The 72,089-nt window shown below is 35.7% G+C and overlaps 4 protein-coding genes across 4 annotated transcripts; 2 read left to right on the forward strand and 2 right to left on the reverse strand.

Moving 5' to 3' along the window:
• The first annotated feature begins 11,943 nt into the window (after positions 1 to 11,943).
• On the forward strand, positions 11,944 to 17,337 carry rtp (MORN repeat-containing protein retinophilin). Its single transcript, XM_028305574.1, has 4 exons — positions 11,944 to 12,004; positions 12,811 to 13,006; positions 15,430 to 15,539; positions 17,082 to 17,337. The coding sequence occupies exons 1-4, from the start codon at positions 11,995 to 11,997 to the stop codon at positions 17,234 to 17,236; spliced, it is 471 nt and encodes a 156-aa protein (XP_028161375.1). The 5' UTR covers positions 11,944 to 11,994; the 3' UTR covers positions 17,237 to 17,337.
• A 391-nt stretch (positions 17,338 to 17,728) lies between these two features.
• On the reverse strand, positions 17,729 to 20,508 carry LOC114353542 (cholinesterase-like). Its single transcript, XM_028305584.1, has 3 exons — positions 20,226 to 20,508; positions 18,821 to 20,046; positions 17,729 to 18,141 (listed from the first exon to the last, which is right to left on the reverse strand). The coding sequence occupies exons 1-3, from the start codon at positions 20,448 to 20,450 to the stop codon at positions 17,952 to 17,954; spliced, it is 1,641 nt and encodes a 546-aa protein (XP_028161385.1). The 5' UTR covers positions 20,451 to 20,508; the 3' UTR covers positions 17,729 to 17,951.
• A 6,598-nt stretch (positions 20,509 to 27,106) lies between these two features.
• On the reverse strand, positions 27,107 to 47,617 carry LOC114353537 (elongation of very long chain fatty acids protein 4). Its single transcript, XM_028305577.1, has 6 exons — positions 47,522 to 47,617; positions 44,119 to 44,387; positions 43,175 to 43,346; positions 40,420 to 40,547; positions 35,978 to 36,127; positions 27,107 to 27,310 (listed from the first exon to the last, which is right to left on the reverse strand). The coding sequence occupies exons 1-6, from the start codon at positions 47,601 to 47,603 to the stop codon at positions 27,227 to 27,229; spliced, it is 885 nt and encodes a 294-aa protein (XP_028161378.1). The 5' UTR covers positions 47,604 to 47,617; the 3' UTR covers positions 27,107 to 27,226.
• Positions 47,618 to 61,966: 14,349 nt separating this feature from the next.
• On the forward strand, positions 61,967 to 64,284 carry LOC114353533 (uncharacterized). The gene is made up of 3 exons (XM_028305572.1): positions 61,967 to 62,099; positions 62,469 to 62,747; positions 63,164 to 64,284. Exons 1-3 carry the CDS (start codon positions 61,967 to 61,969, stop codon positions 64,282 to 64,284), a joined length of 1,533 nt encoding a protein of 510 aa, XP_028161373.1.
• Positions 64,285 to 72,089: the final 7,805 nt, after the last annotated feature.

Raw genomic sequence — 72,089 nt, forward strand, 5'->3', positions numbered from 1 at the left:
ACAATGCCTTAATGTTTCCTTTGTTTACCGATAAGTATTTTAATAATAAATTAGTAATTAAATCGCAATTTGGGGGAAAAAAGGGAATTACGTAACTAAGCATGCCGCTACCAACCGGGTAACATGGAAAGCATTGGGGGAGGCCTATGTTCAGCAGTTGACGTCCTATGGCTGAGATGATGATGATGATGATAACGTAAATAAGTGTCCCATGGGCCAGCGGTCATTTTCTAAGCAGAAAAAGGTATCTTATCTAAAGCAATAGGAAAACGCTGTTTTCGGAAAACCCTGTTATTGGAGATATTTTATATTGTATTAAAAGCTATAAGGCGTTTATTAATTGCTTATGCTGGAAAAAAATACTCGCTAAACTTCAAAAACCTGAAGATGACACAATGACCAAACGTCCAAACCAAAAACTAAACAAAAAAGTAGTAAAAAAAATACATTAAAAATCTTAATAATGGTTTCAGTGAAAACCAGAGTCGTGACCTATATCACTGTGGGTCGCGACACACTGCTGAGTGAGGTCCTTTCATATTAAGCATCGCGACAATTTTCATGGAATTTCTTGGTTTTCCTTTTTTCTGTGTTTTACTTTACCACAAGTAGGTTAAGGTTGGGTTGCACCATCTTACTTTAACTTTAACAAACGTCAGAAATCTGTCAAGCTCCATACAAAACACACCGGTTATCGTTATAGTTACTTTTAAAGTTAGGTTGTGCAACTCAGCCTAAATGTCTGTCTGTCATGTTTTTGACTATTTGATATTATAAAGCATGATTAACTGATACAGTGTAGTTAGTTAATGATGTATAGAGACAATAGGATTGATATTTCTTATGATGTAATTAATGAAAAAGTAGGTGCGATAAAGTGAGAATAGTTCTAGAGTGCCTCCATGAATTATGATTAAAAGGTCTTACGAAGCATTTAAATTATATTTACTTGGAACAAAGAACCTTGAAATAGAAAATGTTTGCTATGCCAATATTTGTGGAAATCGATGTGACCAAGCATTCCTCCATTCCTCCCAACTTGCTACCCCTAAGTCCATAGTCCAATGACAAGGTCACAAAGTTCAGTCACTATTATACCAAGCGGATTAATTTCATCTAAGTAGGTAAGTAGTATTAAAAGTAATAAGACCTCATCATCAAAGGCAGCAGGAAGTGCCAGGAAGGCGCTGGATGCAGGCCGCTACGAACCGGACAATCTGGAAATCATTGGTTGATGTATATGTTCAGCAACGGACATCCAGTGGCCGAAATGATGATGATGATAATGATTATAGATCTAGCGTTTAAATCAGTCAGTGCCAATGGGAGGGTGTTTTTGTAACGTCAAACGTTAGCAAAACTTCAGATTTGCTTCATATTTGTATGCTTTCTCGCGTCATAATGACAACGTCCCCGTCTCCCGTACCGCTCACATACCTCAGACAGAACTATTAGTAGGTACTAGCACAGAATAATAATAAATAAATACTACGTACAGAAGTTTTACTTCGCGAAGGTATTCATAAAAATGTATGCTCAATGTCATTAACAATATGGTGCAATTTAGCCTGTCTCAAGAGTCAAGCACCATTTTGTTGACAAACGTCAGTGATCGTCACTGCGCCGAAGCTATAGGGCTGACTTCGGTAAAATGATGTGACGTGAGGTGCCAAACTGCGGAAAATGGCGGAGGAAATACATGATTTAGCATGAATTATCATGAATAATATTAACTACTTATTTACCTCTCAGTGTCATGAGGCAACTTAAAAAAGTACATTCTGTGTTTTTATTATTATTTAGGCAGTTAAATACTGCACAGTATTTAGTACACCATTTTCTTTATTTTCTTCCATCATACACGAATACGCGTGCGTGAGTCAATGTTCGCTCGTATGTGAGGCCTTGTCGAATAGTATCCTGTAGGTGGGCCATCGTGCGTGTTTTGTTTTCGATGTAAACTCGCGGAGATGAACAGGCCTGGTACTAGTAAATAAAATTGTTCCTGCTGTAATACCTACCTAACGAGGCTATTGCCACTCCTCTTTTCCCACCTCTACAAATCCTTTAAAGTCAAGACCTATCCCTAAACTGAGGTACCGTTCGAACCCTCATCAATCGTGGTAGTTACGCAAATCACCTTAAAGCCGGCGGGGGAAATTGGAGTACAAAACTAAACGGTTAAAGGTGACTGTTGTTGTAGTCCAGACCTATACAGGGTGTTAGGTAAATGGGTATATGAGCCGGCACTAGCCCATGTTAACATTATGCATATAAATGGTATGGTGGAGGCAGAAATTTGATATCGTCATATTATTTTTTTTAATATTCATACAAAATAAAATTTATAAAATTATATTTATATGCATAATATGTTAACATGGGCTAGTGTCGGCTCATATACCCATTTACCTAACACCCTGTACACATCGAGTCCCAAAATTCAACGATAAGCCTGTGCTCTAGGATGATTGACTTGGACATGGTCATTAGTCATTACTACTTTAGGAAATATAAGAAGAAAAAATCTATCTTAATGTGTTTTTCTTACTTTTTCTACAGTTTAGGAAAACATCTTAGTTAATTTTTAAGAAAATTTAGAAAAAAAATATCAATTTTTTTTTATCTGAGTTTTCCTAAAGTAGTCATGACTGTGTCCATGGCACCTGCTTATAGTTAAATTTTGGGACACGATGTATACAAACGTCAGCACGTGAAGCTAAACACTGGGTACTTATGAATTTGTAATAGGGTCTATTTTACAACGCATAAATGTACAGTGGTGTGCTGTTGACTGTACTAAGTGCCTGCCGGCAATCTGTATTTAGTCTCAACTAGGTTTTGCCCGCGGCTTCACCCGCGTGAAAGGACAATGACCAAAAGTGGTCCAAATGTCCACCACTAATGAGACCTATATTGGCTTATAGTCCATTAAATAGAGATTAACTTTCAGTATGGGACGAAAAAATAATAAGCTGTCAGTAAAAAGTTATGACCGTATGAAAAATTGTAGTAGTTTACGCGCTAATCTCAGGAACTACTGGTCCGATTTGAAAAATTATTTTTGTTATGGATAGCCCATTTATCAAGGATGGTTTTAGGTTATATTACATCACCCTACAACCAATAGAGGCGGAGCAGCGACCACCCGACCATAATTCCAATGTTGTTGTCTTTCTTCTGAGCTTATTTTTTTTTCTTTTAGCGAGAATCTAACACGGCACACTAAGCGACATAACATAACATGCATAGATTAATCCAAAATGTGCGATGGATAGAATGATATCAAGAACATTTTTCAGATGAAAAGGTAAAAAACATGACTTTTCATTCAGTCATAACTTTCTACCGACAGCATATTTTTGATTGCGGTTTGGTTATAATGAATCAGTATTTAGTAGACTATTTTACTACATAGGTCTCGTTAGTGGTGGACATTTGGACCACACTCCATACATTTTTGGTCATTGTCCTTTAGTTTGTCACAGATCATCATAAATTATAGCCTATATGTTATTCTGGGTTATAAACAATAATACTGTAAAGTTTCATCAAAATCCGTTCAGTAGATTATGCGTGAAAGAGTAACAAACAACCAGACATCCACACAAACTTTCGCATTTATAATATTAGTAGGATGTTCACTATCATTCATGATCGTGAAAATAATGGAAATCTAAATTTTGGTAAAATAAAAGTGGAGCAGAAAAATCTAAAAACCTTGCCCTTCACATTCTAGACGTTGTGGAATGAGCCTTACTTATTAAATTTAATGCATACTGATATTTATAATTTAAGAAATTGTTTTTGCTTTGAAACTACATACCTACTTACTTATTTATTTTTTATTGCCAATCAGATGGTTTAATTTATTAAAAAAGCCAATGCTTTTTATAAAACATATCGGTGCGAACGATTCAAATGTAAATCATATTTTTGTTCTCAAGTAAGTGACAATATGTTTTTATTGAGAAATACATAATCTTAAACCCTTAAAAATAAAAAAAGTTTTAAAACAAATACTTACTCTTACTAATTTTCTTATACAAGTTTTCTGTGTCACGAAGTTTCCATATGCAAAATTTCATAATATTACTCCAGAAATTACGAGGACGCCTGCAGCGCGTGATGAAAATTTAATATTAAATTGTCACTCTTACTTATCTCAAAATTAGAAAGCACTTAGTTTATACACGCTGAACTATTTTCAAGCTTTATAAATAAAATTATTGTAATAAAAATACTATTTTGTATTTTGCTCAGGTAAAATATATTGCCTCCAGAGCACGGGCGTAACAACCTTTCTGATACTGAGTACCGACTTAAGTCTATTGTTTTAAGTGAAAAGTCTTGTTAATTAACTTCAGAACTTTAACATTGTGGTTAAAACAATTTAACTGTCCATGTAGGTTGCCAGTTCTATAATAAGTTCTTTGCCCTCATAACGTAGTTCTTAAATGCGATGTCTTGATAGACTGAAGATTAATTGGAAAATTAGCACCAGTTATTAAGGGTACAGAAGAAGAATTAGTAAAAATCATAAAATACATACATACCTACTACTAATTTATGATGTTTGCAATTTTGTTACCTATCGGATGTATATTATTACATACTAGCTGACCCGGCGAACTTCGTACCGCCTTAGCGTAGAGATTTTCTTTATATTTTTTTCCGTAAAAACCTTGTACAGAGTATTAGAAAACTACAAAAAAAAAATCAGCCAAATCGGTCAAGCCGTTTTCATGTTATGTCGTGACAACGGAAAACAGGTTTCATTTTTATATATATAGATTATTACAAGTATTGTTAAGATACTGTCATCAATTTATATTAGAGCTACGCTGATGCAGTGCCAAGGGCATTCTTAATTCAGGCAATGAGGCATTGATTCATAATTGAAAATTGGTGTTTCAATTTTTGGCTCCCGCTATTAAATTTTTTCTCCAGTTTTCGCGCTTCACAACTCGCTCGGTTACGTTCTCCGTTCTCATGGCTTGCGTAGCGAAAATAGATAGATCGTTCACTCGAAGGGAAGCGTCTATAACTATAACAAACTATATTTAAAATATTTTTTATTTATTATCTATACTTATAATAAATCTGTAGAGAGGTCAATTCTGTACATGAAATATATTTTCAAAATAACTATCAGGGGGTGATTAGTGATCGATACTGATGCCAAAAATGCAATCAGTAAAATTTTTGTCTGTCTGTCTGTCTGTCTGTCTGTCTGTCTGTCTGTCCGTCTGTATGTTCCTTATAGAAACAAAAACTACTAGACGGATTTTAACGAAACTTGGTACAATTATTCTTCATACTCCTGGGCAGGTTATAGTATACTTAGGAATTCCCACGGGAACAGGAATTAGCGGGAAAATTCTTTTGTATGAAAAATCTAAACCGCTTAAGTTAGACACTTGAAATTTGGCATGTAGGTACCTTAGTAAACTTAAAGCTTAGTTACAACAAGTATCTCTCGAAATTCCCACGGAAACGGGAATTAGCGGGAAAATCCTTTTGTATGAAAAATCTAAACCGCTTAAGTTAGACACTTGAAATTTGGCATGCAGGTACCTTAGTAAACTTAAAGCTTAGTGACAACAGGATATTGCAAAATTCCCACGGGAACGGGAGTTAGCGGGAAAATTGTATGAAAAAATCTAAACCGCGTAAGATAGATGAAGGGGGTAAAACGGGATCCACGCGTACGAAGTCGCGGGCGGCCGCTAGTTATTGATAAAAATTGTGTATTTGCGTAAAATAAGACACATTAATTGCGTTTAATTACTAACTGATTGCGTTTAATCGCGGTTGGGGGAGGGGACGCGCATTCCACGGACCGGCAAACTTAGCGCGAACGGGTAGTACAGATTGTAACCGCATTTTCAATACTTTTACTCTACATTAGCAGTCGCCGGTCGTCCCTGAACTTGTGTTATTGTGACTGCAGTCGCGCCGGACGGGAAGCGTTAGATTGCCCGCTGGCGCTCAAAAGGCGCACGGTTTGCCTATATGACAGTGGGCATAGATGACAAACTGGACAGAGGGTCCTAATTTTTGTACCTAAAGAAAGATATTCCAGACGGAAAAGCTAAACGATGTAAACATTGAGATTGTAGGTACTCTAGATTTGGAATACACACGAGCTACAATTTCATGCAGAGTTTTAAATTATTTTATAGCTCTCAATTTTTAATTTTGTTTTTGTTGTGAATTGTAACCTGTAATACCTATTGCCTGCATAATACATTTACTCAATTTTACATTAAACTGGTGTAAGAAATTTCTCTTATTGAGAAACGAACAGATTGCCGAGATATTTTGAATTTTAATTTCTGTGATGGGTCTGGGTGTGACTATGTATAATATGTATGTATTTAAAAAAAAAAGTATATAAGTAGTATATCCGTTAAGCTAGCACCCATAACACAAGCATTAAGTTGCTTACTTTGGGGCTAGCTGGCGCTGTGTGAAATTGTCCAAAGATTTATTATTTATTGTTGATGAGCACCTTCATGCTGTATAACGTAGAGCTGGCTAGCTGGAACCGCTATGATAGAACTGTCATTTATATTCAAATGTGATGTTGTCTTTAGCTGTGTAATGGCTGTGCCGAACTCTCTATTGTAAATATTCTACGTGTGCTTTGATACCAATATATTTATTATGTTACTACCAACCACTGTGTTTATTGCTCTGTAGCGGACTTAATATATCCCTAACAAGGGTTATGGTTATATTTATATGAGAATTCCAGAACTGCTGAAAGAAAGTTTAGAAAAGCTGATAAGCTTGGATGGCAGAAAAAGCGAAATAGGCAAAAGAGCTGTGAAAATGCTTGAGAATATGAAAGCAGGGGGTGACACCTGTCTTTTGAAGAAGTCGTTATATGGTCTCAAGCAAGCTGGAAGACAGTGGAATATGAAGCTGGACATGAAACTTAGAGAAATGGGTTTGAGACCAACAGTGAGTGAACCTTGTATGTATCATAAATGTGACAATAATGGAGCAGACCTATTTGTCGTTATCTATGTTGATGATATATTAATTGCTTCACGCAAGAGAGAAACCATAAATAAATTCAAGCAGGAACTGGCAAAGAGGTTTGAACTAAAGGACTTTGGCCAAGCAACCTTTTGTCTAGGGATCGACATAAAGAAAAATGGTAATGAATATCACATGTCACAGGAGAGATATGTAAAGACCATTTTGAAGAGATTTAACATNAACCACTGTGTTTATTGCTCTGTAGCGGACTTAATATATCCCTAACATTTATTATTATTATATTCATGAAAATAGACGCAAAAATTATCGTTATGACTTAAATTGTAATATAATTAAACGTTTTAAAATTAACCATTGAGAAAAATAGCAATATACTTAATTTATTATTCAGGACTTCCTAGTTCGTACATATTTACAGAATCTAAAGGCATAGAACTTGGGTTTCATCAGTGTTACTAAAATTGTGACTTCTGTATTTGTAGTCTTGACAATGACGTCGGGCACAATACTAGCAATTGCGCTAGCGTCTCTCGAATAAGGATATGTCGTGGCTACGGTTATTACTATTAACTAACAATTACACACAATGGTTAATTGGCTTGTGTGTAGGGCGGGCAAATTATTATGTAACTATTCACTTGGGGGAAAACTTGGCAAATATAAAAGAAAAAGCATACCTATTTTGCGTTCAAAGTAAGCCCTAATAGAAAAATTGAGAAAATCTCAATTATTGTTGTTGACATGAATTGTAAGCAAAACAATATTTGTAATCATAACGAATACCTAAAAAAATTTTGCGTTCTAAATTAAAAAGGAACGGGCAGAGAACAGGAAAATTATTTTGGTACTAAATTGAGTACAAAATTATAATATCCTAAATAAATAGCTTATTCGTTCCTGAAATGTGTACAGTAACGTTCTTTGCGTGATCATAATCGACAATAAGCGAAGTTACTTCAAATCGCGAGTAGATACTCGAGTTTTACTGGAATCGATTTGAACTTAATTTGTATCGTTATGAACAATAAATAAGTACTACGGAATAACAGGACTACGGAACCCTAAAAAGACGTAATACGATTATTAATCGAGTCCTACGAAATAGGTAAATAGGCTGAAGAAAATTTTATTTCTTCTGTTTAGATTAAGTAGACTTTCTTTGAATATTCATAGCAAACATTACTTTTTAAGACACTTGCTAAAAATAAAACCGTTATATTTGTGGGTGAAATATAAATGCGTTGGTTCGAAGGGAATCGATTTATTGGAAGTTTTAAAATAAACAAAAAGTTGTCTAATGATGTCAAGAGGAAAATTTGGTTTAAAACCGCCTTAGTAATAAAGTTACGTTTAGTAGGTACCTATGAGAATGTCTATTTTGAGTAGTGCGTATTTTTAATTAGTAACGGTTTAAACCTGTGGTTCTCAAAGTTGTCTGGGCTACTACGACTCATCTAATACAAGTTCCTAAACACGGGACCCACCTATAGGAAATTTCTCCCGCTGCCCAGCGGTTGGATCGGTAGGGTGGTGTGTCGTTCTACAGGCAGGGCCCACTCAATGTTCGCTCACGACCCACCACTGGGTCGCGTAGTTTGGGAAACCCTGGTTTAGACTCTAAACTTTAGAGTGTATGCTAAACTTAAAACTGTTTGTAGTTTGAAGCATTTTCTTTCCTCTAGAGAACGCTTTTAGACGCTGTTTATCAGATAATTAAGCGGTTGTATTTTCTAGAGTCTAGAAAATACAAGTAATAGTCTAGATCCAGACTAATCATGTTTCATGCACCGTCTAGCTTAATCTAGACTAGCCAGGTTTTCATCACGATTCTTAGTAACGGTGGAAACGAGAAAAAACGTTGCGGCAATTTTGTTATTAACTCTGTCTAGTAAATTTTCCAGTTTAACTGGAGTATATTATACAGTGTGTCCGGGCATGTAGTGATCAAACTTTAAGGGCGTAATCTGTGAACAATTTTATCGGTGAAAATACTTTAAATTTGGGGCTTGACCCATTTCTCGCATATTTACAAGGATTTAAGTTTTTAATTTTAAGTTTTCACCTCTTCCTTCAAAAACAAGTGATAGCGTGGGTAACTTAACATTAATAAGCAAATATTTTATATTATGCGATATCCAATAAAATTATATTTTAGTAGAAGTAGAAAACAGACACAAGTTTCATACATTTTAAGGGAGTAAGAATGGATTTAATTAGAAATAAACATGATTTTTTTCACACCTTTTTCAGTTATTTCCCAACACAAGAAAAACCAGGTCGTTAAGGTATGTTTTATTTGCATTTTATTATTAGTATTTGAGCTATTCTACAAAATGAATGTAAATTTATTCGTCTACGTCTATTAGTTTCGACGTAATTGTTGAACAGAGATACCCATTCCCAGCGGTTTCCATAGTAATCGGAATAGGTTGTGTGATTCTTTCAGGCAGTGCATTTTCGCATGTCGCGTGCGCTCTCTTCTTCTCTTTTCACGTATGAATTCGTATTGAATACAAAACTACACTATTTATAAACTATCATCTTTAAATAGAAAAAAACGTCAGATCCGTGCTATTCTCGTGAGAATATAAAGCTACTTAAACGTCGATCGCAAACCATTCGTACTACATTTTAGTCGTCAAATAATGTCAAATTTACATTATCAGAATACGAACTAGATTCCGACTTAATAATAGTTTGAAATTGACATCTTTCTTCCTTTTAAGATGTTCTCTATCGCATGGAAATTATTAGGTACCCTTGTGTTGGAGCTTAGGTTATAGTTTGTAGTATCTTGATAATAGGGGCCTTTTCAATAATAAGCCATTCTTCGGTGAACATTGGGGTTTACTTCGGTTTAAAACAATATTATAGGTATATTAAAGAAAATAAAGCCTTTCTTGTTGGCGGTAAAAAAATGGAAGCTACGCTTCGGTTGGCGGTCGTCGCATAGACAAAAATTCTCTCGGCTCCATAGACTTCTTTCTATGGAGCATGCTTGATTATAATAGAGGGCCAATTTTTTTTTCGATATGTATCTTCCGTTGTAGAATCTTTGAAGTGACTGTGGTGGAAAAAAATATTGTTATTAACTCCTTCATTGACTGCAAGCCGTTGCTTTCGAAAAAACAGACTAATCCAGTCTGGAAACTTAGACTGAAAACCTACGAGTAGACGTGTCGAATTTCCTCTAAAATCTAATGATAGCATAAAGGGGCCCAAAGTTAGGAACAAGACCTATAAATCATTGTTGCAGACTAGACGGTCGGAAAGCATGTTTCTTGGAGGGAAAGTACCCTTAATATTGTATATTGAAAATTTTTCTCAAAGAAAACATTCCTTTATTTTTGAAAAGAAATAGAACTGCATTCAAAGATTTCCAAAAATTTACTTGCCACATCCGGGAATCGAACCAACTAAAATGTATTAAAAATTACACCCTGTATTTTTATTACATGAATCGTTAGGGTTAAGTATAAGGATGAAATCCCTCTAACAAACTTGATAAATCTAATGAAAGGAAAACCATGAAATCTTAAATTATATTAATTACTAGCTGACCCCGCGAACTCTGTTCCGCCTTAAAGGCAATAAATAAGCCATCGCAATTTTTCCTTATTTGCTCACCGTTTAGACCTACCCTGGACTACGACAAACATTATAAAACCAAAATCATCTCAATCGGCCCAGCCGTTCTCGAGTTTTAATCAGACTAACGAACAGCAATTCATTTTTATTTATACAGGGTGTAACAGGCGGGGTGGATCATCGTAAGGCAAACGATGGGGGCTTCATTACCTATCGATATAACCCCCATGTATATTCCGCGATTTTCAATTGTTCCAAAGTTATTGAGATTTTTGTGAAATTTAAGTAAAAAGCCGGAATTCAGTATAAAAGTCTTCACCGTAGCTTAACTACAGTGAGCCCGCCGTAGGCTGGACTTTGGTGCAACACCGCGGTGGGCAACCCTCTAGTTGGGTTCGCCACTGATCGGGCGCCTTATGCGCTCGATACGGCCCGATCGCGAACGTCGGTCTGCGACCGACGCGGACGAACGGACTTCGCTTCGCGAAGCCCACACTCGGCCTCGTCGGCACGCGCACCGACGATCGCCAAACGGCCAGAGTACCTTCTGTACTCGCCACTCTGCCCGGTGAAGCTGGAAAAGCTCCTCAAGATAACATGGCGCGTCCCTTCAAAAAAAAAAAAACTACTGGACCTGTTTGCATGATTTTATTTTCTAGAAGTAGTTCAATAGTGGGTTAGTAGTTTAACCATTGAAAATCGCGGAACATACATGGGGGCTATATCGATAGGTATTGAAGTCCCCCATCGTTTGACTTACGATGATCCACCCCCCCCTGTTACACCCTGTATAGAAGATAGATGTACAAAAAAAATTATGGTATATGGTAGTAGTGAATTTTCGAAAAAAATTCGAAAATCTTTTAATGCAGTTCTCTTTCTTCTCAAAAATAAAGGAATGTTTTCTTTCAGTATTTTTTTCTATCTACAGTATTAAGAGTACTTTCCCTCCAGGTGTCATTAGAAATTCCACCCTGTATATTAGGTACTAAGTATTATAGAACTTTTCTTAAGTTTTCTTTACTCGCACCTGCTGTACAAAGAAATCTTGGTTTAAGCAAACACAGTCTTTTTATCATTTTAATTTCAGCCAAGGTCGTCCAATGCTGAACATAGGCCTTTTCCAATGATTTCCATATTGGCCGGTTGGAAGCGGCCCGGATCCAGCGCCTTCCTGCATCCTTTTTTACCGAGCTAGAATCTAGAACAGAAAAAAAGATTATCAGACTAATCGTAGAATATTTTTGCGTGTGATCCCTAAGTTTTGATTAGTAGCCTTGAGTTGTGAGTCAGCATACTTGTATAAAATAAACATCGGCCTGTAATTCAATTATATCAGCTGAGGCCGAAGCCCTTACAGTGTTGGTTCAGTACTGACGGAACCACGCACTCAACATGGTTGACGGTAAGTGTTTGAAGTTCATATTTTCCCGTCAAAATACGCCAGAAATAATAACAATAGACGCATTAGTGAACAAATGGAATTTTAAAAAAAATATTTCCATTACACTCTTATAAGAGTAAAAATTCTCATCTTATCTGTCTAGATGATGTAAATTTTCATTACAACTTTTAGGTAGTCTGTTGTAGCTGAGATCACTTTAATTGGCAATTAAGAGATTTTTTAATATTCAAAGATTTTACTTTGATAGCGAGTAAACAAAACATTCATTTCACGTATCATATTTGAAAATTACCTTCTACAGTCAGTTGACACATTTAATAATCTGCGATTTGACAAAATAGAACTACCAAAGCTTTATTTTGTTAAATTAAGTTAAAACGTTGTTAATGTGTTTAACGAATAAATGTTGAATATTTCTAGATCTATGGTAAGCTAGTTTAAGTAATAAAGTTTTCTTTAAGTTTTGAAGTTGTTGTGACCTTTTGATCTAGGTAGGTCAAAAGTTTTTTCATTAAAATGAAAGAATTGTAAACTTATTAGAGTACCTAAATTCGTAACAATAAATTCCAAACTGACTACGCTCCATCTTTTTGAGTAACTAAGGTCTTCACTTCGTGAAGCGATTGCGAAATTAAATCTGTCACCAATAATGTTAGTACTTTGTCTATTAGATCCTTTTAATTGCACCTCAAGACTTATTTATATCTTTGAACATTATTTAGTAAAACATTTGCCACAGTTTAAATGCGATACATGAATCGAGCTCGCTCAGAAGTGACCTTAATGATGTGTCAACTCAATTGCAGTAATAGATCCAGGAGTAGTCAAGACCGGCGCCTACAAGTATGAGGACGGTACGCGATACGTCGGCGAGTGGAACTCGAAGGGACAGAAGCATGGCATGGGACACTTGGTGCTGCCCGATGGGACGCGGTATGACGGCGCCATGATCGGTGGTCTTTGCTCTGGACTGGGCGTCATGGCCTTTCCAGATGGCGCCAAGTAAGTAATAAATTATTGAAAGATATTAATTAAAAGACATATTTAATTCAGCCAATCGTTCAGTATGCTAATATTTTCTTCCCGTTTAAAGTTATTCACCTCAATACAATATAGGTATTTCCACTATCGGTATTCAAGGTTATACGCTAAATGATGTTAAGGTACTTATATTTAGATCCAGTTTCAAAAGTTCCTGGATGTGGAGTATTTGATCATGATTAGAAACTTATCTGGCAGATACACTGCAAATTTTTGGTTTCACAGTAGTAATCTTTAACCCTCGCTGTGGGGTGTGACACACCCCAGTCCTTTAAAAATAGCCACAATTTTAAAAATTTGCAAGTGCTGAATTTGAACTTCTCAGTAGCTGGAATTATGACACTGCTGCTTCGATCAGCGTTGCAAAATTAGTCCAGCGGTGATTATCAACTCAGTTACATGCCTTTAAAGTGCGTTTGGGTGTCACACACCCCACCTGGTACGGGACGTTGTTAAAAAGTTTAAAAAAAATGTAACAGTTTTGGTGTAATTTATATATTTTTAGCTTTGTCGATTGAATAAAATTGAATACAAATACTATTTTTCGTGATTTTTACGGTATCTGAAATTTTCAAGCACTTTTAGTCAAATGAGATGACTTTTAGTGCGAATCTGGAAGTTTAGTACTGAGATACGAAGATGTATGTGAACATACACTTATGGGCTACAATTTGTACTTGGTGATACAATTTATGGGCTACTGAAATGGAATAACATATTTTATAAATAAATAAAATTGTTACGCTCCCATTTTATGCATTGAGCATACTAATTTTCTTTCATCAGAATTGTGGTAAATTGAAAACCGATGATCAAAACAAATTTATACCCTTTCAGTTTTTAATTTACTTTTAAATTATAAGTAAATATCTTGTACTTTGTTAAATAAAAACAGTTGTCATAATTAAAGGCACTAATTAAAAATTATACATAGGAAACTGATTCCTAAATTACAAGAACAACGGAAATTGTGTCTTTTTGTTTTTTATGATAAAAAAGTTATAATACATATTTTCAGCTCAGAGCATTTCTTAAACCTAATTAGCATACGTAAATAATCAATATTAAATATTAAATTCCACCTAAAAAAATGCTGAATGAAAATTTTATCACTTTGTATATTGGGGTGTGTCATATACCCCACCTGGTACGGGACGTAACTTTTAGTCACCTCGTACACGGAGGGTTAAAGTACATATACTTATCAAATTTCACAGTTCTCTGAAGCTTCAACCACACCAACGCGTGCAGATCGCTAACTATTATTTTAAGCTTTATAAACCACTTATAATAGACGACTCTATCTGATGTATTAGAGCTGAATGAATATACATACTTTGTATTGCGTGGACTGTCACAGTTCGCGCGACCTGTCATTGGCCTATGATCGCGCCGGCGATGGCGATCAGCACGCGTTTGTGTGGTTGATGCAAAAGAACAAGAGTAGCTAGTAAACTTTGAATGTCAAATACTATGCCTTATAAATAACTGTGTCAGTAACTATGTAAGCTTTATCAGTAACCCGCAACGAAAGTGTTTAGCTAGCACACAATAATTACTCAAAGCGCACAGCCTCTGGGGGATCATGAAATTTGACATTAGTGCCAATCAGCTTTACCAACCCACGCGATAGAAAAATAATAAAAATTCGTTTTAGTTTCACTTTAAAGCTGAGTAGAAAGAAACGTGATATGCATACAAATTAGTGGATTACATTTCCTCCGGGTTTTTGAAAATTCAATCCTCAAACCGAGTAGGCAGGTACTTTTATGGACATCATCGGGACGGCACGGTAAAGGATTTTAGGTGACAAAATAATAAATCTAAAAATGCAATGTTAATGCTTTCAGCAAGGCACAGCATGCTTAATAATACCGAAACGATAGCCTATATTGAAATTTCAACCGTAGCGTTAAATCTATAAACGTATCACCTAAAAATCTCTTGCCGCGCGCCGTCCCGATGATGTGCGCAGTCCCTTAGCAGCCCTCAACTCGTATGGATATCAAAATACCGCGAAAGTTTGTGAAGGGAATTTTAAGATGAATATCATACGTTTTATTTACTCAGATATATTTGTTTTCTGAACAGATTTCGGTCTTTCGCGGATTCGGTTTACGATTTTGTGCGTTTCAACTTTTTTCACAGAATCTTTTTCTTTTTTTTAAATAAAAGTAGCCTAAAAGCTTACTAATTTACTCCTTATAATTATCTATCCTACGGAAATCCTTGGTGGAGGCCGTTGTCCAGCAGTGGACCTCATTTGGCTGAAACGAACGAGCTCCTTATAACATCAGCTATGATATAGTGGAACTTTTTATACTATCTGACTCAATATGCATACAGATCAGAAATACCTTCTATTCCATTCTACATGATTTCAGGTACGAAGGCGAGTTCATGCAAGGCTGGTTCCATGGTCACGGAGTCTTCTGGCGAGCAGATGGCATGAAGTTTGAGGGGGAGTTCCGAGGGGGAAGAGTTTGGGGTTTAGGTAATAATTTCTAATTCATGTAAAGATACAATCCTGAGAGATTTTATAGACTTATCTTATTGTACAATAAAAAAAAACTCCTTTTGTTGAAATCAGTTAAAAATTTAAATAAAGGGTTAGGGTATACCGTTCCAAAGACCCCGCGTTGCCCAAAGGCAACGTTTGGCAGTAATTTTAAATGAACGATTTGAGTAAGTGTCAACAATTTCTTAAGTGCACACGGCGCACATCTACATCTCGTCCAATTAAAAAATATAGGTTTTGTTTTTCTGACAGTTAATTACAAAATTCAAATAAAACGAAATGCTGACAGCGCGTGACCTAAAAGCAATGTTGACATGGCTCCACTATTTCCCTTTGTTTTTGCTTACATAGAAATTCCATAATGATGAATATTGTCTGTGAAAATGAGATGAATATTTTAAGGAAAATGCAAATGAAATGAGTCTTGATTTGAAATTTGATTGTTGGTCTTTTGTTAGTAATTTTGATCGATTTTCAAATTATGAATCGGTCGATTGTTTGATTTATTGATGATTTAATTCTTTGCAAGCCTTATCTATATCATCAGACTATTCATTCAAACATATTTACCTTGTCAAAAAACATTTACGAGTTTTCCGTAATTTATCTATTGAGTATTCAACTGAATTATTTCTATGTAGTTACAGGTTTAATACCTAAACAATTATATTCTTGAGTTCACGGTTAGATAGTTAGCGAACCTGTCACTTAACCCCGTCCTATGTCTAAATTAACAAGCGTTTGCCTTGGCTTAGATTTTAATGAACAGTAACCGGTCTATTAATCCCGGGGGATAGCCTACTGACTTGAAATCCGCAACGTATTAAGGTAATCAGAAGAATTTAAGACTATCTGGGGACGTGACCCCCGCCAAGACGTGCCAAGCGAAGCTCAATGGCACTACGTACCTACTTTTTTAGAACCGAAGTCACATATTTTGACTAAGGAGTTGAGTTCTTGTGACGATCACAACCACTCTGCCATGAGTGTAGCGACGAAGAAGTAGAGTTTTTGAAGTTAGGCCTTATAGAGCTAGTGCGTGTAGAGTTAGAAGCTTGCTCTACATAAGATCTGAAAACTTCTTAATAGTGCGAGCCATTATGGTCTCGCTTAAACAATATTTCACATGGAAATGTTTTTGGTGGGATCGAATTTTGTCTATCACAGAAAACTAAATAGCGCGCGTCCCTGTTTCAAAAACTGGGATAAAAACTATCCTATGTCCTTTCCCGGGACTGAAACTATATGCCAAATTTCATCAAAATCGGTTCAGTGGCTTAGGCGTCAAAGCAAGATAGACAGACAGAGTTACTTACGCATTTATAATATTAGTATAGACTAGCGATCCGCCCGGGCTTCGCCCGTGGTACATTTATAGCTTATACTCGTAAATTCCAACGATGAAAGAATTTTTGAAGTCGGTCCAGTAGTACTTGATATTAGCGCGTTCAAACAAACTTTTTCATTCTTATATCATTAAGTATGAGTATAGATTAGTATTGATTATTTGATCATCAGGTCTGGTGACCTTCAGCGATGGCAGCAACGGTTTCCCTCGCAACGAGGGCTTCTTCCAGGACTGCAGGTTGGTGCGCCGCAAGCGTTGCCCAGAGGTGGTGCAGCGAGCCCAGAAGGTGGCCTATATGGCGCGCGCGCAGTGTCAGCAAATGTAATTCATGGAGTCAATAAAGGCACTTTTGTTTTATAATTAATGGCTGTGTTTGGTTCGAAAGCTGATCTAAAACAGAAGACCACGGAAGACCAGCGTCGTGGCATTATCTACTGAGATGCTACGACACCATGCGGAGTGGATACCTTTTCAGTATCATTGTAATTACCTACTCATTAAATAATTCTAAGTATTGTTGTAAGTGTATAGTCGATGATACTGAATAAACATTTTTTCTTTCTTTTCTTTCTAAAATGAGTTCTAAAATATAACCTTAATACATTATTGTCTGATTAAATTATTTTTGTTTTGATACCTTATGGTATTGTACCACTATTACACCAGAACTGTACCTACCTACGCCCTGCATAATACAAGTAGTACTGCTCTATAGATTCCTCAAATCAAAATCTTCAATAACTTTTGTGTTTCAAACATTAATCAACTCTCGCGAAATTTTTTCGTTTTTTGTTGTTTACGTAATAAATAAATAAAATAAGCCTAGACATCAATTTTATTGTTACAGAGATTTAAGCCCAGAAAAGATACATAACACTCCTAATAATTTTAATTCACTAGTTCTCATAACGTGGACCGACGACATCGTAAAGGTAGCAGGAAAGCGCTGGACGCATGCCGTTACCAACCGGGTAGCGAGCATTGGGGGATGCCTATGTTCAGCAGTGGACGTCCTATGGCTGAGATGATGAGGATAAAGATCAGTTCTCATAATATCCTTTTTCATGTTCCGCGTTGAACTTATAAAATAGGTCCCAGAAAGTCATCCTGCCGTGGTTGGGTCGCCTTCCGACCGTCATTTCGGAGTCGATCGTCATGTAGTTGTACGAGTCCACGGTGATCGAAGGCCACCTGATGGGCAGCAAGCTTGATGTCTCTGGAGTTGGGTCACTGAAACGAAAAAATGAATAAGTGGATATTTTTTCTTCTACAGAACACTACAGTGCGTTTATGTCCGTCTGGAACTCAAGGTATTTAGTTACCTTAGTTTGTCAATATTTAAATGCGTGCGATGGGCGCAGTGTCTAATAACCGAGGGTTTATTTATTTTACTCGTAAGCTACTCGTTAATCTGTATATTAAATCGGATAGGTAGGTATGTACCTACTAAATTTGGATGTGATCACAATGAAGCTCATTTATTATTATAAAAAAACATTTTTTATGTGACAAGAAGCTAACGATAAGGCATATACCTAATAATTCATTCGCCAAATAGGTTTGCAGGATAGCAGGTAATTTAGTAGAATATATTTTTTTACTAGGTGCATTTATTTTTGTATCTTATTGTTTTTTGTGTGTCATTTCTGAATCGATTATAATAAAATTCTTACTGATTACGAAATTTACATTTGAGGACTTCACTTTACTTGTTTTGATAATCTTATCTAGATAGAGCGATTATTTATACTTTCTGTTCAGAATGCTTATTACGCTATAAGGAATTGTCATAATTACGAAATATCTACGAAATACAGGTGTATGGGTATTGAATTCTACATTCAAATTGTATGTAAAGTAAAAAATAATGTAGGTAATTGAAAAGATAAATAAATACGTGTTTTCATACCTGTATTTTGCAAAATTAGTCCACATAGTTGTCATTCGGTCTATTATCAATTGATCTTCTACTGTTGGTCCTTCATTTAAATCTTTGGAGTCGAATAAATACGGCCACTCATCACCATGAGCAGCCGTTCCTATAGTGACATTATTAGTAATTTTTTGCAAATTCCTTTCGCCATAATAAGCGAAAACATATAAAAATATACTCTGAGATTTGCTTGCTAAGTATTTATTTATGGTTCTATGAATGGGATAAACATACGTGTAATCTGAATCGAATTCTATCGCTTCCCAAAGTAGGTCAACAGTTATGTCTTTATCTCCAAAATAAAAGTTCCGTATATTTGCTTCCATTTCAGCCATTTTCACGTCATCAAAATTAAATGTCTCTGAAAGCCTATCATTAATAGCATTGTAGTTGTCAAAATTAAAATTATTAGCATACCGCAAAAGCATTTCTTGATCATTGAATCCTACAAGAATAGGGATTCCTTCTACTTTAGGTGTATCTGCGGTAACCCAAGGTCTTGTCAAAAATGGTTCAACATTTTCAAAGTACATTTCTGTACATGGCTTATAAAGAAAATTCAGTGCATTAGATATGTATATAACTTGATTTGGATCCACAGTTGACAAATAAGATATTGCTTCAAGCATAGAATCAGTAACAAACCCAAGCTGTGCTGCAATATCTATTGGAGCTCTTTTGGGGTGATTGGTAAATACAGTAGAAGCCAAAGAACTACCGCTTTGGAGAATGGCGTTATTGTAAAGTATCTCAGTATCAGAGAGAATGTGGAAATCAATTGAATGTGCTCCAGCACTCAAGCCAAATAGAGTGACCTTGTTGACATCTCCCCCAAATGCTTCGATGTTATCCTTGATCCATCTCAGAGCTAAGACTTGGTCTTTTAGTCCTTGATTGCCGGGCACCTCGGGGATGTCTAGACACATGAACCCATACGGTCCTAAACGGTAGTTGATAGTAACAACTATTACGTCCTGTTTAACTAAAAATTTGGCCCCATAGGTATTGCTTGTCCCTGATACGAATGCTCCGCCGTGGATCCAAACCATCACAGGAAGTAGGCTGTTTCTTGCTGTGTCTGGCACTGAGATGCTGAGGTGTAGGCAATCTAACACTCCATAGTCGTAATTTGGCTGCGCACAAATCTTCGAATTATCGTCGGCGACGAAGACGGTGTCAAATTTTGAGTAAGGAGTAGACGCCTATAAAACAAAAAATACTAGGTAAAATGTATCTTTCTTGTTACTATTTAAATTGGCAAACGTAGTTTGATAAAGAGTTAACCCTTGGAATCTGGTGGCAGTTCCATCAATAGATTTTATTAAAGACAGAATCAGAATATTTGATGAAAGAAAGCAAATACTGATCTTCGTAAACTTACCCCGAAAGGATTGCTCAAGTTTACTTGAGCATATGGGATGCCCAAAAACATATTGTAGTCTCCATCCATGGCCCTAATCCCCGAGATTGATCCCACTGGCGCGTCTACTATTATTATTTCTTCTGGTGATGTCGATGACGTAAGAAATATCACTAAGAAAATTGTCAATAATACAGCCACAACGACTAGTCCGAGCAAACCCCATCGCCACTTTTTATCCATCATAGAAAGAAAACAACTGTTCTGTTAGATAGTTTCTTTCTTCTACATGCGGTACACAATTGCTGTTCTAAAGTGTTGACAGCAAAATGATTCTTGAAATTTTAATGATCGGACAAAATTTGCAGTCCTAAGGTTCAGTGAATGAGTTAAGTGAATGAAAAAACCCGTCGTTCTAAGGAATTATGTGTTAAAATTGTAATGTTTAAGGAAACCTACTAGTTATGCAACCTATTATCTCCAATGTGGTACTAAATGCTATAATGCTTAGCTCAACGTGCTGTCGTCTATACATTATGTGGGTACAGAACCTTTTGTTTTAGTCCGATCGCTTGGCTCCTGATGGATTTTTCAAAGATAAAATTATTGATATACCTACTTCAATACGTATTATTGATAAGAATCATTATTGACGAATAAATAAGTAATATAATTGACCTCGATAAGATAAAAAATAAAAATATTTTCATCGAACAAGAACGGTTTTTACTGTAATTTAATTTGTTTATGTGGATGCAAGAGCTCAATTTCGCTTAACTATTTCCCCCCATAAAAACTTTATCACCGTTTTATCCGTTTATGGATGTTTTTAAAAAGATCCTTCCTTAGTGTTCCCATGGGAACTTATGTTTAATACTTACGCCCGTATTCACCAACGATGCTTGCTTAAGTGAAGCAGCAAATTGAACGCACAGCGTTGAATAGAGCTCTGTGATTGCTTCGTGTGTCATCCTGTGAGTCCACGGCCCACGCGCAATGTTTGTGAATACGGGCTTTAGGCTGTTAGCTGTTTGTTTTTTATCGGTCATGGCACGATTGTTGGACAATGGACAGGGTACTGTCATCCCAACTCTCGTTTCCACCACTGCAAACTACCATAACCAGCAAGACTCTTCGAGTGTTACTTATAGGTCTTTTTAACATAAAAAATCCTATGGTAGGATTTTCATTTTTATTAGATTTTTAGACACTTAAAACTATTTACAGAAAAGAAATAGTTAAACCACGCCAGTAGCTATTTACTATCACGGTTGGATCGATCAGTGAATACTTATCTTTCTTTATTGTCTACTAGCGGCCGCCCGCGACTTCGTACGCGTGTATCCCGTTTTACCCTCTTCATCTATCTTACGCAGTTTAGATTTTTTCATACAAAAGTTTTTTCCCGCTAACTCCCGTTCCCTTGGGAATTTTGCAATATCCTGTTGTAACTAAGCTTTTTGTTTACTAAAATATCTGCATGCCAAATTTCAAGCGTCTAAATTAAGCGGTTTAGATTTTTCATACAAAAGGATTTTCCCGCTAATTACCTACTGTTCCCGTGGGAATTTTGCAATATCCTGTTGTAACTAAGCTTTAAGTTTACTAAGGTACTTGCATGCCAAATTTCAAGCGTCTAACTTAAGCGGTTTAGGTTTTTCATACAAAAGGATTTTCCCGCTAATTCCCGTTCCCGTGGGTATTCCTAAGTATATTATAACCTGCCCAGGAGTACGAAGAATAATTGTACCAAGTTTCGTTAAAATCCGTCGAGTAGTTTTTGTTTCTATAAGGAACATACAGACGGACAGACAAACAGACAGACAGACAAAAATTTTACTGATTATATTTCATGTGCAGAATTGATATTTCTACAGATATATTATAAGTATAGATTATGACACATACTTACTGATGATTTGGGATAAGATTCGATGCTATTTATACAACGTATAAGTATTAAAGAGTCGTTCAAATATGTATGTATATTACGTACATAACTAATAGAGAATTTTAAATCGAAAAGTATTTTTGTTTTCAAACAAGTATTTTATCGCAATCATTACTCTGATTAATCATTTATGACGTCAACGTCCCTTAGTTTGATCATTTTAATAGATTATCGGTTAACACACGTAAACATACATACCATAATACATATCTAATAACTTACGAGTATAATAATAAAATTGAACCAGCATATTAACTTGGTCGGTCATTAAGTTACATCTTAAGATTGCTCCGATGTGAGAAATTGCTTTGCTGTTGAGTCAGGCGTTAAAATAACTGAAGCTCGGTAGAGGGAGTACTCATATAACTTGTAATAGCGTCATTATAACTAGTTTTGGATTTATTAATCAATTAAAGATTAGGTGATATTACTTACCTTACACAATCGAATTTCAAAATTGGAGCGTTAATTCTTCCTAAGTATAGGAGCAAAATCAGACTTTTTTATCGGAACGATAATGACCCTTCGTTCGTTCGTTTCGGCCAAATAACGTCCACTGCTAGACAAAGGCCGAGATTTTCCACAATGAACGGTCCTGCGCTGCCCGCATCCAGGCTCTTCCCGCGACCCTTAGATTCTCTGAAATAAAACCTAAAACAGAACCTTACAGATCGTTTTCTGCTGCTAGCTGAAGTCCATTCAAAACGGGAACTAAATTCTCCGTGAGCTGCCAGGTCATTAACTGAAATACAATTATGTGGGAATCAGGAACGGCAGAAAAGTGAAGGGTCTATCAAGGATCGCCACCATTGTTGAAATAAATGATATAATTAATTAATTAATCTACAGTCAGTACACGTAGATGATTAAACTCGTACTTATTGCTGATCTTATCCCTGTAAGGACTTAATACCTAACGTTCTTATTTGGCCAAAATATCTTTGAGTTGTGATCTACGCGTATGACTTCTAATAATTTTCAATATTCTTAGTATACGGTTACCTAGCGTATGATGGAATAGTTTTCCAATTTTCCCGTCAAGTAACATTGTATCAGCGTTCAATTCTAATGTAGATCATAGCCTTAGCATTATTTTAGCTGGTAATACCACACAATGATAATAAAACCCTTGAAAAAGAGGCTGACAATAGTGACCGATTTTCTTGCGCTGCTTCTTCTCAGCACTGGCCCATTTACTGTCCCGAAGCAGTGGTAGGGTTAATACTGGGACGTGTAGAAGTGCTTTTTGAACGCTTGTTTGCAAAAATAAATGAGTTTTATGAGTTTTTAATACAATAGAATACACGTCAAAGTCTTGAGCATGATAATCACTCGCACACGTGTTGCTATGATTTCAAAGTAAGGAGTTGTTGTTAAACAAAGGTTGGTATTAAGTTACCTCAACTTCGTACACGTGTACATCATTTTCCAGTCGGCCAAGATCTCTTTCCATATAAGACTATGTCCACCAGAAGGGTCAAGCTCATGCTTCAAAATTTACATTGCTAATTCAATTGTTCTTTAAAATAACTAAGTTTTAAAAGGTCTCTCGCCTTCGTTGAATTGCAACAACTATACCTTTAACGGTGCTACACATAGGATTTATTGAAGGCTAGTTTTACACTTTCTTCTTTCTAGTTTTAATGCGAGTCACAGTTTCACGTAGGTACTACGAGGTATTTAACTGAGGCATAGTGCTGCGATTCGAACTTTGTCCTCACTACCAGGATGTCATATTAATAATAGAAGATAATACCTTGCTCCTTAAGCTGGCTCTACACTATCGTCCAATAGCCCAACTCAGGTCTCACCAACAAGACCCACCAGTCTCCACACGTCTATGAGCCAGACGTTCCAATGTCATTCACTATGGAGGATACTATGATTGGCGTCATGGTTGTCTTTCTTTATGTTTTGTTCAAGTTCAAAAGCATAAAAAGCTTTTGACGATATATGCTATGTAGGTTTTAAAAACTTTTACTTTGTCTCCTTTTTTAGTGATTCCTTTGTGAGTTGGCCAAATCTTTTTATCTTGACCATCCACCATTAGCGCTAACTCGACCCAACAACATTAAACATAATAGTCTTTGTAGGACTATCTAGGCACGTGGAAGGTTGGACGCACAGTAGACTGTTGGACGATAGTGTGGAGCTGGCATTACACCCAACTGATGGCAAAAACAGTGGAGGTTAAGTTTATAGTGTGAGCGCAGCTTAAATCAAATTTCTCGCATAACGAGGGTGCATACTAATTGGCGCGGCAGAAGTAGAGTGAGTATAGTTTCAATGCATTTCTGCGAGCATGGTATATTTTCAGAGTAACATTTCGCATGTGTGGTTAAATCTAACTGCATTCTATTAAACTTAACTTTCTTAATGGAATTATAATATGTACTTACTAGTAGTAGAAACTTACACAAGACCAGATTGGTGAGCTTTTGGTTGGATCGGACCCCTGGCCTGTGGTGCTTTCTGATATCCAGTATTGTTTTAAAAACATTTTGCCCACGTTCAGTTAAAGATGGCATTTGGAATATATCCTACTAATATTATAAAGGCGAAAGTTTGTATGGATGTCTGGATGTTTGTTACTCTTTCACGCAAAAACTACTAAACGGATATTGTTGAAATTTTCAGTATTATTGTTTATAACCCAGATTAATATACAGTGTGAGTCACGTTAAAGTGTACATATGAAAATAGATTAAACTAGACCTATTTTTATCGACAAAAAAGAGGTCAAAAATTTTTTGAGATTTTTTTTTTATTTTTATAGAATTTTTTTTCTTCCAATTACTTATTGTAAAGAAAACGTAATAACTTTTAAACTAAGCGATATATCCTGATAAAATAAAAACAGTAATAATGTTAAATAACAGGCAATACTAAAAAAAATACATAAAATACACAAAAAAGTTCAACAAATAATAAAAAATTATACTTTTTGAAAAAAATCTGCTTTTAAATTCGTGTTTTTTTGGTTATTTGATAAATTTCTCCAAAAAATGCCCCTATAACCGGTCGTTTTTATTACTTTGTATTATTTTCTATCGTATTACCTTAGTAAAACCAAAAATCGCATGTCTCTATCCCTATCACAACATTTGCTATGATCGTTTGAACAAAGGCCTGCCACAACATTATTCTCCGCTACAGGTAGAGACAATTTTAATTTTAACTAAAATGCTTATTTTACTTCGAAATCTTTTGTTTTTATTTGAAATCTAACTTGTCTTTATCAAAATTACAAATTTAGAGCCATTTTCAGTTTCGTTGTTAACGAAGCTTTGAATGGCGCGCCCGGAGAGGCTTAGTTCAAACGATCATTGCAAACGTTGTGATAGGGATAGAGACGTGTGATTTTTGGTTTTACGAAGGTAATACAATAGAGAATAATACAAAGTAATAAAAACAACCAGTTATAGGGGCATTTTTTGGAGAAATTTATCAAATAACCAAAAAAACACGAATTTAAAAGCAGATTTTTTTCAAAAACTATCTTTTTTTATTATTTTTTTGGCCTTTTTTGTGTATTTTGTGTATTTTTTTAGTATTGCCTGTTATTTAGCATTATTACAGTTTTTATTTTATCAGGATATATCGCTTAGTTTAAAACTTATTACGTTTTCTTTACAATAAGTAATTGGAAGAAAAAAAATTCTATAAAAAATTTAAAAAAAATGTCAAAAATTTTTTGACCTCTTTTTTGTCGATAAAAATAGGTATTATTTCATCTATTTTCATATGTACACTTTAACGTGACTCACACTGTATAAGCTATAAATTTATGCCGATTTGTGACACTAAAGAAGAACGGTCATCTGTGACCCAGGCCCGACAGAAACGAGACATAAGTACCTCAGTTTTATTGTCATGTCTTAATTAGTTAAATTATATATTTTTTGTATTCGAAATCTATGTATAACACCAAAATATTACCCTTTGTTTTTGTTCAGACGTTATACAAAAACTAATACAAAATGCCTATTTATCACCAAAATTGGTAAATGTATGTACCTAAGTGTCTATTACAGCTGCTATGGAATGTATCTAGGTGACCTGAAGATACAGCCGGATTATACAGGGTGGAAACGATAAGTGATCTCACTCGATTATTTCTAAACTATACAAGATATCGAAAAACTGGTTACTGATTCTGAAAGTGCTTCACGAGCTCTTTCAAATGGTACCAATAATAGGTTACAGATTATGGAAGCTGGTAACATTGAATTTTTAGATTTTGTATCTTCTCGTTTCCACCCTGTATAATCCGGCTGTATCTCCAGGTCACCTAGATACATTCCATAGCAGCAATAATAGACATTTAGGTACATACATTTACCAATTTTGGTGATAAATAGGCATTTTGTATTAGTTTTTGTATAACGCCTGAACAAAAACAAAGGGTGTTATACATAGATTTCGAATATAAAAAATATATAATTTAACTAATTAAGACATGACAAAAAATTTAGGTATGTCTCGTTTCTGTCGGGTCTGGGTTTTTTTTTGTATGGGGCGTGACCGTTCTTCTTTCACGCGGGTAAAAACGCGGGCGTGCAAAAGCTAATTATCAATATTTTGACTCTCCGTAGGCAAAATGAATTATTGAAATCATGGCCACATGCTCAGTAGGACGAGGTCCGTTTTAGAAATAAGATACTAACATCAGCTTGCTTATACTAACATCTTATGAATCTCAGTTATCTTAATATAAAACAAACAAACTTGACCCTCACTGGTTGGGTTTTTATTGGCGGTCAAGCCGTAGATCCTGGCTACACAGGAGTTGCAGCGGTAGGAACGAGTAGTGGGAATAGTCCCGTATGTGAATTAAATACTTTCTTAAATCCAGCATGAGTCTAGGTTCGAATCCACAAGGGATACTTTTACGGAGGAAAGGAGGTTTGGATCATAAAATGTAACACAAATAAACAAAAATACCCAACAACAACATTTACTCATCGCATGTTTACAAAGCGTTATCAAAATCTAGGTAACTTAGAGAGCTCTAACTAATTGTTAAATGCTAAAAGAATAAATAAGTTCTATATTATTAAGTAAATTATTATCAATTGTTCTTCAGTTTCCTCTTGGCGATGGTTTCTTCGTCGTCTAAGCATTGGCCGTATCTCACCTCCATACATTTGCTCCCCTGTAACAAAGAGAAAGAGTTAGTAAACAAAGAAATAAATGTCACTGTCAACTATTTTATAGCCGGTTCGTAGAGCCGGTCTCTAATTGAGTGTATGAGCATGGTCATCCCCTACGTAAGTTTACCTAAGCTAATTTTATTTTCAATGTGAGCTTAAAAAATCTTGAAATATGAAATCCAGCTCAGTTGAGCTCAAAGAATGTGTATTATCATATTTTCGTATTGAACACTTAAACTATAATCTTAATTTTTATGACTACACACATAACCAATCTATGTATGGACGGAAATACTTTCTAAATATAGGCATAATTAGGTATTTAGTTTAGACGTCAATATTTATGTGTAGTGACGAAAGTTGTTGTAAAGTTTACTGACAATGTTGACATCCTCAGTGTTTGCCAAATCTGGTAAAAAGTTGACGTCATTTCCGTTCTATCCAAATTGCGTTCATTAGAACAGACCCAATGACCAACTGGGACTGACGAATTCGAATTCGAGCAAACGAACATCAGTTTTTGGTTCTTAGATAGCAGCTACTAGAGCAGTTAGGTTTATTTTTCCTTTTGCAATCTGTACTTTCAAAACGTAACTGAAACTCTGTTAAGTCAAAAATCTGAATCTGAAAGTATAGCAATCATTTTGAGGACAAACAAAATGTTTATTATGAAAATATTGTCTTTAAAAGACCGAAAACAATTCTGATCTTTTTATATCTAGATAGGTACTTAGTAAAAAAATAATTAATCTTCAGAAATATTAAAATTTGTAAATGTTTTCGAAGGCAAAGCACTGAAAAAGCTTTTGAAATCATCAATCACTATTAATTGGGGTGTCGAGACCGGGGCTTTAATTTTCATACCCATTTTCATTAAGTTAAGGAATTTTGGTCATATTATTATCTTGTTTCGGCGTGGATTACTTTTAAATAAAGGCATAGTTTTGGGATAAAAATAGACGTTCTGATCACGATTATAATATTTGATTTCTAAATTGAGATCCAGAAGATTACAGTACTTAATTAGATATTTTTAGCAAATTTAAACTCAAATAATTTTATGTCATGACTGTAAAAAATATGAAGATTCTTAGTATATCATACATAAAACGTCGGCTTAATTAACTTTGAGTTTGTAAGACTACCTACTTAATTTTATTAAGTTCCTTAAATACAAAGAAGTCCTGAAATGTTTTGACAAAATTAACAAAATGTTAATTAGTCTATTAATAAGCATACTTATGACAAGAACAAATATTTTTTGCGCCTAAGCTTTACATTAAGGACGTTTCATAAGAAATAAAAATCTGCAACATAATATATGTATATTTCTGTCTAATAATTCCTAAACAAAATTAGTTATATTTGTACCGAGAAATCGAAATTAGGCACAGATTGTATCTTGGGTGATGGATAAATTATGAAGTTAATTTAAGGACACTTAAGAAAACAGTCTTCTTAAGTCTTTGAATTGAAAACATTGAATTGCAGAATAGGTATTTGTCTGTGGCAGATACAATGTGTCCAATGAAATATTCAAACAGTGATTTAAATTATAATAATAAATTTATTTAAACTTTGTACAGCAAGAAAATTATTAATACCGCATGACGAAATAATACTTTTATGGACAAAATATCTCCACGTTTCTCTTCCACGATATAATGTTGGTGAAATGTGTGGCTTATGTCTTGTATAGCTATACAAAGCTATACAACTGGTGGTATAGCAATATCGGACAATGGATCATATCGTAGCCATCTGATTAAATTACTATCGATCCAGCATCAGTGCTTTTGTAATGACTCCATGGTCTAGTGGTAAGAGAGTTCAACTCTTTTGATCAATAAAACAACATGATAATCTGAAATAGAATGTCCGGGTTCTAGCCACATGAGTCGTACTTATAAAAAAACATATTGTATTATTTACATAACTATTGTTCTATTCGAAAGTAGAATCTATTATCTCTATAGGTCAAAGAGTTAAACTCTCTGTCCACTCGATTAAATATTGATTAGATTAATTTCTAGAGTGTGCACGAGTGCTTTTGACGTAAATCATATTTATGGTTATACTGCCCAAGTTAGAAAGAAATAAGATTACAAAAACGATTTAAAATTAATCAGATGATGTGACGATGCAGAGATGAATCTGTGTGAGCCGTGTGCTGTGTGGCCAACCTGAGGAGTTGAGGCCAAATTATTTATTTGTTTATAGGTCTAGAGTGGAATGAATGATGATGAACAAAATGCAAAGAGAAATTATGTATTTTATGAGTGATAATTACTTTTTGAAATTTTATATCACTAGTTAATGTTGTTTTGTTGGAAAGAAAGTTCAGATTCCATTAAAAGTTACGGACAATGTGTCGAAAATTGTCCAAGTGTCAAGTTAACGTTAAAAAATAATTAACCACACACATTACATGTCCCATTAGAATTGCAAATGTCGTCAGACTCAAGAAATTTGGATTTCTGACGCGGCCGTTAAAATCTCATTATATCTGTTACAGAACTATGGTCAGGTACGCAGTACAGTTGGATGAAAAAAAAATATCGACATAGGTGCTTTCCAAATTTTTTACAGTAACAACGAATTCGATATTTGAAATTTGACATTTCAAATCACTGTGAACCTAAATTACATCCAAAATAGCTACACAGATTGTAGGTAGTTTGCCTTGCTGATGCCCAATATTGGTTCATCCCCAACGCTCGCTGCCAATCATACCCAATTAGCGAAGGGTTACTTATAATAGTCACGCTGTCCTGGGACTCAAAACTAATCTTAAGTAGTTCTCCAGTTAGCCTGTTGCTAAAGCCAATTCCGATGACAAGACAGTAAAATCTAGATTCATAAATAACTGACCTATGCAAAAAATCAAGTTTAAATCCTGTTACATATTCCTAATCGCTCTTTTATGGTAAACACACGTTACACATAAAGAAAGTTGTATGTGTTACACAATTTTGTCGGTCAAAGAGAAATACAATTTATTATGTATACTTTTGGCGTGTAATATCTGACGTCACTATCCTAATTTTAGCCTGACTGAGCTGAGAGCTGACAAGCAATCCCCTGACATTGCTCAATTATATCATGCCGGCGATAGCTACGTCAGCTTAACCTACCTTCCGAAGCTTGAAACCATTCTTCTTCAAGAAATTGTTAATTAATGAATTAATTAATGGTATAGTTACAGAAATACTATGCATGTTTCACTGACAAACGCATCTTTACTGGTAGTGTAAAAATTTGCGGCCTAAAACTTGAAGCTGGAGTCGTAAATGTTTTTGTATAACATAAGATTGACCTCTATGCTGTCTGCAATAAGACGAGGTGGTTACGTTTGCCACTGTGGGCATTTTGCTTAAGATCTTTTTCATAAAAATGTCTTAAAAATGCACCACAACACATGTTTTAACCTGACTGACTAAATGCACCACAAAACATGTTTTAACTTGACTCTACATATTTTTTTTCCTTTTTTCCCATTTTTTTCCGTCAGTCAATTTTACTTCCTATTTTACCTGACTTACTGTACACATATGCACCTGACTGTACGTTTAAGAGCTATGAAAGCAGATTCGAATAACGGAACTAGCCACAGCGATTACGTAAGTCACTTTCACTCGGAACTTAGTTGCGTAAGATCAGCTGTTGTTGATTAATACGAGATCATTATTATGTGCGATTGTGGCTTTTTGCATAACTGTGGCTAAATTTTGCACGGTAATTAAGTAACTGCTCGAATTAAGTGGTACAGTTCGTGCCATAAACACAGTTTCGTTTTTAAATGTGAATGTGTTCTCGGAGCAATTGTGGTATGTCGACAAGTCTTCTATAAATATATAAAACACAAAGGTGACTGACTGACTGACTGACTGACTGACATAGTGATCTATCAACGCACAGCCCAAACCACTAGACGGATCGGGTTATTATTTGGCGTACAGGTAGATGTTATGACGTAGGCATCCGCTAAGAAAGGATTTTACGAAACTAAGGGTGTAAAACGGGATCCACGCGTATGAAGTCGCGGGCGGCCGCTAGTTGCGTACATAAATAAATGGCAAGTTTGCAAACAAATAAAGCCGGATAACATTGATACGGAATTATCTACACAAAATGTTTCTTAGACTACGAACTTCCGGTTCTTTTGAGTTTCAATGATGAAGAGATCAATGAAACTGATGACTTTTCATTTTGTTACATTTGTATCGTTACTATTTACAGAAAAGTTCAAAGTCTGTTGTCGGGGGCTTTGGTTTATTAATTCGATATCGAGAGAAATAAACAAAAAGTAAATATTTTTCTATTTGCCTCAACTTGAGACGCTTTTCCGAGAAAGGGTTTACTTTAACCTCTAAAATATTAATGAAATAATTTGGTAACTTACAAACGTCAATATTTACGAACAAAACAGACAATTTTAGTAACAATACTGTGTTAATAATAGCTAGGTAATTGGTAATATATTAAATTGATTGTAAAAGGTCATTGAAAAGTTTATTTTTTTAACAAAAAATAAAATCATTACAAGCGAAAATAAAGATACACGAAATTGGTATTACGAGTAGGTACCTATTGTCTAAAAAACGTTAACATTTACCGACTTAATACATTATGTTTAGTATCAATACCGTGTTTATTAGTTTAAACTAACTGACAAAATAATGAAATTGATTATGACGTCCATTGAGAAGTTTCTATTTTAACTAAAATGTAAGTAATTACAGGATAGTTAAAATCTTTCGGTCAAAATATCAAAATACATCACGATTTTATAAACGAACTTATTGTTTTGATTTCCATTTATCCTGTTTAATAAATTCCATGCATTTATAATCCATTTCAATCAAAAGTCGAAATTTTTGAAGTGTTTTGTTGAAATGTTTCCCGTAGGAATTTCATGATTTAGAGATGGTTTTTAAACCTCGTACCTATACATTTTAAACAGAACAACAATGTTAACTTTTCGTTTTGTTTTCTGAACGATGTCAAAACAATCGAACTTATTTTGTGCTGCGTGCATTATTTAATTTTCAACCGACTTCAAAAAAGGAGGAGGTTCTCAATTCGACCCGTATGTTTTTTTTGCTATGTAATAATTAAAAGTAGGAATATACTTTGACATATTGTTTTATTCACAGATACACATTTTATTCACAAACAGATGTCATCGACACAAACACAAAAATTCATTAAGCTCCAAAAACCGGTCATTGAAAAATGGGCTCATAATATGAGCTGCGCCCATCACTACTAGTGTCAAGTCGGGTGCTTTCTAGCATTCATCATGGCGGCATTAGTATACATTAGCATAAAAGCGTATGTTTAATAATTAATTTACACCGCTCATTAAATCAATATACTTTATCTTATCAACTAACTTCGACCAAAGTCTTTGCGCCGTGAGCGTAGTAACCTCAATGCAAATGTTGTACTATTACAACTTTTCACAAATTATGTAAACTCATCTAATTTAAATAATTCCGAACACATCTGTATTAATATTATAAATTCTGGCTATGTCCTAGTTACTTTTCAAACTAATACCGCTGATATGTTTTGGCAGAAAAATTAACTGATTGGTTTAGTTTAAAAAAGAAGAGGTGAAATAACAGTTATTTTAAGGAGAAACCACAATTTTATAACATAACGATGTGCATTAAATTTAGAGGTAAGCAATTGTGTTTTAAAATTCTTGAAAAACTATTTTGACCGAGAAATGGGCGATAAAGAAAAAGTTTTTTGATAGACTATGATTTCAAAACCTTACTTAAACAATCTGAAACAACAAAACAAGTTGCTAATGAAATGAGTTATGGAATGAATCTTGTTAGGTTAACAAAGTTCTAGAAGGGTTACTTTTGCAAATTGGATTAGGTCTTTTTCTGGTTTATCTTGCTCTTCAAAGGCAGTAAAAAATTTACCAAAGCCTTTGTGGTCAAATAGCTTCGGACTTGGATTTGGACTTTCTAGATTCGATTTCAGGCAAATCCTATAAATGTTAATACTATTTGTGCGTTTTTTATTTTTCTCAGTTTAGTTATTGGAGGTTTGAGTCAACCTGACAGTCCGATAGAAATATGATTCCATGCATCTATTTTTCGATTAGTAGTGTACTTCAATTCGACCCACGCACACATTAAAAAGCTCTTACAAAATATTCCCCACAGTAAAAGCGCTGAAAAAACCTATTAAAGCAACCACTCGCGTTTTGTTTTTATGCAATTACTCGTATTATTAAGGTTTAGATTTTTTGTTGGTATGAAGCTATATAATTCCAGAGCAAAAAGTGGGTCTGTTGTCCCGGGTCCACTAAACCACTGATGTGCGAGTGACCTGTGACAAACCGAACCCGCCGGGACTGATCCGGGGGTTTAGCAAAAAGTGGACAATCGTTTTTGTTACGTGTAATCCTTTCAATTACTTGGGTTACTATTTACCTACAGACCCAGTGAATATCGTAGGTAAATTAAGCGTTCGGCGTATAAAGCGTAAAAGCTTAGATTAATTTGGGACTATTTAATTGTCATGTTTAAAAAATGCGTGAAAGATACGGAATAGAGGAGCTTTAACTTTAAGTTATACTCGTAGTTTAGTTTAAATTATCAACTAAATCATTCACGTACATTTCTGACTTTTTATGAAATCATTTTGTCTTTGTCTACAGGTACAGGAACGGCACAGGAGTCTTCATTACTTTTATAGAATGGTACGAGAACTCGAATCAACTAGCTGTTATGATATGAGTAAGTGACGCATTTTTATCTCTTGTTTGACATCTGGCTGTTTTGTAGGAAAATTTCTAAGGTATACATTGCTACGTGGTCTGGTGTGAGACCACGTAGAAGTTCGGGCATTCACCGGCATGTGTAACAAAGTAAAAATCCGTATTTTACGAATATACAATGCGAATTGTAGATCTTTAACCTCCACCCTTCTTGTTATCCCTTTGACAGTGTAACTCAAAAGCTTATTCCCTTAAGTCTTAGATCAAATTTCGTCTCTACATCCCCTTTTACAACAAAGGAGTGGTATTGCAAGAAAATATCAAACAATATAATATTATAAACAACGATATTAATAATTAAAATTGCAGCTTCAAAGGATACAAAATAAGACTCATTTCAAAGGATCCAAAATAAGATTTAAGTTTTCGAATAAGTTTGGATTTCCTGAAAATTACATTAAAGTAATCGGTGAAAATTAATCATTATAATTAAACGATAAAAGTGTTATGTTTAATTTAATAACCTACGAAAGCAAACTTCTGAGGTGATTTTAAGACGGCTAGATAACGGAAAAATATCATTCAATCTTAGATCATTACTTTTTTTTTTTTTTTTTTTTTTTTTTTATTATGAGTTCTGCAACTTGGCAATCTGTGTTAACACAATAAGCCATTCAGATGAGGTATCTTGATCTTGTCTTGACAGCAGAAGGAATTCCTATGAATCCCTTTCATCTGGTTTCCCCAAATCTCACTGCAAGTGTGGGGACACTATGCCGTTTCAATCTGGAGTGTGTGATACTTCCTGTGCCCACCAGTTTCGATGCCAGTTCATTGACGTGGGTTGATATTCTCGTCTGATAGCTTTCGCTGTATTTAGCGATCTCTTTTTTGACGGTGTCGAGCTTCAGGTCCTCGTGTATATATTTGTTGCTCACGTAGTAGGGTATGTCTAGCATGGCTCTCAATGTCTTGCTTTGAAATCTTTCGAGAATCTCTATGTTGCTATTGCTAGCAGAACCCCACAGCTGGATTCCGTAAGTCCAGATTGGCTTAAGGATGGTCTTGTAGATAGCTATTTTGCTTTCATGTGAGAGGTTCGATTTGCGGCCTATCAACCAGCACATTGATCTGACTTTCATATCCAGCTGTTTACGCTTGGTCCAGATATGCTTTCTCCAGGTGAGTCTTCTATCAAGATGCATACCCAAATATCTGGCATCTTCGGCCTGAGGAATTTCCTCGTTATAGAGTTTTATTGGGGGACAAGTCTGCCTTCTCAGGGTGAAGGTCACATGGACAGATTTTCCTTGATTGACCTTAATACGCCATTTATCCAGCCATTCCTCCACCTTATGGATGTGGGTTTGTATGTTGGCTGACGCCGTGCCGGGATCCTCGTGAACTGACAGAAGGGCTGTGTCATCTGCATAGGTGGCAGTTATGGTATCAGCATATGTAGGAAGATCCGCGGTAAAAAGCAAGTACAGGACTGGTCCCAATATACTCCCTTGTGGTACTCCTGAGAGTAGATCATTACTACGCGAAAATAAATAATACTTCACGACTCAATATGCTTTGAACAGAATATCATACATTCATTAAATCTTCCTGCGTGCAGTTCTTTGGGCACGCAGGACACGGGCCTTTATATCTATTAACCCATTTGTTACGGAATTCACTTTTTCTATCACTTACCTTAAATCAGTCATGATACATTTATCTCAAAACAATCGCTCCAAAACTTTATAGTTATTTACGTCAGTGTACTTATAAGACTTGGACAGTACTGCGACACACCTCATCTTTCAAATGTTGCACATAAAAATTGGTTACACTACCCACATTAGTAATTATATTTATGACAAAGTGGTGCGCCTTTTAAAAGAACGCTAGTAACAAGTGGGTACAGCCATTCCTCACTCACCTTAGCAATATACGCCTTCATGTAGAAGTTTCCGAAGAGGATGATGAAGGAGATCATGTAGATGATGAGCACGTAGTGCATCCACAGCGGGAACTCGCAGCCGGTCCGGATGCCGTTGATGCCGAGGACCAGGGCGCAGGTGAACTGAATCTGGAAGTGAATTAAACATTTGTTTTGATTGAAAGAAATAAATAAATGATAAATAAATATCCTTGGACATTTTTACCCGACTGCGGCAAAGCAAAAGGAGGGTTATGATTTTGACAGGCTATGTAGGATGTATGTATGTATGTATGTTCATGTGTTCCCTCGTAACTTCTAAACTACTTATCAGAATTCGACAAATGACATATCATTAGAAGCGTCTTAATTGTCCGCTGGTTATAGGCTATGGGTACTAGACAACGGATATAAACATACTTAAATACTTTTTTTTTGTAAATACATACATATTATACATAGAAAACACCCAGTCAAACAAATATGTTCATGCACACAAATGTTTGTACTGTGCGGGAATCGAACCCGCAACCTCCGGAATAGTAGTCCGTTTCGAACCACTACACCAAACGGCCGACGAAACACAATCATTTTTACAGAAAGAAAGAAAAACCTTTTTTTTTTGTTCTAACGCAAATAAAAAATTACAATTGCACAGTTGGATTATAGGGAGTTAGAGCCAAAAGGCTACCGCTCAGCATGTGTCATGCTCGGAGGTAGTAGAACCCAGAACATGACGCTGTTATTCTGCGAATGCCATTGTTGGAGAGAGCGGTAGCAATAGAGGCCATAAAGCAGTAAAATATTCAGATAATGTAAATGAAACAACACACAAAAATACAAACAAATGATTGCTTTGGTTTTTTAAAAAGTCCCTTTAACCCCTCGTGGTAAAACTGTAAAATGATTGTGTTACGAGCAGATTCATTACACTAATCCAGCGTAGGTAGTGTTCGAACACGCGTTCCTCGGTTCTCGATTCGGCCAGTCCGACACCGAAGCCACTGGGCTTACTACTCGTAGGCTTTTGCTTCAAATATGTAGATAGGTGCTAGCTTTTGCCCGTGGCTTCGCCCACGTGAAATTTAGTTTGTCATAGATCCTCACAAACTATCACATTTATATTAATGGGTCATTTGACACCGTTTCTGAAGAATAAATATGTCTCTGGTTGTAACAGGTTTATTTTGTAACTAAATTGGAAAGCTAATTGTGATTTTACTCAAGAACATAGTTCATCATTTATTTTCAGGATAAAATAATAAAGAATTAAATTGTCCTCATTAAGATCTTGTCCAGGTACAATGTCTGATTATTCATATCTGACCTTTCTTTAAACATTCAAATTATTGTACAGTCTAGAAATCCTCAAATTCAACATACCTCAATCGTTTTCTCATCGGAATCCAAAAGCTCAGCGGATCAATTCAACGTGTAATCAATAACTGCCTCGCAATTATCTATCCAAGACGTAACGTGATACGTGTTATCTTTACGTTACGCGGCCACTGGCTCAAACCGGTTTCAAAGTTGAGAGAAATCTCTCAATGAATTAATTGCAGGTGTAAAATAATCCAGATACAAAACGATAGAGGTTAACAGTTTAATCGATACTTACAAAGGTTAATATGGTAAGATTATAATTAAAAACGTATCATTATAATGATGATCATTGAATTAAGATTCGTTTAGATTTGATTTAAAACTTTTCGAGTGATAATCGAACACGCAAACAATCAATAACTTTAAGTTTTGAATTATGTCCCAGTGTCAAGATAATAATTTATTCGAATTAATATAACATGTTTGTTTGAATTTGAATTAATTAAATGTATGCAGATGTTTAAATTAACGGTGGTCACTGGGTGATTAATAAAATTGAATAGTGACATCGGAAAGCGTGAGGTAGCGTAACGTTTTTGACAGCTGCTAGTTAGTTTGAAAGCTGCTCTGCGCTGCGCCTCGTATTACGCCAAGTTAGGGCCCTCGCTCACGGCGACAGCATCGCTACTAACGCGCGTTAGTCGCATTTGCAACGCACTACAGAAGTGATGCCAACGCGCTACTAACGCACTACAGCAGCGCGACTGCATCGCTACAAAAAGTCGTCGTGGGCGAGGGCCCTTAGATTACTACTCCAAGTAAGGTTGAGTAGTTAGTCTTCATTGAAGTAGAGACTTCAAAATATTGTTGGCGCATCGAGAAGGACCGAGAAAATTAATAAAAGGTGTTAAGTAGGTATACGAAACGGGACTAACCACACCTTTTCGTCCCAATACTGTACAGCCAGTTTCTTTAGTTTGGCCTACCAAATTAAACAAGAAAGTGTTGTAAAGATTTTTTGTTATGTAGGAATCTGTCTATGATTAATGTTTATTTACAAATTAAGACTTTCTTTGTAAAAATTAACATGTGTCACGCCGCTCAGTGTTAAAGGTAATACAGCTATTTACATTTTAGTCAAATATTTCACTTTACCTCCATACTTTAAAACCAAATGCATTAATCATAATGTTTACGTAGAGTTGAGATTCAAAATACAACCTGAAACTTAAGTGATTCAAATTGCATCACTTCAAGAACAGGTTGCATCTCTAGTTACAACCTGATCTTAATTAGTCGACCAAATCTTATTCAGGAATGCTAACTCGGTCAAATCTTCAAACCAGTTTCAGAGTAGTAGCACTAACAAGAAAAGTTACATAATGGTGCACTTTCATTGACAAATCTACACTATTTTCGCTTAAAGTGGCAACTACGTTCACAAAATTAGTATCACATAGGCATATTTAAATTCATATTTCTATGGCGTATTCGCCAATTAAATAACATTAGATTTGAGCGTGAACTTTCTCCAAACTTTCAGATTACGCGACTGCCCAAAACGAATACTATTATCGCAGTTCGTTCTGAACCGCAAAATGGCTGTTTTTTATAGACGATTACGTTGGATTGCAGTTTCTCTTAAATTTCTTTCGTCTGTAACACCCACGCACGTAACCTAAGGTCTACTTATGTTATTTTTGCGTATACTGAGTGACCTATTGGTTGGTGAATAAACAAAAAGATTGATTCTACTATTCAAACGAAACAGATTTCTCCAAGAGAATGAAGTTCAAATCTTGCAAAAAAACTTTTTATATAGAAATTGTAATCCAAATATGGGGGCGTCAATATACCTATGTATTTTTTTTATATTGTTCCTTTAGGAAAGTTGTAACATTTGAGCAGTAGAATCAAACCTTTTTTTGATGACCCCAATGTGTCACTCTGTATGTGTATACTTTAAGCCGCGTTTTCACTAGGAGACATTTGTCCCGCGACTCTGTCGCCCGACACGAAATCCACGTGTCCCGCGCGATGTCGCCCGACGTCGCTTGTCGATGCTCTGCGAGCGTCGACATGCGCGATCTTCGTGTCCCTCAACAGTCGCCCGACAGCCTTTGAGTAGTGAGAATGCGTGTCGCTTTGTGTCGACAAAGCGACACGCGTCATACGCGACCTCGGGCGACATACTGTTCACTACTGGCTAGTGTGAACAAGTCATAATATGTCGAGGGACAAAGTTGCAGAGACAAACTACGTGAATGTCGGACGACTTATCTCCGCGATATGTCCCCTAGTGAAAACGTGGCTTTACTCAAGACGTAGGTAAAGTCAAAGGTCTGCGCTCCCACGTAGGTATCGAGTGATGTCGTCCCTGAGATGGGTCTTTAATAAAGATGACCGCTGACAGGCCACGGAACCAACGTTAGGGCTTGTCAGTCACAAAGTCAACACGACAGCAAGACGTGGGTAGGAAAAACATCTAAGAGTATATTTTCCCATCCCAATAGTTCGAAAAAGGAGTTTTGACACTGAGCTGGTAAAATGACATACATTTTCGACATTGGAGTAGTACCTAGGTACATTGTAAATAATAGTAATATACCTACCACCTAACTATTACTGCCTTCTTTTTAAGTATATAGAAATTATTATATTATTAAAGTTCTACTCGTAAAATAGAATCAAAAATTCGGCAATCATAATGCGAATTGAAATTCGAAAGCTTTAAATATACAGACCTTACTCAATCTACAGACCAAGGCGCTCTATATACGGCATTTTTTTCATTTGACGACTTTTCCCTCCTCCTACGTCGGAGGCAAGGATGAATAGGCGCTTATAGGGCATGTATGCAATGTAGCATCTATTCTACCCACAAGATGGACCGACGACCTTATAAAGGTACGTAGCAGAAAAGCGCTGGATGCAGATCATTATGGAAATCATTGTGGGATGCCTGTGTTCAACAGTGGACGTCCTATGGCTGATAATAATATGATGATGATTATGATGTAGCATCCTAGACTGCATCTCACTTAACATCAGGTGCGACTGCAGTCAATACCTACTGCACAAAACAACGTCGCTCTACAAACGACTTGACGAAGACTTACCAGCTGCATGATCGTGAGGTACTTCTTCCACCAGAGGTACTTGCTGACAGTGGGCCCGAAGACTGACAGGCCGTAGTAAGTGTACATCAGCACGTGGATCCCACTGTTCACCATAGCGGGCAGGAATGCTGTGAAAATGAAATGTTGTTAGAAAACTGCATATCTATCTAAATCTATACAGGGTGTTAGGTAAATGGGTATATGAGCCGACACTAGCCCATGTTAACATGGTCATATAAATGGTATGGTGAAGTCAGAAAATAGATATCATCATTTTAATTATTTTAATTTTCATACAAATCCGATTTTATAAAATTTATTTTGTATAAAAATTAAAAAAAATAAAATGATGATATCCAATTTCTGACTTCACCATACCATTTATATTATGACCATGTTAACATGGGCTAGTGTCGGCTCATATACCCATTTACCTAACACCCTGTATAAGCAAAAGGTCACTGACGGACTGACTCACTCATCACGAAATCTCAGAAACTACAAGTGCTAGGAGTCTCGAATTTTGTATGGGGTTGGGGGTTCTTTTTAGAACGTAGGTGCTCACTAGGACGGGATTTTGAAAAATTCTACCCCTAAGGGGGTCAAACGGGGTTCACGCGTACGAAGTCACGGGATGCCGCTAGTTATCCTATAGATCTGTTGCAAATTCGCCACAATTATGATTGGATAAGATGCTACAGTGTTTTGCTTGATGTGGCGACGTCCAAATTGGTGTCATCGAAGACAAAAAGGCTGTATTTTGAAGGGTGTCGTACCATAATAAGACAGGCGAAGCATTTAGCAACTTTTCTGGTGTCGCAGATGGTATTATGGTGATTGCTTGCCATTGCGTTACCGATAAGCCCGTTTTCGCGTCTTGTAGTAGGTACGAGAATAATGTAGAAGTCGTTAATACATGTTATATCCGCAAGTGTTATATTCTTTGAGACCTAAACGACCACCAAACGAAAAACGAACCACTTTACAGATAAATATTATATTATCGTCTTGAATTCGTAAGAAATCGTACTTAGACTGAATAAAAATTGCTTCTTCAAACTAGATTTTTTTTAAGCTCTAATATTACATAACAGTTACTATGTAAATGAAGCTTAGGTTTTTAAACAAAAAAAGCCCTTAAAAATGGTCTCTCATTAGTTTGGAAATTTGAACACGCCTCTCATGTTTTGAATATTAACAGATTGTTCATTAAAATTCTGAAAACATCTGTTACGATTCAACAACCAAAGGCCTAGTGTATTTGAGAGACTTAAGTTTAAATTCAAAGGACATTTAAATTAAATTATACAAAACTCAACTCTTTTTTAAATACATATAAAATTGATAATAATTATGAACCAAGATAAAACTTTAATACCATCAAAAATTACTTCACTTAATTAATTAATCCTATTTAAGATCGTGATTAACTTTATAAAGCATAATAATCTAGTTAAAGTATTTCTAATATTTACATTGTTACTTGTATAAACTTTCTCAGTATAATTTAATTTTACCTTGACCTTCATGCAATAGTTTATCAATATTCTCATCTAGGTACTTATAAAATAAAGAGGCAAAGTAATTAATCCTAATCTCACTTTAAATATTTTCATTCGACGTGATAATACCAAAAAATGACATAGATTAAAATTGAATAATTAAGGAAATCATTGTATTTAATAAGCACCAAAGATTTAATTCAAAAAGTCTGAAATTATCCAATTACATTTTAAAATAATGAATATTCAATTAAATCTCCGAGTATTTTAGTTATTAATTCAAGCAGATTAATTTTCCTTTTCAGAGATCAAAATGTATTTAAATTTTCCTTCATTGCATTTAATTAAATCAGTACGATTAATTACAGCGTTTATCCTTTTACTCGTGTTGCACATGAATTAACACAGATTGTTCCAGGCACAGTTAAAATTGTTGCCAGTCCAATTGTGTATAACTACTTATAATTGGACTAAATGATTTGACTCTGAAGCTGAAATATCAGCTTCATCATTTTAAAACCACCGATAGTCGAGTTCAAAGAATCAAGGTGGTATTGAATTTGTCAACACTAGCGTAAACTGAGTAGGCACGGGCCAACGTAGGTCGGGAAGCAAATAAAATATTGCCATACATTACAGGCAGAATGGTAGCTTGGTGATTATAAAATAAGTAAAAAATACATGAAATTTCGCACATCACAACTATTCATGACCACAAATAATATCTGAACTAGAATGTTAAATCATAAAAGTCATTTATATTTTGCAAATAGCCTTTTATAAAGTCACTTTCAAGCATTTTTTCACGTCCCAGTAACCCTGCCACTGCTTCGTGGCAATAAATGGGCTAGTCAGTGCTGAGCGTTTTTCGGAAAAATATGAGCTTTTATATTTGCATACGTAGTATTATGGCACTTGATGTGCGTGCATAGCATATGTACAATGATTATGACAATTTTAACAGCCCATTCATTCTGATTCAAACCACTATATCTGAAGAGCACCAGAGCACAACGCATAGTATCAAAATAAGGCCAAGCAAAGCCCGGCTGTTAAATTCTTGAAAATATTCTGCTATTGTCAGGATAATGATTTGGAAAATTCGGATTTTGACGGAATTTTTCCTGGTGCTGGTAACTTTTGCTACAGAAGTTTTATAAGTATTCGTCGACTCTTCCTTTCATCATAATTATCTAGATTATATGTAGAAGACCATATTTTTTTGTAAACTTTTATTTGAAATGTAAACTTACTTGATCCACTTGGCACCCATTTGATCCCAATCCACCAGAACGAGAACATAGTGGAGTGGTGGTATACATGGAGGAACGTCAACTGCTCATCCTTCTTTCGTAGGATGAAGAAGAACGTATCGCAGAACTCTAGAAGCTTCGAGAAGTAGTACCACCATACTGCATCTGCTATCTGAAAGTAAAAATACATTATGAACACGATAGAATAACCTTGAAAATGAAAAATCATTTAGATATAAGTATTAGGCAATCAAAATACTTAGGACTTAGTTTTATTAGGTATTGCTTTCTTTTGAAAGTATATTATTACAAAGCCTCTTTGACTTTGCGTTTGCTATGAGATGAATTTTGTTTTATATTACTTTCTTCAAAGGACGCTTGTCGCTAATGATTCAAACAGACTCTTTTTCGACTTGTTCCTATAGAGACAAGCTCTAGGTCTTTATACTGTCTCTTTACAAAGATTTTATTAGCTTTTAGTTCCATTTACCTGATTTTTCTATTGCTCATATTACGAAGCTCCTTTAAAATATATGTTTGATGAGCTATTATGGTCTGTATGAAACTATGTTTTATATTCCAGTTTCTCTATCAGTTTCTTAGAAATATTTGTACGTTATAAAAAGCACCTTTGCGTATTTAATTTAGGCTCTATTATACCATAGGAAAGAAAGTGCGCAATATATTTTAGCCTAGTAAGAAATAATTATTATAAGTCATATTATTCAAAACAAACTATTAAAAACTTGAAAAATCGAACTCCCTAAAGCGGGAACTGTCCAAAGCGTATTTACACTTGAAAATTTTGACTAGCACATCCAGTGTCTAAGAAGCTCAGATGGAAGAGCAGTCACCCGGCAAGCGAAAGGTCGTGGGTTCGATTCCCGCCTTAGGCAGTTTGATTTTTTCAAGTTATTTATAATTTAGTTAAAAATAGTTTTTACCTGTAATTCATCAGAATCGTATTTCTGCCGGCACGGCTCGCAAATGTAGCTGTACCTCAGCCTAAAAGACGCTGTTAGTAGGCGAACAGCGATGTAGGCGTTTAGGCCAGCCATCGCCAGGTTGTACGGGACCAGTAGCCAGGTCAGCTTGAACGGCTGTCGGTTCTTCATGATCTTCGGGCCTATCCACACGATGAAGAGGTAGAGGAGTGTGTAGAATACTGTGGGTAGGGGTGAGTCTACGAGTGGCCATCCTTTCGTTCTGTTATCTGTAACAATGAGTATACATTTTTTTAGCAGTCTAGGATGGTACATATCTGCTCTGTAAGTGCCTATTCACTCTCGCCTTGAAAAGGCCCGGATTATAAGCCTTCGGGAAAGACAGCAGCAGGCAGCGAATTCCAGTCCCTAGCTATTCGATTAGGTTATTAACATGTTAGGTTTTTGAAGAATAGAATAGAATAGTTTTTATTTGAAAGAAAGGTATTCAAGCACACATGAAGAAAGAAAGAGATACACAAGTGGACAGATAGCTGCTTGTGCCCCTCTGACAAAAGCATACATCAAGACCGCGCCAGGGCTCGTCTCGAAACTGATTTTCATTTGAAGTGATTTCTGATGAAGACGTTGTTAAAGTTAAATTACGAGCTAGAGGTTTAAATTTATGTTAAATTACTTGTCCCAAGAGATATCAATGACTGGCAAACAACTCGTTGTGGCTGTAATAATAGTTTGAATCAATACACGTCAATAACAATTAAATGGAAGAGAGTTGTAATTAACACTGGGAGCACTGGAAATTATTGAGGCTTCAAAGTTCAGTCGATTGTCATTGAAATACAAGGCCTTCATTAAGAAAGTTGTAAATACATACATAGAATATGACACTGGTGTCAAATTTATTACTACAAGTGCTTACGAGCTGCCATTTATGATGGTTTGTGTAAGTATTAACACTGATTTAGTATAATTATGCTCTTGAGGAGGAGCCTGACTCTCGTTACACAGGTTAACTTTTTACGAGAGCAGCACATAAAATATTTTGTAATTTAAAAGTGTTTATTATTCAATAAAAATATTTTCATTTTCATTTTGACATTCTAATGCAGTCAGTCGACACAGCAAAATCGCCAACGCGCCGACATGGGTCGTCGACTTTTGACATGTTTTCAAAAGTCATAAAAAGAACAAATCTTGACATGATTCTTTAAAAATAAAGCAGCCGACATCAAATCGGGCTATCGGCGGGCTTGGTGTGTAGAGTCCTTAATATAGACAATATCTGAATGTTCATAGACAATTTCATAAAGCTCTAGGTCACTGACGTATCGCGATCCTTTGGTTTCTTCGTTCGTTTCAGCCAAATGACGTCCACTGCTGGACAAAGGCCTCCCCCAAGGTTTTCATCCAGGTTCTTCCCGCGACCATTACCAGATCGTCGCGTTCCTTTAATTTTGCGCATTTCCTTAGGGAAATAATCGTGTTCGTCGAAATTGCTTGTCTAGCCGTACTAGTATTTTTAGAAATAAGTAGTGCTTTAATATTCGTCCTTAATTTATTCTTACTATAATTTACTTAGTTTTCTTTCTAGTAATGCGTCTCTCTTCTGCGACTCGGGAGAATCAAACTTTGTTGCGAGGTAGGCAGTTCTAACAGGACGGTCTTTTTCCATCTATACTTATAATAAATCTGTAGAGAGGTCAATTCTGTACATGAAATATATTTTCAAAATAACCATCAGGGGTGATTAGTGATCGATACTGATGCCAAAAATGCAATCAGTAAAATTTTTGTCTGTCTGTCTGTCTGTCTGTATGTTCCTTATAGAAACAAAAACTACTCGACGGATTTTAACGAAACTTGGTACAATTATTCTTCATACTCCTGGGCAGGTTATAGGATACTTAGGAATTCCCACGGGAACGGGCATTAGCGGGAAAATCCTTTTGTATGAAAAATCTAAACCGCTTAAGTTAGACGCTTGAAATTTAGCAAGGAGGTACCTTAGTAAACTTAAAGCTTAGTTATAACAGGATATTGCAAAATTCTCACGGGAACGGGAGTTAGCGAGATAAAACATTTGTATGAAAAAATCTAAACCGCGTAAGTTAGACGCTTAAAATTTGGCATGCAGGTACCTTAGTAAACTTAAAGCTTAGTTACAACAGGATATTGCAAAATTCCCACGGGAACTGGAATTAGCGGGAAATTCCTTTTGTATGACTGACTCACTGACATACCCACGCACAGCCTAAACGGCTAAACATAGGCACTTGAAATTTTTAAGGGACGTAGCTTAGGTACCGTAGAGGTGCACTAAGAAAGGAATTCCCGAAATTCCCACAGGAACAGGAATTACCGGGAAAATCCTTTTGTATGAAAAATCTAAACCGCTTAAGTTAGATGCTTGAAATTTGGCATGCAGGTCCCTTAGTAAACTTAAAACTTAGTTACAACAGGATATTGCGAAATTCCAACGGGAACGGGAGTTAGCGGGAAAAAACATTTGTATGAAAAAATCTAAACCGCGTAAGACAGATGAAGGGGGTAAAACGGGATCCACGCGTACGAAGTCGCGGGCGGCCGCTAGTAGTCTAATATATTTCGAGCAGCTAGACTTGCTTGATCTTAGGTTAATGTCCCGTGAGTAATACATAAATGATCCTTATTTTTTATTCCTAGACGGCTAGACTTTTAAAAATAAACTAGGATTATTTTAGAAATGATAAGCCTAAGTATACCTACATCCATTAACGTAACGACCTGACCCGACATCGGCGTTTAGGTACTTAAATAAAAATAAAACGTTTTTACTATAAATAAACCATTTTCATAATATCTTATTTATCTTGCATATACGATAATCTCCTTAGCTTCAACACAAGATGTTTTTCATTACTTTTCGATACTTTCACAACGCAAAAAAATACTTACGAGTACCTACCTAATACCGATCTCATTGAAAAATTTAGAATAAAAATATGAGGCGCAAAAGGCTTTTTCGTAAGGCCGCCTGTCTACCGGAGCGGAGCGAAGTAAGAGTAATGCGGAGCCAAGTTATGGACTTTGTCAATAGACGTAGAGCTACCGTAAATAGCAGGGCGAAGATTTTTTGTATGCACAACGAGGAAGCTCTTGGCCTGTATCTCACCTGATATGGACTGCGCTTTTTCTATACGGGGAGCTAGTCGCGACTGGTCATTTATATTCGCTCCTAGTTTTGGATTTTTAAGTCGCTCACCACTCTATCATTTCGCTCCGCTATAAGTAGTGGACAGGCAGCCTAAGTCTTTGAATCTATTGTGAGTACTGTAAATACTTTAATGTAAAATTTGGCGAGTGTTTGAATATCTCCAAAAATAATAGATATATTCCTTTTTTAAAAGAAAATAGATGCACTTACCTGAAAGTGATAATGTCCATAGGTAATAATCGTATGTTTCTTTTAACACACTTTGCGTTGAATTCACTATAATATCCGCCATTTTTATTACAATTTGTTATACTAGTACCTGAAACAAAACAAAGATTGTAAATAAAACATGAAATAACATAAATATTTCACTTCGCAAAAGGAATACGTAGGATTCCAACCTTTTGTTGAATTTGCAAAACCCTTTGGCGCCCAAGACAAATCACAAAAGAGCAGGCACAAGGATGAATTATTGTAGTACAGTTTGAGTAAATTGTCTTGAACGTAGTGGCTCAGATTAGGTTCCTTTTCGAGTCAGTTTTTAAAAAGTACATTATTTTTTTTAAAACGAATCTAGCTCTGGAGTTTAGTTTGCTATTTAGTTCCTTACATTGTGTATTCATCATCATCATCATTTCAGCTATAGGACGTCCACAGTCACTGCTGAACATAGGCCTCCCCCAATGATTTCCACAATGGCCTTATTATTGTGTATTAGCTACATTGATATAATATTCTTACGGATCAAGACAATAGTTACTGTACAAGTAATGAGATATTCTTCCTAGGTATAAAACTACAATGTAAAAGTAATTACATTTTTAACGACGTTGATCATAATTTGTAGCTTGAGTAATCACAATCAATGATGTTAAAATTTTCCTGTAATAATCTTAATAGGAGATGGGAAATAACTCCACAAACTTATCACTGTAATAGAAATCTTGCGTGAGCTCATCTAAATTATGTTATTAGGAAGAAGATACATATTATTATGCATCATTTTATAATACTTTTTAGGTACAGTGAAACATTTTTGTTGGAAAATTGCACCTGTTATAACTAAATTAAATGCTAATGTTTAATTTGTTAAGCCGTTATTGTGGAATAAACAATTAAAACAAAATCTCAAATGGATCTGTCCATTCAACCCGCATCGCGATGTTATTACACGCCACTCAACAATTTGCAAATTCTAATAATCAGTTTGAATGAAACTAAACTATAATTAACTATACCAGATTAAAATATTAAAATTCGGGTTTGTTATTCTGGCCTCTCTCGAGTTAAGACAAAATTGCGCCATGGTACAACAAAATGGAAGAGTTTCATTGCTGTTTTCATTTTTATGTCACCCTCATCTTATCTGAATTAACTATTCATAAAAATGTTGCACAACGGCAACGTAATTGTATCAACTCATCAACACAATGTGGGTTGATGAGTTGATACAATTACGTTGCCCAGCGCAGTATCACTCATGCCTCCTTCTCAATTCCATTCCCAAGAGTTAAATCAAATTTAAATCTGGCTCTATGTATTTGTTGCCAGATTTGATTAAACTTGATTTTATAAAATAAAAACGATCTTACTAAAGTTAGTTAGTCATCATCATAATCATCATCATCAGTCGGCCGTTTGGTGTAGTGGTTCAGAACGGACTACTATGCCGGGAGGTCCCGGGTTCGATTCCCGGCCGGGCAGAAATTGAAATGATGAATTTTAATTTCTGTGACGGGTCTGGGTGTGACTATGTATAATATTTATTTATTTAAAAAAAAAGTATATAAGTAGTANTTATGTATTTAAAAAAAAAAGTATATAAGTAGTATATCCGTTAAGCTAGCACCCATAACACAAGCATTAAGTTGCTTACTTTGGGGCTAGCTGGCGCTGTGTGAAATTGTCCAAAGATTTATTTATTTATTTATTTATTTATCATCATCATCATCATCATCATTTTCAGCCATAGGACGTCCACTGCTGAACATAGGCTCTCTCAATGATTTCCAAAAGTTATGATCCAAGGATTCCAAGTTCCGAGACTACAAGATGAAAGGCAGATTAAAACCATAGGTTAAGCCCATTGTAAGCTTGACAGTTATTAACTCATTAGAAAACTGTGTCGTCAAAATAACCGTTAATCTAGACAAGTGTGTCAAATATTTTTCGGCCCATTTTCACTAATTCTCCAAACAAGAGACCAAAGTGTGCCAAATGCCAATAGGTATCGACTTTCGTTTTCTTAAATGCTAAGTCAAAAGTCGTAACCTTTTTTGCTTTCTTTTATGATGCCTATAAGGCTTTCGAGGTATTGTGTTATTTGCTTTCACGTGAGCTAAGTCAAAGCAATATAGATTTAGATTTTTAGGAAGAAGAAACCGTCGAAGGAAATGTTTTTTCACGTGGCGAACGGTTTTGGTAAAATGAAACATAAATACTTACCGTATTTTGTGTGTACAAAAACAAAAATCGACCGAGCTTCAATTCAATTCCAAACAGCTTTATAAGTTCGGAAAAACACACAAATTGCAATGGCCGAACGTTGCAGACGTTTACGTAAGTTTGTATGGTAGCAATAATAAAGTTTACATCGCTTGAGGTTGCGACATACGGAAGCTTCCGCTTTCCGAGTTGATTTGTAACAACTCTATTTACTAATAAAAATAACGGAAAAAGACTTTATTCACGTGAGTTACAAGTTTATTCACCATTTTCCCTATCAGAGGGGCGTTTTTTTAATGAAAATTTTCTTTTCATAAGATGAATCTCCAATTTTTCTAATGATTTGCATTAAGCCTATTGTATACCAAGAACTAAGCTAAAATAATGTATTTATTTAATCTTTAGTGCCAATTAAATTGGAACATAAGGCGAACTTAATGCCATTAGGCATTCTCGACCTCCGAGTTAAGTAGAAAAAATAATCATGAAAATATCTTTTTTGTCCAGCCACATCAGCTAGGTGGGCGTCTTAAACAACTTTACCTACTTCCTTAAAATATATTTTTTAAAGAACACTGTATGTTTATTATCCTACGTAGGTGTTCGCCGACCCGAAAGTCATCAATAACCTTTAGGCAAGACGTTTCGATAGAAAGTGTGTTTTGAAAAGGTGCTTCGTTATAATAAACAACCCATCGATTAAATTCGGTATTGTATGTCTAGTGTGAAGTACATTTGGGGATCCACTAAGAAAATAATTTATTATTTTTAACACAATGAAAAATTCAAGTCAAGTTAAAAATATGTTATCATAAAAGCGAAACGGCAAAACTTATACTACAAAACAAGACGAAATTCCCGGAAAATATCAAGATCTACTACGACCAGACACCGGCACAAAAACAATACCTACAGTCTGTTAAGGGAGAGTTAAGTAATCGTTTGGAAAATGGCGAAAAGGATCTGATTCTCAAATATAGCAAAGGAGTGCCACTTGATCACACACTAATATCTTGATCGTTTATTATATTAGCATTCGACAGAAGTTGTAATTTCACTCTGCAGATACATTTCTTCCATCGCTAATATACAGGGTGGGAACGATAAGTGATCTCACTCGATTTATCTCTAAACTATACATGATAACGAAAAACTGGTTACTGATCATGATAGTGCTTCACGAGCTCTTTCAAACGGTACCAATAACGGTTACAAAAAAACTATGCAAGTTAGTTATTTCCTTATTACGATTTGCTTCCTATGTTTAACATTGTTCTTGGAACACATACAATATTACAACAAATTAGTTCTCTGAACTACGAGTAGAAGAGGTATGGATTTCCTTTCTTATCTTAAATAAGTAGCGTAACTGCGAATATCCTGTGCCCGGGCAAAAGTAATATTTTTTTCCCCTTCTGAGAATCAAATATTTTGGATCGATAGTGTTCCAATTCCACTTAAGGCGTAAATTATTTTCAGTTTTGTTATTTTTCTACAAATAGTCTGTTTACGAGAAAATAGTTCAAATTGAGTCCCGTTTATTCAGAACAACGAAACAATGGAATTGTACAAGATTTGATTTAATTAATAACGACCTAGGGAACGTTTGAACAAATTTTTAGAATTAGAGCTAGGATCGTTGAATTAGTTGAAATATCAGGAACATCATTTATGACCCGAACTCCAAACAAAGTTAGCGTCAAATGTAATTAAGGATCTTTGTTATTTAAATGTATTGAGCTGAAATGTAATTAATATTTACTTGTGTTTGGTATTAATGATCTTCTTGATTGATGAAAGGTTATAGGCTCCATCAAGGGTTGTTTTAGTTTATTAACAGGTTCAACGTACTTTGATGACAAGATGAGTGTTTTGTGAAAAGCAACTTGAAGTAGATATCTATATCTATAACAACGAAAGGTCACTCATTCACTCATCACGAAATCTCAGAAACTACAAGTGCTAGGAGTCTTAAATTTTGAAATTTTCCTTTTAGAACGTAAGTGCTCACTAAGATAGGATTTTGCAAAATTGAACCCTAAGGAGGGTATATTTATATTTTGTCATTGTCATCACACTAGGCAGTAGTTTACCACCAGCGGCATTTGAAATTTCTACCGCAATATCTATGTGTCGTTATAAAAGTTGTGCTTCTATGATAAAACATCAAACCTAACTCGCACCTACTAACCTACGGAACCGAAGACAGCTAACCCACTAAAGGTGACCGATAAAAAGCACCAATGATCACCGCATCTCAAGCGATCATGAGTGAAAGTCCAGACAGGGACGCAGAGTGCGCACGCGCATATGAAAGAAAGAGAAAGCTGCACTATACTGAGCCTCTCAGAATCATGTTCCGTTGAGTTTCCGTATAGATAGTTTACTTTGTGCCGCGGCTTTGAACGCCCTTGAAGCACTTTCGATTGCTTTGTGAAGTGTCTTTTCAAGCGGAATGAACCTGTCGATTGGTCATCAAGTGGTCGTGACTGATGGGAATGAGCTTGAGAACGTGTTTATTTGTTCAGCTGTTGGCAAAAATATCAATGGAAAATTTTATAGAGTTACGAAGCAAACATTATTTTTTATTAGCGAAGAGCCTTTATCCAGTTACGCACTTCTACAATTGAACATATCCAATAAAAATGTAATATAAGATAGATATTGGTTTGCCTTACGTCAATATTGATACCATTGAAATGCAAAACACATCAATTTCATTTTAAAAGTTGAACCATTGTGTGGGAAAAATCGGATCCATAATATGCCTTATCTGAATAAGAAATTGGATATTGACATTAATAATCATAGTAAAGAATACATAAACAAACACAATAGACCATTAAGGAAACAGGTTCTCGATATGCTACCATGGAATGAAGATTAGAAGCGTGGGTAGAACTTCTTCCAGGTCAACCCAATGACCTAGTTATGGTTATGGTTAATGGCCCAGAGCCATTGAGCTTATTGCTGGTGATGTTGATGGTGATAGTCAAGAACTGTTTAATTTATTTTCTCAATATTACTGAACGTGAAAGACTAAACTAACAAAGAAATAGTTTATCTTTCAAATTCTTAGAAATGCTTTCGCCAATATACAAATAATTGAATGATCAAACGAACTTACCAAGTGAAGTTCGATCTAAATTATCCTGTTTTCGCCGAAGAGATTTATTTTACCATGTAGTATCCCTGTACGACAACCCAATCCGCACACAATATTCANAAAACGTCCTGGTGACGTCACTTAAGCATTTTTCTTATACTGCGTGCGGTCGTTGCGCGTGCGCACAAAGGAATGAGACCGCTCGGACACCGAGCCCACAGCGTGGTAGGGGTGGGGTTGCCCGCTCTTTTGTTTTTTAATACTACTACGCTGAATATTGTGTGCGGATTGGGTTGTCGTACAGGGGTACTACATGGTAAAATAAATCTCGGAGGCGAAAGCAGGATAATTAGAAACAAACGGGAAAAGCAATCAAGTGTAATACAATTTTTCCCTAATATGTAGTTGCATTCAAAATCCAAGCATGTTAACTCTGTGTTTCATATTGCGAAGTCATTTTCTTCAATTGTGTGGTTTGAGTTTTCTCCATAAAGTTTAATTACAAATATTATTTTTTAAACAGATTTTCTGCATTCATTTACGTTTGTTATGACAAGTCTTTCATATTTGTTAGAAAGCTTTTGCGGGAGCTTTCAATAAACAGTACAGACATATCAGTTAACTCAAAGTTTGAATACTTTGATCGACTTGCTTAGTCGTTAACAATGACAATGTAATCAGTCTTACGAGTTTGCGTGCAATTAATCGCTTAAAATTAAGTTAAAATGTAGTTACCTTCTTAACTACTTAATACGTGTAAATCAGCTTTTAGACTCAAACATAGTGAGGGCAAAGTTTTTTTTGTAGGTAGATAATTCAATTAGTTGTATGCACGCAATTGTTCTTCTTGAGATAGCTTATACATAAGCGTACGCCCTTAGCTTTAGTGTTATCAATTTTCATTTAAGTGTTTATCGCTGCATGACCTGGCTGATATAATTGAGATGTGAAATCGAGTCACCTGTTAACTTTGAGTCTTGTGAATACACACAAGGACAGCGATGCTTTTAGAGTTCCCTCGTTTCAAATTTTGAATTGAAAACGCTTTAAATCATCCTAATTATATAGAATTTCACACTCAGCAGTGACAAAGCTAAAACCAAAGCTTTTTTACTATAAAATTTTATATTAAGCTGACTGTCAGTTGTAATTATCTATAGTCTATTATTATAATATTATAGATAGAATATGTCATCAAACCCTATTGTATCAACGAACGCTACTGTAATAAAAACTTAATATTTGTAGTAATAACTGAACAAAAAGATATGGCAAATTCAATTGCGCAAAATTAGTGTAAACAATGTTACGCGTATGTATAGCATTTACGTAATGATTACCAAAAACTGTAAGTGGTCAGTAATGATCGAAGGGCCGACTCGTAATGCGAGCAAAGTGGTCGCGCGATGACCTGATTCAGTTTTACGAAAAGTTGATCTGGATTACTTTCTCGATGCCGTAATTGGGAATTTTTTACTGAGCATTCTTCCGCGCAACTCTTATTTGGTCCTGCCGGATCATAACCAGCTGCGTTTTCAGATTTGAATCCCATTGGGGGCAATAGTTAGAGTGACCAGTTAGCTGCTAGTATCTATATATATAAAAGAAAGTCGTGTTAGTTACTCCACTTATAACTCAAGAACGGCTGAACCGATTTAGCTGAAAATTGTCAGGGAGGTAGTTTAGAGCCAGGAGAAGGACATAGGATACTTTTTATCCCGTTCGAAATTAAAAAAAAAGTCTGCTTATTTATTGCTATTAAGGCGGAACAAAGTTCGCCGGGTCAGCTAGTTACTTATATTTAGTGCCAATCTAAACAAATCTTCCATGAATATGATGTAGGAATAGATACTACATAAGATCACTTGTCGAGCCACCGTCTGTAGGTACTTAAAATTAGTCAATGTGTCGGTATAGTACAAGTACGATAAAGCTTAGCTAAGCTGGGCACTAAGTACGTCATGTGGTGATAGTTCAATTCACAATCAGTGTGCTTACCATGAGTTTATGTTAGGTGTGCTCGCTAGCGACTGCGTAAAAAAATGACATTAAATGTATGACATATTGTACAGCGAGCTACATTCAAGAGACAAAATCTTAATGTAAACTCATGGCAAGCACACAGACTTAAAACTAACATTATTATCTAATTGGAATATCAACATGTCAAACAGTCTGAAATGTTGTCATAATTATTAAATTAAAGTAAAACAAATTACCTATCTATTTATAAAGTTAAATTGAGAAGTGTAACTTTAACTTGGTCTTGTATTTAAAAGCTATTAGCGGTTCTTATCAAAATTTCAGCTTGAATTGTTTCAATATCTTGTTTATTCTAACCAGATATTAATTGGCTCCGTTGCCTAAGTTTCTCCAAGAAAATTTACGAAGCTATTACAATCTTTTAAAAGTCGGTCAAAGCTTTTATGTCTGCCTAAAAAGGATTTTGTGTTTAATTACTTCAGGTTTTGTAAATTATTTTTTCTTCGGAAATATAAGCTTTTAAATATCCATGGACATACACGGCACTAACTAGTTCCGAATAAGCAAATGTTTTTAAGGAACTAGAAACATAAACAGTTGTTTTTGTGTACACCCCATGTATTTAGAGTCATACAAATTAGGAATTCATTCATAGGTAAGTTAATATTGTGCTGGGAACGAACCCGCGACCTATGGTGTCTTAGACGATTTATAATTGCGCCAATTATCATCTTGTCTCTCTTTTATTGAATTTCTGTCATTTTTGACAAAGCCTAAAAATATAGCTCAGAATTACGATTATTTCGAATTTATCCAAGTGACTATAAACCAGTTGAACCAACTTACTTGTATGAAGTTTGCCAAATTTTTGTTAAAGTTAGTGGTTTTTTTATGCAAGACAAGGCAGGTATTTAATTTTGACCGCAATCGCACCTGATGTTAAGTGAGATGCAGTCTAGGATGGTACATATTATTATCTGCTCTGTAAGTGCCTATTCACTCTCGCCTTAAAAAGGCCCGGATTATAGTGTTTAGGAAAGACAGCAGCAGGTAGTTCCAGTCCCTAGCTGTTCGCATTATAAAACAGTCATCGACACGCTTAGTGCGGGCTAAGACCTCAGTACCTCTAGCATGAACAACTTCGTCTTCGAATCGTTTGCGTATTCGACAAAATTCGATACTCAACCTTCGAATTAAACGATAACGTGACAATTTTGATTCTCATTGTTCAACAATTTCTCATACTAAGTTCACTTTACGACACGTTCACAAGAGCGCTGTTGCTAAAGCTTTTGATGGCGATTCGAGTAAGCAAACGATTCGAACTCGAAAGTTTTTCGTGCTAGCCGCTTAGTGCTAGGTCAAAGACTGTCCCGCACCCTAACGACTAGACCACAACGACGATAATGTTCTTCTAAACTTCCAGAGGATCGTGTAGCCACAGATTAACTCGATTACAACAATCTAACAACATTAAACTTTCTCGAACTTTTGCGGGATTAACGCGTTATTAGTCTCAACTGATCGAGGGCATCCTTTGTGTACAGTTTTGTGGATTTATTACTATAGGGAAGTTAGTTAGACTCGAAACTTGAAGTTTAAGCATTAGTCAAGCAAAATCTTCAGTTGATTAACACTAGAAAGGCCGCCGTCCCATTTTTGTCCCACTCGCGAGTTTGATCAGCTCTAACTTTTTTATTTTTCAACGAAAGTCCATGAAACTTTTTGACTTTTTCTGATTTATTGAATTTGATCATTTTTTAATGTTTTTGATAATATAACATTAATAGAAAAAAATTTAAAATCGGTTTTACCTAGAAGCGCCACTGGGTCAATTTTGTCCCACCCTGGTATTTGCCACAATAATTCGATGAAGAGTCCTTTTTTCGAGGAGATACGAGAGTGGAGAGGTGAGGAGAGTTTAGGTGACTCGTGACAATGCAGAAATGTAAATATATTGTACTAGTTTTTGCCTGTGACTTCACCCGTGAGAAATTAAGTTTATCATAGAAAGACCTAATTTCTTGACACTTATCGTTGCTTTTTGACCAAATAACTGAACATTACTCTAAATTATAGCCTATATTATGTTATTCTGAAGTATTAACAATAAAATTGCAAAGTTTTATTAAGATCGGCTTAGTATTTTATGCGTAAAAGAATGAAAAAACATCCATCGATCTAACCATGAATCCATACTCACTTAGTTCAAGTTCNAAACGTAGATAATTTTCATTGCCGTGTGGTGACGGCAGAGTAGAATACATTTGTCACCAACCCCTACTCTTCCCGCGGGTGTCGTAAGAGGCGACTTAGGGACTACACATCAAACAGAGAATGGGCAGCAGCGCTCTCTGAAAACATCAATCTTTTAAACTGCGATCTCCAACCCGCCTGCCTAGCGTGGAGATTATGGCAAAACCCTCCACTATAGTGGAGGAGGCTCATAGTCCAGCAGTGGACTGTAAAGGGCTGTTGATGATGATGATGATGAATTTTCATTGTAATTGGTTAAAAACTTAATTGTTTGTGTACAGATAACAGAAAAATAACCATACCTATAGAAATTCCTAAACACATAGTACACCAGATAGACAAAAAACCATACAAAAAAACTTTGTGCAGAATGTGCACTATTATTTTTAAGATATTTATTTTTTATTTAAAAATAATAATGACTAGTTAAAGCAGTAATTTCATGATTTTAATACAGTATACCATCACGTAATATGTGACTATTTTAAATGAAACCAAAAATATCTAAATTTTAATAATTCCAAATTAAAATTGAATACATTTATATTTTTAAAGAAATAAGTACATATTGTTTTAACCACATAGATAAACCTTTTTTTAAGGATACTACAAATAGTTTTAACCATAATATTCATGCCTGAAACTTAAAAAATGTTACAAAATACATGCCGGGACAAAATTGACCCAGCGGCGCTTTTAGGGGGGTCGTAATCTTCGGCACTTCTAGTGTTAACGCCCGTATTCACAAATGATTCTTGCTTAAATGAAGCAGCATATCGAACGCACAGAGCTCTGTGATTCGTTCGTATGTCACCCTGTTCGTCCTCATAGTAATGTTTTGCGAATACGTGCGTTAGAATAGTCACAGACTTGAAACGAAATTTTAGTGTACAGTTGACTGACGTTTAAAAATAGAGTCTTCAGAATTTATGTTATTCGTAGAGAGATATGTAGTTAAAAGAAAAATAATTGACTGAAAATTTGATAAAAACAAAAAGCCAAAGTTACTATGATATAAAAATATTCCCTTTTACTTTGTGAAGTCAATTTGCTGATTCGTTGCAGGTTCAATTTGTCGCAGAAAGCAGACATTCCACGATGTCTGCTTTCTGCGACATGTCATTGCCAGTGCTGAATACCGATCTGACAATAATAGAAAATGTATCAAATATGTTAAAAACTAAAAAAAACTCATTAAAACTCATTTATTTCTGTAAATAGGCTTAAAAAAAGCACTTTTACACGTCCCAGTATTAACCCTACCACTGCTTCAGGACAATAAATGGGCCAGTGCTGAGAAGAAGCAGCGCAAGAAACTCAGACACTATTGTCAGCCTCTTTTTCAAAGGTTTACATGCTTTAAAATGTACAAAGTTATAAATATTTATGCGAGCTAGGCAGTAACGTATCCCAAACATTTTTATCTTTTAAATAATCATCGACTTTATAGTAGCCCTTTTTCATTAAGGTACTTTTAATATGTGCTTTGAATTTATGAATGGGTAGTTCTACAACGGTTTGTGGTAATTTATTAAAGAATTTAATACATTTTCCCATAAATGAATTACCAATCTTATGCAATCTGAAATTTGGAACGGCAAGTTTATTTTTGTTTCTTGTATTAAAGTTATGCAAATCGCTCTTTTTCGTGAATTGCTCTATATTTTTGCGGACATATAAAAGGTTTTCATAAATGAACTGTGAAGCTACTGTCAGTATGTTTATTTCCTTAAAAAAATCTTTCAAGGAAAATCGGGGTCCAAGGTTATAAATGGCCCGCACTGCTCTCTTCTGCAGAACAAACACAGTTTCAATGTCCGCGGCTGAGCCCCACAACAATATGCCGTATGACATTATACTATGAAAATAGCTAAAATATACTAGCCTTGCCGTTTCAATGTCAGTTAATTGCCTTATCTTTCTCACTGCAAAAGCAGCCGAACTGAGCCTTTTTGACAAAGTTTCAATATGAGGACCCCATTGAAGTTTAGCATCTAAAGTGATTCCCAGGAATGTTGTGGAATTTATGCTATTTAATGGTTCATTCTTCACCATTAATTGCGTGTATGTGTCACAATAACGTAAAATATTTTACAGAATCTTATTTATTTCATCAAATAAGCTGAAGAAGAGTTCATAGTCTCATTTGAAATCCCATAAAGGTATTTGAGAGCAAATACTTTGTTATCATCATCATCATCACCATCTCAGTCATAGGACGTCCACTGCTGAACAGGCCTTTTTTGCGTCAGGGAAATGCTTTCCATGTTGCCCGGTTGCGTCCAGCGCCTTCCTGCTATCTTTATGATGTCGTACTTAAATAAATACGATGATTATGTGACTAAAGCTCAACCCTATCTTAGGAAGTAAATATACTATAACAACACAGCATTTCGTACGGCTTAATTGAAGCCTTCTTGACAGTGAGTGTTGTTTACATAAACTATGTAAGTACTCCGAACAATGCCGTATTACGAAGATGTAATTGGCAATTATTTTAACAATGCTGCGGGCTGTTTGGTCGGTTAAGAGTGAATGTATACGTAGGGAGCCTCCGTTATTACGTATGACACAACACCATGCAAAGCTAATTAAAGAATTAACTTAGTATTCATTATCACTGATAATATTTATCGTAATAATAACTCGTTCGTTCGGTCGTGAAAGCAATATTTACATTATTTTCCGAATATAATATTTTATTTTAAATTAATTTTAGACTGCAATATCAGGAAAATTGTCAATTTAAGTATAATATTTTATTTAGCTAATTAAAAATGTCTACCTACCTAAATACGTATACTGAAAATTGCTTGATGTATCACACAACACTATATAGGCCACTAAACAAACCTACGTCGGCTATTGACTTCTCTTAACCTAAGAAACTGATGAAAAATTAAGTTTGAAGAACCTCTGCAAGTTTCAAAATAAGCAACGAACCGCAACTGAAGTTTGTAAACTTCTGCTAACGATAAAAGCTGCCGAGCTTTTAGTTCTTCACAATGCCGCACTCCACCCACTTTTAAAATAATAAAATAATAAAAAAACACGATGAATTATTAAAAAAATGTTATTAATTTTAATATCTTTCAGCATTTTGGGTAGTATTTCTGGGGGGAAGTTTTCTGTGCACTTATAACTTAATTTTGTAAATACCTAGTAGAGTTCAATTTTTATTGCACCATACGAATATCTTGTCATAATAAATTTATCATAAAAGAAACTTACCAAAAACACACAAAAATAATAATAAAACCACAACACGTTCACTGTGACTGCCGTTACACTCGCGAAAGCGCGCGCGCCTCTTTCCGCCAGCGCGTTCGGACTGCGCCGTCGCACGCGCCTCCCCAAACGTCGCCTATGGTTACGTGAACTAGAGTTGCATAACCGCCTGATCTCCGCTAGCCACAGGAATAATTATCCCTAATGATTCTAGTAATTGGACAATAGATAGCGGACATTTTGGGCATTTTTGAGGCATAAGTTGGCGTGTCACGTTGCGCCGCCCGCCCTCAAACGCGAGAAAATGTAACAACATTAAATCTAGTGCAATTTTGATTATGTGTTTATGTTTCACACGTCCTATAGTTATACAGTTTGCGCTATCAATAAGACCCCGCAGACTGCATAATTTTAGTTGGCCGATAGTTTCGCCGGGCTGTTAATCAGTATGAACATGAAGCGCGTACACTACTCAGATTTGGTATAGGCCGATTCCTCGTACTAAGGCTGAGTTGCACCAACTTAGGCCCGCCATACACGGACAGCTTGAAGCAGCTAGTATCCGACAGCTTCAAGCTGCGACTGCATAGCAAACAACAGTACACTACGTACACACATACTCGTACATGGAACCGCTCGAGAAGTTACAACTATTTCCATAGTTTGCAATGCAGTCGCAGCTTGAAGCTGCCGACACTAACTTCTTCAAGCTGTCCGTGTATAGCAGGCCTTACTTTAACAATAATCGGTGTTTTTGTATGGAATTTGACAGATTTTTGACGTTTGTTAAAGTCAAAGTAAGATGGTGCCTAAGTGGAAGTCGACCAAACTATCGGCCAACTAAAACTCTGTAGTTTGCAGGGAGTCTAACACATCGGTTGGATACAGAAGCAATAACGAAAGTCGGTCTCCTTTGACGGACTTTTATGTATTACAGATAATACAACTTAGAAGATGTACCTACTCGTACCTAATAAATCCCAGCTTTATCGAAAGCCCTGTAAACATTTTCTTAATAATAACAACATGTAATTTAAGTTCATGTACCTACACCATATTACGCGGCATCGCTGAGTATAAAATTACTCTTGCTTTGATATTGAATTTTGTATTAAATAACTAATTAGTATCATAATAAGTAGGTATCTATGTTTAAATGGAGAAGTCGAACTGATATTACTCGTATTATCATAGCGATACGCGGAGTATGAAAATAGCATGTACTGCGTAATGCACTTAAGTAAATAAGTACCTTAAAACGAGCCCTTTACCAATATTCAGGATAAACTACTGAACGTTTGAAAAAACTTATTAAAAAAGTTTTATTAAACCAAGTTAACAATGTCATTTACTTAAAATTTATTTCAGCTTAGTCTTAGTTTTAAGTATTATGTATGATGTATGATTCATTGTAAGTATTATGTAAGGTAGTCCTGAAGAAAGGGCCTAAGAATTATGAATAAAGCCTACCTACACAAACCCAAGTATTTTTTTTTTTTTTTTTTTTTTTAGTCTGGTAGCTTACCACCAGATAACCAGAGATAAATGTAGATGTTGACTTTCTCACTTTGTAGNTTAACTACCTTAAAGACCGCACCGTGATACTTAATTATGCCGACGCCAGTGCCACCAAAACGATGACAAGAGGATGCATCCAGGGCTCAGTCTGTGGACCGAGCTTCTGGAACATCATACTGGATGAGCTCTTTGAACAGAAACTACCTCCGGGCTGCTACCTGCAGGCATATGCAGATGACGTTCTGTTAATCTGTACAGCAAAAAGCACCTCAGAGCTTCAACAATACACTAACGCAGCACTGGAAACAATAACATCGTGGGGTGAAGAGGCAAAGCTCACTTTCGGGCCATCAAAGACCCAGCTCATTGGCTTTACGCCAACAGCACGAAAAGCCCTTATTATTCATCGTGGCACCCAACTGCAATTTCAAAATAGCATAAAAGTTCTTGGCATCGTCATAGACCAAAAACTGTCATTTATAAAACACATTGAACATACAGTTTGTAAAGCTCTAAAAATATATCACACTCTATGCTTTGTCCGTCCCACGTGGGGAATCCACAGTGAAAATATCTCAATCATATATAAACATGTTATAGAACCAATAATTACTTATGCAGCGGGTATCTGGGGAGATGCAGTCAAATATAAAAAGGTCTGTAAAAAATTACTTTCCCTGCAACGTGGTTTCGCTGTCAAAACGATACGGGGCTTCCGTACTGTCTCCACTATCGCTTCCATCACACTCGCACAATTTACTGCACTAGACTTGAAAGTTCAAGAGGTATACACGGTAGAACGTGCTAAGCTCACGGGCTGCTCTCCATACCTCTCTTCAGATATAAAATTGCATAAGCGCACACCACCAACTAAACTTGCTCACCCTGCCACTAGACAAGGTATACAATTTTCTTCAGCATATGTCCAAAATGACATCGATAGACTTTGCCCACCTGACAGCACCAAAATATTTACTGGCGGCAGTANAGATTTTTTTCAAAAAGTATAATTTTTTATTATTTGTTGGCATTTTTTGTGTATTTTATGTATTTTTTTAGTATCGCCTGTTATTTAGCATTATTACTGTTTTTATTTTATCAGGATATACAGCTTAGTTTAAAAGTTATTACGTTTTCTTTACAATAAGTAATTTGAAGAAAAAAAATTCTGTAAAAAATTAAAAAAAAATCTCAAAAAAATTTTGACCTCTTTTTTGTCGATAAAAATAGGTCTAGTTTCATCTATTTTCATATGTACACTTTAACGTGACTCACACTGTATAAACATGTTATAGAACCAATAATTACTTATGCAGCGGGTATCTGGGGAGATGCAGTCAAATATAAAAAGGTCTGTAAAAAATTACTTTCCCTACAACGTGGTTTCGCTGTCAAAACGATACGGGGCTTCCGTACTGTCTCCACTATCGCTTCCATCACACTCGCACAATTTACTCCACTAGACTTGAAAGTTCAAGAGGTATACACGGTAGAACGTGCTAAGCTCACGGGCTGCTCTCCATACCTCTCTTCAGATATAAAATTGCATAAGCGCACACCACCAACTAAACTTGCTCACCCTGCCACTAGACAAGGTATACAATTTTCTTCAGCATATGTCCAAAATGACATCGATAGACTTTGCCCACCTGACAGCACCAAAATATTTACTGACGGCAGTAAACTGGAAAATGGTGACGTTGGCGCAGCATTCGTTATCTATAAGCCGAATGATGCGCCCATAATTCAGAAACTTAAACTACACAATAGCTGTACCGTCTTCCAAGCTGAGCTACTAGCTATAGAACGCGCTGTTAGATGGGTCCAAGATTCTAATATTGAAAACGTAGCCATTTTCTCTGATAGTCTGTCTGCCCTACAGGAGTTAGAGAATAAAAACACTACCAACAGTCTTGCAACAAAAACTCATGATCACTTGCGAAGCCACTCTGGAAACGTGAAATTTGTGTGGGTTAAGGCCCATGTGGGTCTCGAAGGGAATGAAGCAGCAGACGAAGCTGCGAAAAGTGCTGCAACTTCTCACCAATCACTCGACTTCGCGAAATTCCCAATCAGCCATGTCAAACGACTCTCACGCGAAGCTAATAGGCTTTGTAGCGAAGAACGTTACACTTCTTCTACTACAGGAGTGCGCACTAGAACTTGGCTTCCAAGCCTGGACAGTGTAACAAAACTATATGCAATAGTGAAACAATCGTTCCACTTAACTCAAGTCCTTACCGGTCACGGCTATCACCGGCAATACTTACACCGGTTCAAGATAGTCGCGACCGATAAGTGCAATTGTGACCCCAATACTGTCCAGGACATTGACCACCTCCTTAAAGTATGCCCAAGATATGCCCGGCAAAGGGAGACACACATAGCCTTGTGTAACCATTTAGATGTGTCTCCATTTGACATACCTGAAATNTAAGCAGGAATGTACACGAATGACATGAGAGATTAATCTTCACATCTAAAAGCGAGATATGTGAATGGAAAACTCGATTGACAAATGTGTGAGGCGCTGTAGAGAGATAAACTTTTGTATTGAGCTATTAGTCAATAGTTAATATAGTAGCTCCGCTATGTTGTACCCACTGCTTAAATAAGATTACATGTAAAAGTTCCCATTCAGATTTTTGCACCGCACATTTTACTCGTACTTCTTTAATGAAAACGAACCCGAGAACAGGTTTCACGCAAGTAATTTGAATACAATTAGTCTCAATGTAATTGTTTTACCTTTAAGTGTAACTACTTATTATTCAATTTGACTCTGAATATTATATCTTTTCCAATTTGCTGAATGTTACTCGTTAATTACGTCACTGGTAACAATTAGGTAAGTAAAAAAGTATTAGAAAATTGTCATAGCTGTCAGATATCGTTGCAGATAATGATATCGTCCCTTTATTGATAAAACCGATTCATCGTCATCATCATCATCATTTCAGCCATAGGACGTCCACTGCTGAACATAGGCCTCCCCCAATGCTTTCCACGTTGATCGATTTGTAGCGGCCTGCGTCCAGCGCTTCCCTGCTACCTTTACGATGTCGTCGGTCCACCTTGTAGGTGGTAAAACCGATTCGTTCGTTTCAGCCAAATGACGTCCACTGCTGGACAAAGGCCTCCCCCAAGGTTTTCCACAATGAACGGTCCTGCGCTGCCCGCATCCAGGCTCTTCCCGCGACCCTTACCAGATCGTCGGTCCACCTAGTAGGAGGCCTGCCCACGCTACGTTTTCCAGCCCGTGGTCGCCACTCGAGAACTTTCCTGCCCCAACGGCCATCGTCTCTACGAGCTATGTGCCCCGCCCACTGCCACTTGATTTTAGCAATTCTGCGAGCTATGTCGGTTACTTTGGTTCTCCTACGAATCGAAGTCTTCGAGCAGTGTGTGTTGCCAGTGTTGACATATGGATCCGAAACGTGGTCGCTTACTATGGGCCTCATAAGAAGGCTCAAGGTCACCCAAAGGGCGATGGAGCGGGCTATGCTCGGAGTTTCCCTGCGTGATCGAATCAGAAAACCGATTATCTATCGAAAATTAAACTTGTGGCAATGATGATATAGAACACTATATCATCATTTCCACAAGTTTTGTTATGATATAGAACATTATATCATCATTTGCACAAGTTAAGTTTCATCAAACAGATACGTATACGATCCAACCTCTACAATAAATGAATTGTATTGAAATATCAATGATCAATACAACATTTCTCTAACTTTTTCAAAGCAATAAAATTTATATTTGCCAACGTCGAAGTGCACGAGTAACTCAGACGCCAGAACCGAACAAAATATTATGGCAATATTCAAAAAGTTTTTTTGTAGACCGCTAAACAAATAACAATGGAACTTGCCAATAAAGTGTACCTATGTGATTTATCTTATTATTATCAACTCCGTGTATAATAATTTACTAACCAGTGTTTCTCATTGTAAGTGAATGTATTTTCTGTTTTGAGAAATAAATGCCTTAAACCGTAATAACGAATCGTGTCTTACAGAAAGTGTCACATACAATATTGGACATGACAGCATTAATAATGATTTTTGCCAGAGGGCGCTCAGTCGGTGTTTTGAGTGACACTTGGGAAAAATACAGGGTGGCACGGGGATATCTTTGTCAATTTCTCCAAACGGTGTTGATTTTCCTTGTTTGACACGTGTTTGTAAATATGTGGTGGTGTTTTTGACATCTCGCAAAATGGTTACGTTAAGTACCTATTTTAAGCGATTGAAATGCTGTAACTTAGGTCGTAACCCTTGGTGTCATGCAGTGCCATATGCGTCCGACATAGTTTAATGTTGATTGTCTTTCTAACCACATTATATAAGTATTTACAACCGCCTGTCCATTGTCAGTGTGCTTTCATATGACTAAAGGCTTAGAATTCTTTTGTTGCGAAAACCTGCCTACAGGGTTTGACAAGGGTCGAATACTAGATAATGTTAGTTTTTGAAAGTTAGGACTATGCGTGGATTGACGCTGTCCAAAACAGTGAAACTTGCTGTTTCACTGACTAAAATGTTTATTTGGTATTTACGGTTTGAAATATATTAGTGAGAGAAAATTGAAAAGTATTTAGACAGAGAGACTACACAATATCTGAGTTTGTCTAAAGAAAAACAAATACTTATGCAAACCTTTGCCATTTATGAAATATGTAGCTTTTACTAATAAAACCGCATCTAGTTATTTACATTATAAGTTATTACTTCTATAACTCTATTAAAATTTGAATATTTTAAGTACTTTATAAAAAGGTTTCGATCTGAGTCACAGAACGAACTGCGTCTTGCTTCTTATTTCTTTAACCTTTAACACAATACTACGGTTAACCTTTAACTACTGACGTGGGGGGGGCCTCTCAGGCCCTGAAAAAGTCAAATTGTTGAATTTCTCCTCTCCCACGTGCACGACATACGCGAATCTTTTAGTACCTTCGAGTTTCATTGCGCCGAGGCTGTCAACAACTGTGCACGTGATTGCACACGCAATTTCAGTAGGTAAATTAATTTTAAAGTTTCTTGTGGGCCTCTCAGGCCCCCACCTCAGTATTGGCGTAACTTTTTTTGTCTATAGTTTTCATTAAGTTGTCGTCTTTTCTTGAAATAATTTGAAAAAAATTATAATATGGAGCCCATAGTACGTCGTCCGAGAGAAAGCGGTATCTCGGAAGTAAAAATAACCAGCATTAAACGAAAAATAGAAGAACAGTAGTTTTGGCACGTATGTTAGGAAATGATATGCCTGTACCTGTCTATCAAGATTTAAACGATGAAACCAAGTCCCATACATGTCTTTTGAAGATTCAAATGAAATCTACATTTTAAAAACATGTATGGCTTCCTTTACTGAGCAAAGCAAGTTTATCCAGACTGTGTTTAATTCGCACTATTTGGTGTGTGTAATTCTTTTCCCCCTTTTTCATATTAGGATTACTGATATATCATTAGCTAAAAAGACTATTGAAAATTAAGATTCTAAGTTGATTTGTTAATTTTATGAATATTTTCTATGATAACTTTATGAATCAGAGTTCATGAGATTTTTGCCATAAAATGCTACATGTTTTCTAAATATTGAAATAATACGTACTTATTAAGAAATAATTTACATAAAAATCGTTTTATTGTATTTAAATATAACCACTATTAATAATTATTAAACATAAAACCCTAAAAAGATTATATATTTTTAAATATAAGCACACATATGTACGGGCCTCTCAGGCCCCCACGTCAGTGTTTACGTGAAATTAAATCCACCTCAGTAGCTAAAGGTTAACCTTACTATTTGTCTCGTTAGACACTGAGTAATACACAGCAGCTATATTTGGAACAAATCATTGCAATTTTGGACCATATTGACAGGTTGTCTACGATCACAAAGAGTAAAGCACAAAGCTCGACCTTCCGACGGCAATTACATCGCTTTCTCCAATCGGTGAGTCGACACATCGCTCATCCCACTCTGGGTTAGCCAAACAAACGCGTAACACCTATCGTTTTCTTGGCATAATGCCTCAAACTCAGAACCGAAAAAACGTAAAAGAGCGGACAGTCAAAAACGTAGGAGAAAATAAAATTTACATAATTTATAAAACTGAACTAGTTGTGCCACGCGGTGTTACCCGCGGTAAAAAGTAGCCTATAAACTCTAAAAAAATTTTGTTGCATCAAACAATATTATTGTGATTATTGCGACCAAGTCTCTTGACTCCATACGAGCCTATCAACACGTTAGATACATCAAATAAGATGGTTTTGATTACTCTTACTGTTGTTACTTTATAAAGTTATCTAAGATCTTGTTTAATATTAAGTAGCATGATAAATTACAATACTAACTAACTCATCTTGATAAACATTACTTATTGTTTGAGCTAAATAATTAAAAATAATTGAATCAAGCAAAAAAATAGGTATCTAAATTATAGAAAGGACGAATAAAGGTACGTGTTAGAATTAATAAGAGTGCCTACATGTTTAAATCAATCACAGATGAAAATGTTATTCTAACAATTTAGTTTTGATTGATTTATGTATTATTATAATTGTTTTATACAATTTACTGTCAACCAAGAGAAAAACGCTCTTAGTTGGCCTTCATTTTTTAGAGTGTATGTTAATCCAGGGTGTCAGCTAGCTCCATACTATTAAAATAGCTCCAACCGTTAAGACGTGAAGTAGTAACAAACACCTACTCACAAACATTCGCCTTTATAATATTAGTGTGATGCCCATTACAATATGACGGTATTTGGTTTACAATGCATTTAATTTTCATTCAAAACTTTTACCATAGCATTGCACTCTCGTAGGTATAGCAAGTTTGTACAGTTTGGCCTCCGATGAAACCTCATCAGCAAAGGTTGAGTAGTCCCTGGGGATACCTTACTGCTTTGGATCCTGATACTGCGAGGCTTTCCTGAATATCTCTGAAAATGAAAATGAAAATAAATTAAATATAAAATTACCACATTAATTAACACCATCAAACCTATCCAACGAGTAAAGGGATATCAGATTACTAAATTACCGACAAAGAAACATTTATGAAATACCTTTACCTAAATAATGTAGGTTCATTATTGTCTGTAGAAAATATTCATTGTCAATATTACCATCCGGTTATTCTCTTTTGTTACCGCCAAAACGATTACTTAAGGCGCTTGGCTCAACGCAATCAACGTCCTAAATTATAATTCCTTTAATCTATACTTACTTATAATAAATCTGTAAAGAGGTCAATTCTGTACATGAAATATATTTTCAAAATAACTATCAGGGGGTGATTAGTGATTGATACTGAGGCCAAAAATGCAATAAGTAAAATTTTTGTCTGTCTGTCTGTCCGTCTGTATGTTCCTTATAGAATCAAAAACTACTAGACGGATTTTAACGAAACTTGGTACAATTATTCTTCATACTCCTGGGCAGGTTAGTAAGTAGTATACTTAAGTAAATGAAGTTAGTATACTTAGGAATTCCCACGGAAACGGGAATTAGCGGGAAAATCCTTTTGTATGAAAAATCTAAACCGCTTAAGTTAGACGCTTGAAATTTGGCATGCAGGTACCTTAGTAAACTTGAAGCTTAGTTACAACAGGACATTGCAAAATTCCCACGGGAACGGGATCCACGCGTACGAAGTCGCGGGCGGCCGCTAGTAGAACCTAAAATTCTATCTCAAATAGACATTTTGGGGTGGGTTAAACGATCCCGTAGACGGCCCTGACTTTCATATAATATGTTGCTTCGAATTTGTCTTTTCATATAATATTAAACCTATAATCTAACCTCGTAGTGCATGTCAATAAATTGTAATTTTAAAAATCGACTGGAACCCAAAAACTCAGAGTCAAAAATTTCGCCTTTTCGATTCATAAGATGAACTTAAAATTTCAGGCAAAATAAGTCGCGAAATTACAAGTCTTCTTTTTTGTGCAACAGTATTTTTCTTCGCAGTTTTCTTTGTCCGCTATTGAAATTCTTCCTGTTAGTGATGCAACTTGTTCCTAGACAGTCGATACCGAGCAACTTAAAGTAGGATTGTTCAGATTCCTACGGAATTGTTTGGGTTCTATTCGGACTATTCTTGTGTCTGAGGTAATAAGAATTAGGCAATACGAATAAAAATATTTTTTTGTCTGCTTAGCAAAGGGAAAGACTGAACTAAGCTTTGTTTTTATTTCGCTTGCGGCGTAAATTACGTTTCAATTAGATTATTATAATTCTACAAAACCTTTACTGGTTGGGTTTGTATTGGCGCTCAAGCTGTAGATCCTGTCTATACAGGAGTTGCACCCGTGGGAACGAGAGGAGGGAATAATCCCGTTATGATCCTACAAAAGGTCGTACTAAATATCGATATATGGTCGATATCTATGACCATCACTACTTCTTGCAACCTCCATAACACTCCATCTTAAACAATATTTACATCCGGAATCTTTGGTTTACCTTCCAAAGTGACAAAGGAAATTGTCCCGCGTTGAAACGACAGATGTAAAGTTCCTTGTTTACATTGTTGAAAATAAAATTCAATTTTATTCTTATCTGAGTTGATATTCGAAAACCAGTTCAGCATGTTTTCCAAGTTCTCAATGAAGTGTTTTCTGATTTTCACACGCCACCTGCGAATGAGTATGAAATACAACTTTAAAGTTCTAAAGTTTTAACAAGACTTCGTAAAGAAATGTATGTTTGAACTAAAAATATTCAAGTAGGTAAGTTTATACATATAGCCCGACCAGGAACATAAAAACCCTCGCCATGTTGCGGAAAACTAATGGTACTAATTTCTTTTAATGGCAACAGTAACTGAAAACTTCATTGACATGTCACCTTGCATGTCAGTCTATTGCTGTCAAAGTGTAAACAAACTTTATTTTAAATGTGCGCAATTGATTTTGTGAATTAAATTGCTTAATTTTTTTTATAGCCGTGAAAGAAAAGTGGTTCACAATGTGTTAAAGTATTTGTCGAAGAGAAATACTAAGGGTTCGGCAATATTTTCATTGAATAATCTTTCCGACAAAGGTTGTCAAATTGACTGACATGTTTATCGTATAGTACAGTCCACTATGAAAAAATTTGCTGTGGTTTGTTTCAACTACCTATTTTAAAAAAAATTGTCACTTTCTAAGTGTTGAATTTTATAGAATTGGGAAAGAAGTACCGAGTTTGAAGCGTTCATGAGCAGACATTGCAGTTGAATATTCAAGTTCTGAATTTGAATAATAAAATAAATTGTACTAGCTCGATTGATGGTTTTATTTACTTTATTTAAACCAGGTTACCTATAATAATATTTTTTCGTTAATTTATGAAAATATCAAATTAGCCCGTAATCCTGAATCCTGATACATAAAGTAAGCCTATTAATTTAACACAGGTACGACTGTACTCAGTGTTGCACTATCAAATGCAATTGACGCGCCTCTATGCCAGGGTTCTTATGTTCCTGGTCAGGCTATAATAATTTTATTAGTTTTCAAATGTATAGTTGCTTGGCATCGTTAAATGTTGTTCAAGTGTTTTTAAATTCATATTGATTTTTTTAAGGTTTTGTTCCAGTTATTTGGGCCAATTAAAGTCCACTGATTGACGTCAGCCTCAGTCGTTATCATTTACCACAATCAACAAAGTCACCATCATCATCCGAGACCTGTCCATTTCTCCATCAAACAGTTTATGATCTATCTATATATATAAAAATGAAACCCGTTTTCCGTTGTCACGACATAACATGAAAACGGCTTGACCGATTTGGCTGATTTTTTTTTGTAGTTTTCTAATACTCTGTACAAGGTTTTTACGGAAAAAAACATAAAGAAATTCTCTACGCTAAGGCGGTACGAAGTTCGCCGGGTCAGCTAGTAATACAATAAAATTACTCATAATATCTTTTATAACTTATTCTTTAGAAGGAAAAAGCCATTTTATTCTACTCGTTCATATACAGCTGAAAGAAAATCACTGGCATCTTATGTCAGTTGAAGCAAGTGTCATTTTGTAACAAAACTGTAATAAGTAGTCTCGTGTAGGTACTGTAAACTGCACATTTGCGGGACGGCCTAACGCCCGTATTCACAACGGTGCTTGCATAAGTGAAGCAGTAAATGGAACGTACAGCGTTGCATAGAGCTCAGTGATTGGTTCGTGTGTCAACCTATGCGTCCACGCGCACTGTGAGACCTCAAAGTAATGTTTGTGA

Source organism: Ostrinia furnacalis, unplaced genomic scaffold, assembly GCF_004193835.3.
Source record: "Ostrinia furnacalis isolate ACB-3 unplaced genomic scaffold, ASM419383v2 OfSCF1734, whole genome shotgun sequence".
NCBI lineage: Eukaryota > Metazoa > Arthropoda > Insecta > Lepidoptera > Crambidae > Ostrinia > Ostrinia furnacalis.

Bases quoted from the DNA above. Each gene is read 5' to 3' on its own strand.
- rtp (XM_028305574.1), top strand. The intron at 13,007-15,429 runs GTAAGTAATAAA...ACATGATTTCAG, and splicing joins GCCTTTCCAGATGGCGCCAA to GTACGAAGGCGAGTTCATGC. The intron at 15,540-17,081 runs GTAATAATTTCT...TTTGATCATCAG, and splicing joins GGGAAGAGTTTGGGGTTTAG to GTCTGGTGACCTTCAGCGAT.
- LOC114353542 (XM_028305584.1), bottom strand. From the start codon at position 20,450: ATGATGGATAAAAAGTGGCGATGGGGTTTGCTCGGACTAGTCGTTGTG. The intron at 20,047-20,225 runs GTAAGTTTACGA...TTTGTTTTATAG, and splicing joins ACTTGAGCAATCCTTTCGGG to GCGTCTACTCCTTACTCAAA. The intron at 18,142-18,820 runs GTATGAAAACAC...TTTTCGTTTCAG, and splicing joins ACTAATTTTGCAAAATACAG to TGACCCAACTCCAGAGACAT.
- LOC114353537 (XM_028305577.1), bottom strand. From the start codon at position 47,603: ATGGCGGATATTATAGTGAATTCAACGCAAAGTGTGTTAAAAGAAACA. The intron at 43,347-44,118 runs GTAAAAACTATT...TTTTACTTTCAG, and splicing joins ACGATTCTGATGAATTACAG to ATAGCAGATGCAGTATGGTG. The intron at 40,548-43,174 runs GTAAGTTTACAT...TCATTTTCACAG, and splicing joins ATGGGTGCCAAGTGGATCAA to CATTCCTGCCCGCTATGGTG.